Source organism: Pseudochaenichthys georgianus, chromosome 20 (genome assembly GCF_902827115.2).
Source record: "Pseudochaenichthys georgianus chromosome 20, fPseGeo1.2, whole genome shotgun sequence".
Classification (NCBI taxonomy): domain Eukaryota; kingdom Metazoa; phylum Chordata; class Actinopteri; order Perciformes; family Channichthyidae; genus Pseudochaenichthys; species Pseudochaenichthys georgianus.
Genome location: NC_047522.1, coordinates 5,036,048 through 5,108,136, shown reverse-complemented (window position 1 = coordinate 5,108,136; position 72,089 = coordinate 5,036,048). Strand labels below are relative to the sequence as shown.

At 41.7% G+C, this 72,089-nt stretch overlaps 1 protein-coding gene across 1 annotated transcript in view; it reads right to left on the bottom strand.

Annotated features, from left to right (window-relative positions):
- Positions 1-819, bottom strand: part of LOC117466119 (cyclic nucleotide-gated channel beta-3-like) — a 10,851-nt gene extending 10,032 nt beyond the window's left edge. Inside the window, exons 1-2 of the mRNA XM_071206979.1 lie at positions 631-819; positions 52-88 (exon numbers count right to left, since the gene is read on the bottom strand). Coding sequence (XP_071063080.1) covers positions 52-88; positions 631-819 — 226 coding nt within the window. The remainder of the gene's footprint in view (positions 1-51; positions 89-630) is intronic.
- Positions 820-72,089: the final 71,270 nt, after the last annotated feature.

Here is a 72,089-nt window from a genome sequence, read left to right as displayed (position 1 = left end):
ATTTGGTTTCTAAATGTGTGGTTTCAGCCTCTCACATAAATGATCACTTACCCTGCGGGTTGTCCTCTTTCTTGGCCTCATTCTCCTCCTAAGACAAATCAACATTTCCCACAAAGTTGCTCATTAGTCAAAACATGATCATTAGAGAGACACTTTCATTTAGAGAGCCTTTTAAAGAAAAGGGAATTTATCATGTGACAAATTACTCCCTTGCCTGATACACTTTTTTTTCTAAAACAAGCTGGGTCTGAGATTAAATGAATTTAAAAGTGCCCGTTGGGTAATGACCAATTTCAATGAGGTCCGTGTCGAGAATCAATTTGATTTGATTCTTTGTTGGCAAGGGTACGGCACTATTGAGTGTATGGGGGAGCAGATAAGATGCCACTGATGTGAGGAACACATGTAAACCAAACTTGCTGTGTTACAGGCTGGATGCAACACTGCACATTATGTTATCATGCTTGATATCAGTCTTGGCTGTTACAGGGCTATTGAACGCTTGTTAAAGCATTGTAGAATAATTGAATGCCTTAGAAATCACTGTAAACATTACACAGTTTACAATTAACAGTTGTATTTACTTAATGAATATATAGCACACTTTTTTCTTTTTAAAACAAGTCTTACCTTGGCTGGAGCTGGATCAGGAGCTGGATCAGGAGCTGGATCAGGAGCTGGATCAGGAGCTGGATCAGGAGCTGGATCAGGAGCTGGATCAGGAGCTGGATCAGGAGCTGGAGCAGGAGCTGGAGCAGGAGCTGGAGCAGGCCAGCGGGCCTGCGGGCCAGCAAAGACTTTCTTCCACCTGCTAAACATGTCCAGAAAACGAAGGTAGCACCTGCTGTTATGTCTGCATGAGAGCTGAAATACTCCCTTCTAGATTAACCCTCTCTTTTATCTTTGTCAACCTCTTCTTCTTGCATTCTTTTAAAGCAACAAGTCCACACAAACAAGCTGTCTCCAATGGTGTTACTGCTTTTAGCACCACTAATACTCCTGCACAGAGAATAGCCCACACCATTAGTGTCATGTAAGCCCATCACCATAAGATTGAAATAGGCTTACAGATGTAAGCTTACTGCCTGTAAGGCAAGGCAAGGCAAGTTTATGTATATAGCACCTTTCAACACAAGGCAATTCAAAGTGCTTTATAAAAAATGAAAGACATTAAGAAAATGGCATTTAAAATCAGTCATTAAAAAGAAAAGCTAATAAAATAAACATTAAAAGAAAAAATACATGGATAAAAGTTACAGTGCAGTCTAAGATATGAATAGTTCAATTAAAAGCAGTGACAAAAAGACAAGTCTTCAGCCTGGATTTAAAAGTAGTCAGAGTTGTAGCGGAGTACATGCGTGTGTGAATACTTTCACCATTGCACATAATGTATGTTATCTAACTACAAGCTTTAACTGGCTCTTCCAATATGTCTGAGTGTAATAAGACACTTCCATAAAGTAAAGGTGCTCAAAAAGTAAGCCTTTAAACGTTATTTTACTAGAAAAACAAAAGTAGGATTAATTTTTTTACTTGATTCAGTACAGTTTTGATGCCAGAATGTAGAATGTAGAGGAACTACCATATTTAAATTGGATCTTACGATTCTTTCCTCATAAATAAGGACTTTCATGGGTTTAGAGAAGTTGCGACATTTCACCTTAGAATGATACAGTAGGCCTAAAGTTAGCTGTGACATAAATATCTGTACATGGGTTGAATATGTGTAGTTGGTACATTCTGTAGTTAAAGTTAAAGTTAAGTTAAAGCCTGTAGGTCAAACATAAAGACATTTGAAATAATAAAACAAAGTTATGTTGCTAGAAAACGACATTTCTGGCCTATTCAATGAGGGATGCATTAACACGCGATTCAAAATGGTGGCGGCCGGCAGTTAACAGGTGAGTACATTGCAAACAACGACATTAGCGTTAACCTGAGGGATGGACGGTCGTGTGGTGGGGGTTACATTTCCGCGAAGAGGGCGAGGGTCGGGTGGCAGTATTGTACTTTAAATTCAGGAGACTTGATGCAGAGGTTAGGGGCACACCAACCATGACCGCAACCACACTGTACAAACAAATAAATACAACAATGGCAGTTTTCACATAACGTGGGCAACAATCGAGCAACAGGTCATCTTTACAGATGTGCGTTCATGGATGTATAATAAGAACTGGATACAGCGTCGGAGGCGGGGTCTCGTTCTTTCCTATGAGAGCTGCTCATTGGCGCATGAGGACAAAATGGCCCAACTTTTGAGAGAACGAAATGTCAGATTACCCGTCATGCCTAGCTGTCAGAGCAGAAGAACCCGTATTTGCGCTCACAGAGCATGCGCCCCTTAAGCTCCGCCCCCGGAGCTCCCACTCTCGGCTCAGCAGATTGAATGGAGTCAGAAAATAAATCTAGATTCGGCTTTTAGTGCATTTTACAACTTTAAGGACCTAATCATTCTAATAAGGGCTATAAAATAGTTCATACTGGGTAGTTTATTTAGTTTAAAAAAAAGTATCCGCTGATTTACAGACGTCTCTTTCCCTATTACCGCTTTCACACCAAGTACTAAGTTCCCTGAGGGAAGATGACGCAAATGACGTCACTTCTTCTTCTGCTTTTGGGTTTACTGGCTGACCGCGGAGTCTACACATGTGCAGGCCTGCAAACCACTTCACGGCATATACTGCCACCCGAAGTCCCCGGCCGGAAGTCCCTAGAGTTGGGGACTGGCTTCACCGCTCCCATGTTTCTTTTGTGTTGCCATATGTTATTCTCTCTCCGTTGGTGCGCCGGGCTAATGCTAATGGTAATAATGCTAATGCCAGCAAATACAATGGTGGCTTCAAAAAACTTTTCAGAGTTTTATGGGACGTTGTTGGCAATTCGCCCAGCCAATAGAAATTGGTACTTTTTTCTCCCCAGGATAGTACCACCTCTCTAGCAGGCACTAAAAATGGGGGTAAAAGTTCCCGGCACTAAGTACTCTTTTTGGTGTGAACACAAAATAAGGGATACTAAACGGGAAAAGTGCGGGGAAAAGTACTCCGGTGTGAACGCGCCTAATGTCAATGGGGAAAAGTCTTTCTGGGCCCAGTGACGTCACGGACTGATACCACAGTATAGGGAAATCGCATCTTACATCAAAAAACTCAAATACAACAAAGACGTTCAAATACATTTTTAACAACATTTAACGCGACATGACAATACACCAGTGTTTCTCAAACTTTTTCATACCAAGGACCACTTAATCAATAAAAAAACACTCGTGGACCACCTAACTCCACAGATATCCAAAAACACATCGTTTTTTACAAATCGCCTGAAAATGGTACAAGCAAGTGGCAACATGTGTGATGAAGGTGTTTATCTGGGCTATATCATGCAATCGAAAGTGAAACTTAAGCTCGCTCCATTGCGGAGATATTCCCGCGAGAGTGCGTAAAACTTAAATAAATAAATGTATCTCAAATGTGAAATGTTACCAATATACTCACGGACCACTCGGGGGCGCTCACGGACCACCAGTGGTCCGCGGACCACACTTTGAGAAGCACTGCAAAATACACTGACTAGAGGATCTTAATTAATTTGACACATCACAAGATAATCATAAAAGAAACCTGAACAGCTAATTAAAGGATACTTACCCCTCTTCAGTTGATTTCACATAGTATCTCCCAAAAGGTTTAATTGATGCTCAGACACCACCTGCTGATCAAAGCGTGATAACAGGCAGGACTATTACAGGTGTCTTTAATAAACTCTGATACAGGCTTTTTCTACGATTTTCTCTTAAGTATATTATTATTGCTTAACATAACGGCTATACTTTATGTGATTAAACGTGTGTAAATTAATACTTTTCCAAATGTTTTATCATAAGAATATTATTGCTCTTAAACTGGCAGTGGTTTAAATAGTGACTTTGTGTAAAGATTATTTTATTTTATTTTTCAGAGCAGGAAGCATAATATCATTATTTCTCTTCCTTAAAGGTTCCCTGTTATACTGTTTTAGGGTTAGGGTTAGTGGAACTGATGTAGAGGAAAGACTTTAGTCAAGCACAATTATTTCTGAACTGTGTTTTGGCTTTGGATATCATAAAGCTATCAAAATGGGTCTAACATCTGTTTTTGTTTTGGTACATTAGTTTCCCCAACTGTCAATAGGTGGATTTACCAGGTGAATGAATACTCAGTGGATGCACAGTTAAAACCCAAACACAGGAAGAGTTTAATGATGTATTCATGGAATAAACTTACAAAGTCCCAAGGCAAAAAAGAGTATCGGCAGGAAAGACTGATTAGGTGAAATGGTGACTTCACGATTAATAAAGGGACAGTTAATTAATCAGGCGGGGCAGACAATCAAACCTGGCAGGAAGTGAACGGATCTGACACAAGAGGAGAGGTGAGTTACAGAATAAAACAGAAAACATGAATGAACAAGTTCAATGTAACAACATTTAGAAGCAGGGAAGGTTCTGACACCTGTGTGTTTGGGCTCATATACATTTCTCCTGTCCACATGCAGTGTAGAGACTTCACATCATGAATACATTCAATGGTTTCATAAACACCAAGATACACACAGGAAGAAATTACAAGTGTGGTTATTTCACCCCATAAATCTCTCCATTTCACTTTCATTATCTCACATACTTTCCTGTTCCCATAGCCCATATCTCAGTAAGACACTCATTTGCTTGCCTGTCATTAAGAATAAAATGACACCCACCCATGGCCCATATTCTGCTGTTCCATCTCTCTTGTCACAGGGAGAGCAGACCAATGAAATGCCACGGTGATGCAGACGGGGCTTGACTCAGCCAGGGGGCTTCGTGTAATGTATCTTGGAGCGTTCTCAAGGACCATTGACTTGTCTGGGGTGCGGAGATGAGTAGAGGAGGAAGCAGGCGAGTCACTTTTTCATGCCTCTACATACTTCCGCTACGCAGTGATGCGAGGGGATAGGGTCATTAGATCCTCTCTATCGCTACCATTACTCTAATTATGCCTTGGGGGGAGGGCCTAGTCACTGACACTGCTGTGAAAGAGCTTGGTTGGTAATAAAAAGAGCAAATAATTGTGTTAAGTACCTTTTTGATGACTCTAAAATGGTACATGGAATTGGGGAAAAGTGATTATAGGAGATGAATTACTGTAATTGTGTCTTAATTCAGATAAACCCTGACTTTTTCGCCTCCTCACACACACTCTACCGCATCACCTTGAAACCAGCACATAGGTTACAGCTGTCAGTCAGCAGCAGAATGACAACAGGGTACATTGACAGGGTAGCAGCAAGAGCTACATTTACTGCACAAATTGGAGGAGGCTGAATTGCGGTGGCCAGTGACATATGACTCACCGCTCTAATTGGTGTAATACAGAGCTGCTCTCTACCAGGGGTCTGGACATTATAACAAGGCCTAACCAAGGAGGCCAATTCAAAGTGTGGGCTTAATCATTGTGACAAAGGCCACAAAGATTACTCTTATTATAACGCTATACAATTCAAGCACTTTACAGTCACTATTTCAGGGGTCTCCAATCAGTGACGGGAGGACGGAAAAGGTAAGAGTGATTACTTCAGTTGACTTAAAGAGAACACTGTTTGAAGTATTTGAGATGTATTTGAATGGACATGGAGCTTTGACTTGTAAGCTTGAATGTAGATCTTAACTTTGTCTTTAGGTGCCTTAATTATTCAACTTTAAAGATGGCCAGGACTGTTCTGACCCAGAGATGACCCAGAACATGCTCCCTGACTATATAGGGTCCAAATCCAGTGTGAGTTATGAAGTTTCGTGTCTATTCATTTGGATTTTGTTGGTGCTGGATTACATTAAGAATCAGAATGCTGCAGATATTTTGAAAATTGAACACCATTTTTTCACCCGTGCTAGAACCTATTAAGTCCTCCACACCAAATCAGGTCCACAAGGATTAAAGTAATAATCCTTTCAATCCTCCAGGGTTTTTTGGCAATGTTGTTGCTAAGCATTCTGGTTATTGTGTGGTATTTTTGCTTTCCTGTTGAGAAAGTTTGACTTTCAGGTGTAACTGTTAATCTTATCAGCCACGGTGGCCCACACTGCTCTCACTAAATATCTAGTTTTCTATGCTTATTGCTTTTTTCCTGTGCTCCATTAGTTTTGTATATAATGTGTTCGTTTAGGCCCTTGTATTCGTTAAGGAAGCGCATACATTAATGCCTAATATGGCAAGTTATACATTTATGTAAGTTACAATTCTCAGAGTAATAATGTACCTACAGTAAGAGACAGAATCCTTAAAATGGTATAAATCTGATGTAATTACGTGCTGCCTTCGATATCTACTCTACACATAAATGATATCACTGATGATCATGATCATCAATGATCAAACACTTTGCACATGAGCAGTATTGAGTGTAGCTTGGGAATGGTGGTTCAAAGGGAATGTATGACAAGTTTAAAAGGGCTGAGTGTTGACACAACAACGTGTTATGTTTTTAATGTTAAGGGCTGCATTTCCGTGTGCTTCCAAAAGGGGGCAGAGTATCCTTTCATATGTCTCCTCTCCTTCAGATGATTGAGCTATTTTCATTAGAATTAGCCAGATGTTGTTGAGAATTACCCTGAGATCTGAGAACGCCAACAAGAGCAGACACCCGTGTGACTTATGAGCACTTTAAAGTCAGCCACATCTGGTGCCACTACAGAACTTGTCCCAGGGAAATAAAAAGGAGCCACTAATTCAACGTCAAACCCCAGAATTAATGCTTAACATCTGAGTCTTTGTGATGAGGCATTTGTTTGGACACTGGCTGTGACTATTTGGGTGTCAAAAGCTTAGTTTAAAAACATTTATTTTCAAGGGAATGATGATGTATTGAAGTGCTACACAGGAGGAACATTTTACAGGAAAATGCCAACTTCAATGCTTACTTAACATTAAAAAATCTTTGCTTTCAATGTCCCATCATTATTTGTGTCTCATTTTAAAGATTACCTTCAAATTTCCTGGATAACGACCAAATATATCAATCACGAATAATTGATTTTCCATCTTGAATTGTGTTTTAGCAGCTAACAAAAGTCTGACAGGGTGAGATGAGGTAAGCGAGACAATACAAGGCTGTGTTTTTATTGGAGAACTCCACAGTTGAGAAACATCTGATTCCAAGCCATTCCCATTGTTTCACTCTTTCCATTGATCTCTTCCCAAGGTTGCAGAGTGCTGGTCTACTGGACTTTCCTGGTGAAGATGTTTGTGTTTTCAAAGCTTCTTAGCCAGAGCATGAGAAGCCTCGGTGGGGTCAACACACTCTCACTCCCTAAGCGTCCAATAACGACGTTTGGTCAGTGTCCGTGGCGTCCAATTGTGACGCTCCTAGGCTCCTTCAGCGTCATAAAGGGACGCAAATAGCTTTCAACTGATTGCAATGTATTCCCATCTGCGTCGGGATTTGACGCTCATGGAAGCACTGCATTCGTTTATGTCGGCTGCCCTTAAGGTAATGTGAGCGTCCTTTCCCAGGAGGTAAAGGATGGCAGGAAGACACTACACTACCCAGAATCCCCAGCTATCGTTTGGACTACACCATGTGCTCTGTTTGACAAACCCAGTGATAGTCCTCAAGCTCTGTGATTGGAGAGTGTGCTCCGAGGGTTACGCCCGATTCTCAAACAGCACTTGAAATGGGATGGAACCACGGCAGACTGTCCAAAACTGGATTTGAACGGGTCCACCGCCCCCCCCCCCCCCACCCCGTCCTCAGAACTACACATGCTGGCTATTCTGTTTCGCAACATGTTCTCTATGGCACGTCTCTACTGGGAGTTGTAGTTTTAAAAGACGTTTTCGTATTTCCCATAATAAGAAGTTGCCAGTATTAAACTGTGTACATCCCTGGAGGTTTAGGGTGAAACCTAAAATAAATGGGTGAAAATTGCTTGTGCCCATTCTGGGCAGTATTAATATATATACCCACATGCCAGCTAAGGTCAGAAGAGCTTTATTTAACAGCTGGTCTTATGTGTGTGACCCCTGTGATAACATTACATTACATTACATTAATTGATAAGCCTGAAACATGCACTTGTCAAGGTTCAGAGGCACATTTTGCAAATATGGCAGTAGCCATCGATCAGCTTAAGATAAGATATACTTTATTGATCCCAAGTTGGAACATTTGCGTTACATCAGCATGTGTAACAGTTAAATATGCAGTTGTGTTTATTTGAAATCATTTAGTATAATCACACAAATTCTGTGTTTTATATTCAACAATTCTGTGTTCTTTATTTATTGATTGTTCAATACCTGACAAGGCCGGAGATGAAATATCTACATACATCTTATAAGAGTCTAATACATTATGTATAATATCAGTTAAAATAAGTGCTTCAACATAGTTAACATTGCTGGAGGTATGCACACATATTGATAGATGTCTTGTAATGCACTATTGAGGAACCTGCAACCCAAGTTTTTCATTCAGTGCAGAACTACACCACAGTTGTGTAGGCCTATATGATATGTCAATAAACCTTAGAAAATCATGAAATCTTGAAAGGGATGTGCAAAATAGTCATTACATACAGTCTTTACTGAACTATTAGTAGAGAATAACGAGTAATGAATATACTTTATAGGGATCGTATTAATATCTAATAATAAAAATAATTAAATTCAATAACATGCTTTAACCACCAGGTGTCCCTTTATATCAGCTGTGCACCTTTATGGTGTAAATACAGCCTATCTACCAATTGGATCAAATATAAAAGTGAGCCGAATTAGTGTTGATACTGCAAGGAGACGTATTGTGTGAAAAGAAATGTAAGATGTTGTTTAATGGCTGATATATTTATGATCCACGTCACGTTTCCAGTTCCTCATGTTTGTCTTCTCATCAGGGCTCTATAAATACAGAACTACGGCAGATATGTAATATGTAATGCAGCCGAACCGTGTATTACAATGCCGTTATGTGATGACTTTCAAAGAGAAAAGCAAGCACACTCGGAATAAAGTATTATTATTATTTTGTTTAAATGTTTTCGGTCTGTTAATGACGATGTGGTGTGAGATGTGAGACTGGAATTGCACAGGGGGGAAATAACGTAGGCTATCTTTAGATGCGGATTTTGTTAAACTAATATGTTTAGGCTGTGGACCAACACTATACATTGACGGGAAAGGGGGTAGCAATAAAGATAACACCATTAAACAGTTACACAACATAACACAAATAATATCGATAGCAGCGTCCCTAGCAACCACCTTGGTAACAATGAAAACGTCGCGATTTCCTGAAGTAATCTTCGTAATAACTAGCAAACTAAAGATCATGTACATCCACTGCACACATAATCTGAAATAACAACTCATATTTCTCGCATCAAATGACATCAAAACGCATTTTAATGGCCAAAACTAACTTTAAAATAGGCATTTTCTACCAAGAATAAAACGAATTTCGGCCATGTTTTCTTTTTCTGCAGAAAGAAATTTGAAGATCATGTGACATAGACGCTGGGGATTCTGGGTAGTGTAGTGTCTTCTGCCATCCTTTACTCAGAAAAAATATTTGTTTCTCCGAATCAAAGGGGAAAATACAAAAGCATTGCACACAATTTAAACCAATCAATGTTGTGTAATTAACAAGGATAATCTGGTGTTTTTTTAGTCGATGAGTAGTGCAGATATCACTGTAAATCAATCGACAGTAAGAGGAATACTTACTTCCGGGTGTACAATTCGCCGTTATCCAATGGGAATGGACGCTCACATTGCCTTTAAGGGCAGCCGGCATAAACGAATGCCGTGCTTCCATGAGCGTCAAATCCCGATGCAGATGGGAATACATTGCAATCAGTTGAAAGCTATTTGCGTCCCTTTATGACGCTGAAGGAGCCTAGGAGCGTCACAATTGGACGCCACGGACACTGACCAAACGTCGCTATTGGACGCTTAGGGAGTGAGAGTGTGTTGGTGGGGTCTATCAGTGTGTGAGGCCCTGAGCGCTGAGGTGTGTCATTGAGAGGACCTTTGGGGGTTAATGCCTGGCCGGTTGATGTGCACATTAATCGGAATGGAGGTATAAAGTCACAGGTCTGTGATTTAGACTGCCTATTAAAGCTTACATATCGTTATGAATCCAGATCAGAAGCTCAGGTGCTCTGAGCCGCCTGCATGAACAGGTGGATGATAAGCAGGGATATGCTAACACTTACGCATCAACATCAGGCCTTGGGATCTGCGTTGTGATGCTAGTTATTCATATCTACAGGATGTCTGCACGATTCTTCCCCCGTTGGCTATTTATACTGCTCATATGTGCGTTGTGGCCTCATTCACATTGCTGACAAGGCAGAGGTGGATGGCGGTGCTCAGAATGATTTGAGATTTTGAAAGTTTTTAAAAGTACAAAAGTGCGAGACGTAACATTGGGAACAGTCCATAAAAGGAATAGAGGAAGAAAGGAATGAAAAGAAAACGTAAAGAGAAAGGAGAACGTGAGAGGGAGGAAAGGAAAGGATGAAAAGGACAAAAGCGGGGGAGAAACAAGGAAGGAAAGGAAAGATGGATGAAAGGGATGGAAACAGAAGGAAGGAAAAGGTAGAAGGCAAGTTCTCTCCCCTCTCTCTCCCCCTGCCCCGACTGGACTATAACTCCCCACACACTCAGACACTCAAATCCAGCAACAAGACACTTTTAAGCTGCTATGGGACAATCTGCAATAAATGCACATGTTATGGAAAATCTTGCACCAAAGATATTGATATTGAAGTGACTGTTATTATTGATTGTTGTGTTTTTTTTTTTTTATCTTAATGTGTGCACATATGTAAATGTGTCTGTTGATTGTGTATATAGGGTATACATATTTGTATACATATCTGTATTACTGTTTAATTTTACATTCGGGATTGTTGGAGACGTCATTTCGATCTCTGTCTGTAAACACAAACTAAGTAAGATTGACATTAAAGTTGACTTTGAAATAAGAAAGGAAGCAAGGGTGTTAGAAGGACGTAAAAGGTATAAGAGATCGAAGGAAGGAAAAAGGGAAAGAGGGGAGAAGGAAGTGAGAGGAGGGAGGAAGGAAGGTATAGGAATTGACAAAGGAAGGAAGGAAGTGAAAAAATAAAGGAAGAAAGATTTTTAGAAGGTCATGAAAGAAGGGAGTTAGCAAAGATAGAAGTAAGGGGTAATAAGGAAGGAGGGAAGGTGGGGGGTGAGGGATGACAAAAGGAAAAGTACCAAACAAGGAAATAAGGAAGGGCAGGAAGGAGGGTTAAAGGAAGGAAAGGATGGAGGGTTGTGAAAAAGAAGGAGAGGGAGCAGATAAGATGGATCCATACATCACAGGGCTGAATGGAAGAGAGACAGCCAATCACGTAGATCAGTGCCGTCTGCAGAATGACACGTTGAAGCTCTCCCTTTGACATTGTGATCATTTCTCATGAATGTTAACAAGCCAATTTTCTTTTTTTCTCTTTTTCATGTCAGGGTCTGACACACCCCCAGGGACCAATCACGTCTTACATGACAAGGCTGTCATCCAGTGTTAAGCTACAGGTCTCCTCAACACAACACTTCCAGCCGGACAAAGGTCAACTGCGGCTGAAAAATATGAGCTACTTCCTGTCAACACTTCTTGAATTAGCTACATTGACTGAGGCTAATATGAAGCGATGAAACTTTAATGATTAGTGTGTGAGGGAGTGGAAATAAGCAGCCATTTATGGCATACATATTCGCTTCTTGTGTTTACTGGGTCTTTTCCATGTAACATTGTAAAGGAACATGCTGAATGCACGACTGCACTGACGAAAGTCTGAATCAGCAGAATTAGGTATATCATAGCAGAAAAAGAACATTAACAATGAGTTAAAAATTATTTGGCACATAACCAATCACTTTAAAATAATTGGGCGATACATACTATAAAGGTTGAAGAAAGAAATAACACATTTCAAGCTAGGGGCGGAGCCTTGTTATGCTCACCCACCTGTCACTCAAAGCAACCATGTCCTTAAACATGTTTATGTTTATATTTTATTTATAAAGGAGTGTAATATAAATGTACCCTCCTGTTAAGTTGTCAAAATGTGAAAGTTTGCTTTCATTGATCAAAACAATCAATATATCAAATTTGCTATGCGGTAACCTTGTTTATTTGTACTTTAAAGTTAGGAATGTTAACATGGGGTTCTATGGGGCGGAGCTTGTTGCTTGATATTACAGGTAATAACATTTATTTGATGACATCTTTTGATGATTTGTTTTTGAATGGCCTTAAAGTCCAATACATCAACTAATAGTTCAAGTGATTCATCACCAACAATGGTACCTATTGACATTGATTGACATAGATAAGGATTAATCTTAAATGTACCAATACTACTGTAGGATGGACTTTCCATGCATTGTTCTGACAGCGCATTATCTGCATCTAACCACAGACCACACGTTGGAGAACAGAGGAGGAAGGTGTAGGTTAGTGAAAGGTGTGTCTCTCATCTTGTCTTGTGCCACCCTCCACAGATGGAGACACTGATAACATCCTCCCTCTTCCTGTCCTCTCAGAGCTACTTTCTGCCCCCCCCCCCCGCACTGAGCTCCACTTCCTCTGGATAAGAGCTGCAGCTCCGACTATCTTCATATCTATGCTACGGGTGCCAACTGTAATCCGTCAGGTCTGTGTGTGGATGTGTGTTTTATATATAGAGGAGCCGTGCGTTGCTGAGACTGTGTGCATGAAATACAGTAGCGCGGCTTTTTATGTAAAAATGATCACCTCCAGATAAATCCACCGTGTAATAATAACAAAGGGAAGTTGACCTCAGCTTAAGGATACATCATGCTTCCCATTGGTGTTTTTGAAGTGATACAAAGCTGTTTTGCTAAGGATAGCGTTATCAGAGGCCTGTGCACAGCAGGTGGGCCGTATAGGAGCAAAAACACTCCACTGGCACTTTTATGTCCTCTGACTTTAAATTGTAATTATTTGACTGTACTACCAGTCCGTTCCATGAAAGAGTTGAATTCCTGCTATCAGTCTACTATACAAAATGTGCTTCTCCTGCTTCCTATTACAGACACTAGCAGAGACAGAGATTAAACATTACTCTGACCACAAAAAGTGGTCATCTGCGAGTTCCCTCTCTCATTATATTGTCCTCATTTCTGTGATTTAAATGCACTTCCACTTCTCGGCAGACCAATGTAATCAGTGTGATTATGGAAATGACATAAGATGTCTTAGCGACTGTAACGGAGCGTCCCACACTACAGCTTCAAAAAAAGCTTGGAGCTGGGCGTGTCTGGAGCTTGGGGATTTATTCAAGCAACGCGACCAACAACCAATCACATGAATCTCCCGCCCCCAGACATACAAAGCACAAACCCCCGGGGATTTATATGGGAGCAAATATATATATAAACTCCCCAAACAGGCGAAAACCTACCAGTTTCACCCACTGTCTCTGCCACCTCCCTCCATGCCTGGTTCCTCCGGTTTGTATCCCGGTAGGTGAAGAGGGTCTGGTCAAACAAAACCGGGTGATTTGCTACGGCGATAGTTAGTTTCTCCTCCGACTTTTTTTGAAATATAGAAATGAACGGCGGGATATCTCTCCCAGCTTAGACGCGGTTTGATTGGCTACGGCTTCAGCTGTCAGATTTTGGGAAACGGGATTTGATTGGCTGGCGCTGGCTACGTCAGAAGTTGAACAATGTTCAACTTGAACAATGTTCAACTTGAACAATGTTCAACTTCTGACGCCGGAGACGCCGGAGACGGACCGCTCTGCTACCCACAATTCAGTTCGGCGAAAAAGCGAGGCTACGTGACGTCACCCCATTGAAAGTGAATGGGCAGATTGGAGCTTTCGACGCTGTCGACGCTGTAGTGTAGACGGGCCGTGACTCCACAGTTGCCTACACTCTTTTCGGGTTTGCTAACGGTAGCTACTTTAGCTTGATAGCTAGCCATGGCTCTTTCCCACCCTCGGGTGTTATTTCCTGCTCTTCCTGTCTCATGTTTGGTTACTTCCCCGCCTCCTTTACTGGTAAGGATACATGTGTTAAATGTAGTATAGTTGGAGGCGGGAATCATAGCCATATAAGCCCGGCTCCGCATTTTAGAAAGTAACTCAGCTACAGTAAAGCCCATGTTAGCCAGTGCGGACCGGCCAACGGTAGCTCCTCTTACGGAGCGTCCACACTACAGCTTCAAAAATAGCTTGGAGCTGGGCGTGTCTGGAGCTTGGGGATTTTATTCAAGCAACACGGCCAACAACCAATCACATGAATCTCCCGCCCCCGACATACAAAGCAAAAAACCCCGGGGATTGTATGGGAGCAATATATATATATAAACTCCCCAAACAGGCGAAAACCTACCAGTTTAACCCACTGTCTCTGCCACCTCCCTCCATGCCTGGTTCCTCCGGTTTGTATCCCGGTAGGTGAAGAGGGTCTGGTCATACAAAACCGGGTGATTTGCTACGGCGATAGTTAGTTTCTCCTCCGACTTTTTTTGAAATATAGAAATGAACGGCGGGATATCTCTCCCAGCTTAGACGCGGTTTGATTGGCTACGGCTTCAGCTGTCAGATTTTGGGAAACGGGATTTGATTGGCTGGCGCTGGCTACTCCGGCGTCTCCGGCGTCAGAAGTTGAACATTGTTCAACTTCTGTCGCCGGAGACGCCTGAGACGGACCGCTCTGCTACCCACAATTCAGTTCGGCGAAAAAGCGCGGCTACGTGACGTCACCCCATTGAAAGTGAATGGGCAGATTGGAGCTTTCGATGCTGTCGACGCTGTAGTGTAGACAGGCCGTTAGCCGTCCCCCGGCAACTCCCGAGCAGCAGGGAGACTGGGTGACTGTTCAGAAGAGGCATAACACGAAACCCGCAGGTCCCCACCAACCCGTTCACGTATCTAACAGATATTCCCCACTCAGCGAGACACCCGCTGAGAAGCCAACTCTGGTTATTGGTAGCTCTATTATGAGACACGTGAATTTAGAGACCGAAGCCTCCACAGTCACATGCATTCCGGGGGCCAGAGCGGGCGACGTTGAGGCGCATCTTAAACTGCTGGCTAAAATAAACGTAAATACACTAGGATTGTTATTCACGTCGGTGGTAATGATGTTCGTTTACGCCAATCAGAATGCACCAAACTTAATGTGGAGTCGGTGTGTAGTTTATGCTAAAACAATGTCGACACCGTAATCTTCTCTGGTCCCCTCCCCAATCTGATCAATGATGACATGTATAGCCGCATGTCATCATTTCAGCGCTGGTTGTCTTAGTGGTGCCCAGCAAACAATGTGGGCTTTGTAAATAATTGGACAGCCTTCTGGGGAAAACCTGGTCTGATTAAGAGAGACGGCATTCATCCTACTTTGGAAGGTGCAGATCTCATTTCGGCAAACATTTCAGGGCTTTGTGGACTTAATCCATGACAAACTGGAGTTGAGACCAGGAGGCGGAGTCGCAGTCTTACACGCTTCTCTGGGCAGTCACCCATAGGAATCCCGAACCCAATAAAATACCCAATATTAGCGGTGTGTGTGTCTGCCCAAGGACAATTTAATGTAAACCTAATAGAGGTGTCATACATAATAACCTAATAAAAGTAAATGTAACAACTACTACAGTGCAACAAAACAGGAAGATTAAATGTGGTCTCTTAAAACATAAGATCTCTAGCATCTAAAGCAATATTGGGTAAATGATTTAATATTGATTATAATATTGATATATGCTGTCTCACTGAAATTTGGTTGAGACATGAAGAATATGTCAGCATAAATGAGGCCACTTCACCCAGCCATATCAACACTCATATTGCTCGAGGCACGGGCCGAGGAGGTGGAGTTGCAGCAATCTTTGACTCAAGTTTACTTATCAATACTAAACCAAAATTAAATTATACCTCCTTTGAAAGCCTCGTTTTTAGTCTTACGCATCCGACCTGGAAAACTTTGCAGCCAATCTTATTTGTTACAGTGTATCGTGCACCAGGTCCTTATTCAGAATTCTTATCAGAATTCTCTGAGTTTTTATCAACTTTGGTTCTTAAAACAGACAAAGTAATTATCGTAGGTGACTTTAATATTCATGTTGACGATTATAAAAATAGCCTTACTGTTGCATTTAACTCTATATTAGATTCTGTTGGTTTCTGTCAGAGTGTAAATAAACCAACCCACTGCTATAATCACACTCTCGACCTTGTTCTGACTTATGGTATTGAAATTTAGCAACTATTAGTCGAACCGCATAATCCTGCTTTATCCGACCATTTTTTAGTAACTTTTGAAGTAATATACGAGACTACAAAGCATTAGTCAAAAGCTCTTGCAGCAGAAACCTATCTGTTAGTGCTATAGCCACATTTAAGGAAGAGATTCCACCAATACTTAACTCGATAGCATGTCTGCATGTACAGTAGGGAGGACACTTATACAAAATGTACACCACCCCAAATTGATCATGTTGTTGATAGTGCTATAGATGCGCTGCGAATAAAATTAGACTCTGTTGCTCCTTTGAAAAAGAAGAAAATAAAACAACATAGATTAGCTCCATGGCATAATGCCGAAACCCGCAAAATAAAGCAAAAGTCTAGACAACTGAAAGGATATGGCGTTCCACTAAACTTGAAGAATCTCGTTTAATTTGGCATATTACTCTCAATGAATATAAGAAAGCACTGCGTAAAGCGAGAGCAGCCTACTACTCTTCATTAATAGATGAGAATAAGAATAATGCAAGATTTCTTTTCAGCACTGTAGCCAGGCTGACAGAGAGCCACAGCTCGATTGAGCCTTCTATTCCCATAGCACTCAGTACTAATGATTTGATGTGCTTTTTTAACGATAAAATTGTTACTCTTAGAAACAAAATTAATGACCTCTTGCCTTTGACCAGTATAGTGTTATCAACAGCTCCCGGAAACGTAAGTTCTAATATTACACTAGATCGTAAACTAGAATGCTTTTCAGCCATAAACCTTGAACAATTAAATTCAATGATTCTCTCTTCTAAACCATCAACGTGCATGTTAGACCCAATTCCAACTAAGCTGTTGAAGGAAGTTTTTCCATTAATTAGCACTTCTTTATTAAATATTATGAATATGTCTTTATTATCAGGCTATGTTCCACAATCATTCAAAGTAGCAGTGATAAAACCGCTTCTTAAAAAGCACAACCTCGATCCAGAGGTTTTAGCCAACTATAGACCTATTTCTAATCTTCTGTTCCTCTCAAAAATTCTTGAGAAAGCGGTCGCAAAACAGTTGTGTGATTACTTAAAAAACAATGATTTATTTGAAGATTTTCAGTCTGGCTTTAGAACACATCATAGCACAGAGACAGCTCTGGTTAAAGTCACAAATGACATTCTAATAGCCTCAGACAAGGGACTTGTCTCTATTCTTGTTTTGCTCGATCTCAGTGCTGCATTTGATACTATCGACCATGATATCCTATTGCAAAGACTAGAGCACTTAGTTGGCATACAGGGAACTGATTTAGGCTGGTTTAGGTCCTATCTATCTGAATGCTCTCAGTTTGTACGTGTTAACGATGAATCTTCCACGCAAACCAAAGTTAGCCATGGAGTGCCACAGGGCTCAGTGCTCGGACCTATTTTGTTCACATTATATATGCTTCCGTTAGGCAATATTATAAGGAATCATTCTGTAAACTTTCATTGTTATGCGGATGATACTCAACTATATTTATCAATCAAGCCTGATGAAATTAATCATCTAAATAAAATTCCAAGACTGCCAAAACTGAAGTTATTGTACTTGGCCCGAAGAATCTACGAAACAAATTATCTAAAGATATACTAACTATGGATGGCATTAATTTGGCCTCCAGTGAGACTGTAAGGAATCTTGGTGTTATATTTGATCAGGATTTATCCTTTAACGCCCACATAAAATCAATTTCAAGGACCGCCTACTTCCATCTACGTAACATTGCAAAAATCAGGCATATCTTGCCTCAAAACGATGCAGAGAAACTAGTCCATGCATTTGTTACTTCTAGGCTGGATTATTGTAACTCTTTATTATCAGGGAGTACCAAGAAGTCAGTCAAGTCGCTTCAGCTGATTCAAAATGGCTGCAGCTCGTGTACTAACCAGAGTTAGGAAAAGGGACCACATTACTCCTGTTCTGGCTGCCTTACACTGGCTCCCTATAGAACACAGGATAGAATTTAAAATTATTCTTCTCGCCTACAAAGCCCTTAATGGGCAGGCGCCATCTTACCTTAAAGAACTCATTATACCCTACTGTCCTACTAGGGCATTGCGTTCCAAGAATGCAGGGTTGTGGTTGTTCCTAGAATCTCTAAAGTACAATGGGAGCCAGAGCCTTTTCTTATCAAGCTCCACATTTGTGGAATCAGCTTCCAGTTGTGTTCGGGGCGGCAGACACCCTATCCGTTTTAGAGTGAGATGCGCTTAAGACCTTCCTTTTTGATAAAGCTTATAGTTAGGGGCTGATGAGATTCAGCCCCTAGTTTTGCTGATAGTGGCTTAGTTTGTCGTGGGACATCTTACTTCTTCCTTCTCTCTGTCTATACCCTGTGTACTCTCATGGTCCGATTAACCCAGCTTCCAAATTCTTTCTTTTGGTGTCTATATACGCCGGGGATCCGGAGTCATGGATGATCCTGCGGTCCTGTGTCATGGATCGCCGAGTCCGTGGCTGTGTCTTGGATCATACGGTCCCTGGATGGATATCCTCGTGGATTCATCGTCCTATTATACACACAATGCATTTCCAAACATTTGGACTACCTATGTTGCAAATGTATTATCTTTTCAATTACACACGGCATCTATTGCACGTCTGTCCGTCCTGGGAGAGGGCTCCCTCCTCTGTTGCTCTCCCCTGAGGTTTCTCCCATTTTTCCCTTTAAACTGGGGTTTTTCTCGGAAGTTTTTCCTTGTACGATGTGAGGGTCTAAGGACAGAGGGTGTCGTATTGTTTTGCCTACTGATATTCTTGTACACACTGTGAAGACCACTGAGACAAATGTAACATTTGTGATATTGGGCTATATAAATAAACATTGATTGATTGATTGATTGAGATGTAGTACCTTCAGGTGGCGGATTATGTGACTTTTATATCAAGGTTAACACCAACTGTAGTTCTTGTTTAACGCGTATTCCAAAACAAACAACAGACAAACCCACCCTGTGATTTAAAGGCCTTTTGCCACGCATGCTTAGACTGGCAAATGCAGATGTTTTCATGAAATTAATTACTCTACATTTTAGAGTGTGAGAACCAGAGACATAAACATCATGAACGTAAAATGAAAATGCATTCTCATGTAAAATGTAAGTTAAAGTGACAAATTGCAGATTTAATGCAATGGATTTATAATTGAGTTCAACTTATGCTACTCAGAGAGTTAAACATGTTAGCTGGGAGTTGTAATACAGAGCACAACATACATTTTTATGAATGTTATGATATAATTTCCATATGATGAAATACTTCCGACTGTAAATTGGATTCATTCTTGTCAAAAAACTGTTTAATTTGGAGAAGTCTGCTTAAATTCTGTAGCTGGTGGCAAAGGTGCAATTTAGCGCAACGTGGATGAGTTTAGTGGGATTTTATCGACTCAGGACAACAACATGTCCCGCCACTCAGTTTACACAGGCAATGCAGACACTGTGATGTAATAGAAAGTTGATCTGTGCACCTGCAGGACTGCGAAGAGCAAGGTACTATTTCCAGATAATATAGAGTCAGCATTTAAACACACATAAACAGACAATCACATTCTCAAAACACACCTAAGACGCAATTTAGAGTCTCCAATTCACCTGAGCTGCTGTCTTTGGACTATGGGAGGAGATCCAAAGGAAACCCACAGAAAATATGCTAACTCACACAGAAAACTCCGCAGCCAGCTGCTGGATTTAACCCCCACATACTGACATTCTGAGAGAAACACACAGGTCTCATCACCTATCTCCACTTGACAGGAAGAAGAAACTTTTACTCACAGCCTCTCATAAATCTGTGATGGTGAAGTTCAAACACTTCAGGATCTCACACTACATGAAGGTGTGGATCTACCTTTTACAACTTCAATATGCGAAATCACACATAAAGCAGTGGAGATATGTGAATTTTGAGACTATTTTTGGTATATTCAGTAATTTGATGTTTTGATTCCAAATAAATACTCTGTGGTTGATGTGTACTATCAGGTAGGCAGAGATGTTGCTTGGGTCTAATGTACCTTGAGCGGATCATTTGACTTTAACAGACCTGCTGAAAGGCATTTAAGGTGTGTGTGTGTGTGTGTGTGTGTCTGTTCATATATACTGCTGACTTTATATCACGTCCAAGTGCATTGCCGTTTTTTCCACCGATTCCTGCTGCCTCGCCAGATTTTCACTTTCATATTCCCAATAGTAACATGTGGACACACACACACACACACACACACACACACACACACACACACACCACACACACACACACACACACACACACACACACACACACACACACCACACACACACCACACACACACACACACCCACACACACACACACACACACACACACACACACACACACACACACACACACACACACACACACACACACACCTTTCCTGTGCCTTGTTCTAGTGAGAGCCTGACTGCATGCCATGACAGGAAGGGCATACATTGTCCTCCTGCTGGGACGCAGCACCTGCCCCCTCCACTCGAGCATGTCAGATGATGTGTCTCTCTGGGACAGGATGGGATGGGGGTCCAGCCCCGGGGCTTGTGGGCAACGGCCACAGGGACAGGAGCACTTGATGCGTGAGCTCAGGGGAGCCTGTTTTCCAAAGGCTTCAATAAAGAACTTGCTTCGTCTTCACTCTCACGTTTTTTCTTTCTGATTTCATCCATGTTCCTTTCTCTTTGTTTCCATTTCCTCTTGCCATATGTAGCATTGTTCCAGCACGTCGATACATTAGAAAAAAACTTGTTTCCCTTCCATTCTTTTCTATTCTAGCCACTGCCTTGTCTACTGTCTACAAACAATTCAAGGAGTTAAATTGTATGTCATAAAAGAATGTCCCTCTGATTAAAAGTCCCAATGCACCCTGATCTACAGGATGTCTGCACGATTCTTCCCCCGTTGGCTATTTATACTGCTCATATGTGCGTTGTGGCCTCATTCACATTGCTGACAAGGCAGAGGTGGATGGCGGTGCTCAGAATGATTTGAGATTTTGAAAGTTTTTAAAAGTACAAAAGTGCGAGACGTAACATTGGGAACAGTCCATAAAAGGAATAGAGGAAGAAAGGAATGAAAAGAAAACGTAAAGAGAAAGGAGAACGTGAGAGGGAGGAAAGGAAAGGATGAAAAGGACAAAAGCGGGGGAGAAACAAGGAAGGAAAGGAAAGATGGATGAAAGGGATGGAAACAGAAGGAAGGAAAAGGTAGAAGGCAAGTTCTCTCCCCTCTCTCTCCCCTGCCCCGACTGGACTATAACTCCCCACACACTCAGACACTCAAATCCAGCACAAGACACTTTTAAGCTGCTATGGACAATCTGCAATAAATGCACATGTTATGGAAAATCTTGCACCAAAGATATTGATATTGAAGTGACTGTTATTATTGATTGTTGTGTTTTTTTTTTTTATCTTAATGTGTGCACATATGTAAATGTGTCTGTTGATTGTGTATATAGGGTATACATATTTGTATACATATCTGTATTACTGTTTAATTTTACATTCGGGATTGTTGGAGACGTCATTTCGATCTCTGTCTGTAAACACAAACTAAGTAAGATTGACATTAAAGTTGACTTTGAAATAAGAAAGGAAGCAAGGGTGTTAGAAGGACGTAAAAGGTATAAGATCGAAGGAAGGGAAAAAGGGAAAGAGGGGAGAAGGAATGAGAGGAGGAGGAAGGAAGGTATAGGAATTGACAAAGGAAGGAAGGAAGTGAAAAAATAAAGGAAGAAAGATTTTTAGAAGGTCATGAAAGAAGGGAGTTAGCCAAAGATAGAAGTAAGGGGTAATAAGGAAGGAGGGAAGGTGGGGGTGAGGGATGACAAAAGGAAAAGTACCAAACAAAGGAAATAAGGAAGGGCAGGAAGGAGGGTTTAAAGGAAGGAAAGGATGGAGGGTGTGAAAAAAGAAAGGAGAGGGAGCAGATAAGATGGATCCATACATCACAGGGCTGAATGGAAGAGAGACAGCCAATCACGTAGATCAGTGCCGTCTGCAGAATGACACGTTGAAGCTCTCCCTTTGACATTGTGATCATTCTCATGAATGTTAACAAGCCAATTTTCTTTTTTCTCTTTTTCATGTCAGGGTCTGACACACCCCCAGGGACCAATCACGTCTTACATGACAAGGCTGTCATCCAGTGTTAAGCTACAGGTCTCCTCAACACAACACTTCCAGCCGGACAAAGGTCAACTGCGGCTGAAAAATATGAGCTACTTCCTGTCAACACTTCTTGAATTAGCTACATTGACTGAGGCTAATATGAAGCGATGAAACTTTAATGATTAGTGTGTGAGGGAGTGGAAATAAGCAGCCATTTATGGCATACATATTCGCTTCTTGTGTTTACTGGGTCTTTTCCATGTAACATTGTAAAGGAACATGCTGAATGCACGACTGCACTGACGAAAGTCTGAATCAGCAGAATTAGGTATATCATAGCAGAAAAAGAACATTAACAATGAGTTAAAAATTATTTGGCACATAACCAATCACTTTAAAATAATTGGGCGATACATACTATAAAGGTTGAAGAAAGAAATAACACATTTCAAGCTAGGGGCGGAGCCTTGTTATGTCACCCACCTGTCACTCAAAGCAACCATGTCCTTAAACATGTTTATGTTTATATTTTATTTATAAAGGAGTGTAATATAAAATGTACCTCCTGTTAAGTTGTCAAAATGTGAAAGTTTGCTTCATTGATCAAAACAATCAATATATCAAATTTGCTATGCGGTAACCTTGTTTATTTGTACTTTAAAGTTAGGAATGTTAACATGGGGTTCTATGGGGCGGAGCTTGTTGCTTGATATTACAGGTAATAACATTTATTTGATGAAATCTTTTTGATGATTTGTTTTTGAATGGCCTTAAAAGTCCAATACATCAACTAATAGTTCAAGTGATTCATCACCAACAATGGTACCTATTGACATTGATTGACATAGATAAGGATTAATCTTAAATGTACCAATACTACTGTAGGATGGACTTTCCATGCATTGTTCTGACAGCGCATTATCTGCATCTAACCACAGACACACGTTGGAGAACAAGAGGAGGAAGGTGTAGGTTAGTGAAAGGTGTGTCTCTCATCTTGTCTTGTGCCACCCTCCACAGATGGAGACACTGATAACATCCTCCCTCTTCCTGTCCTCTCAGAGCTACTTTCTGCCCCCCCCCCCCGCACTGAGCTCCACTTCCTCTGGATAAGAGCTGCAGCTCCGACTATCTTCATATCTATGCTACGGGTGCCAACTGTAATCCGTCAGGTCTGTGTGTGGATGTGTGTTTTATATATAGAGGAGCCGTGCGTTGCTGAGACTGTGTGCATGAAATACAGTAGCGCGGCTTTTTATGTAAAAATGATCACCTCCAGATAAATCCACCGTGTAATAATAACAAAGGGAAGTTGACCTCAGCTTAAGGATACATCATGCTTCCCATTGGTGTTTTTGAAGTGATACAAAGCTGTTTTGCTAAGGATAGCGTTATCAGAGGCCTGTGCACAGCAGGTGGGCCGTATAGGAGCAAAAACACTCCACTGGCACTTTTATGTCCTCTGACTTTAAATTGTAATTATTTGACTGTACTACCAGTCCGTTCCATGAAAGAGTTGAATTCCTGCTATCAGTCTACTATACAAAATGTGCTTCTCCTGCTTCCTATTACAGACACTAGCAGAGACAGAGATTAAACATTACTCTGACCACAAAAAGTGGTCATCTGCGAGTTCCCTCTCTCATTATATTGTCCTCATTTCTGTGATTTAAAATGCACTTCCACTTCTCGGCAGACCAATGTAATCAGTGTGATTATGGGAAATGACATAAGATGTCTTAGCGACTGTAACGGAGCGTCCACACTACAGCTTCAAAAAAAGCTTGGAGCTGGGCGTGTCTGGAGCTTGGGGATTTTATTCAAGCAACGCGACCAACAACCAATCACATGAATCTCCCGCCCCCGACATACAAAGCAAAAACCCCCGGGGATTTTATGGGAGCAATATATATATAAACTCCCCAAACAGGCGAAAACCTACCAGTTTCACCCACTGTCTCTGCCACCTCCCTCCATGCCTGGTTCCTCCGGTTTGTATCCCGGTAGGTGAAGAGGGTCTGGTCAAACAAAACCGGGTGATTTGCTACGGCGATAGTTAGTTTCTCCTCCGACTTTTTTTGAAATATAGAAATGAACGGCGGGATATCTCTCCCAGCTTAGACGCGGTTTGATTGGCTACGGCTTCAGCTGTCAGATTTTGGGAAACGGGATTTGATTGGCTGGCGCTGGCTACGTCAGAAGTTGAACAATGTTCAACTTGAACAATGTTCAACTTGAACAATGTTCAACTTCTGACGCCGGAGACGCCGGAGACGGACCGCTCTGCTACCCACAATTCAGTTCGGCGAAAAAGCGAGGCTACGTGACGTCACCCCATTGAAAGTGAATGGGCAGATTGGAGCTTTCGACGCTGTCGACGCTGTAGTGTAGACGGGCCGTGACTCCACAGTTGCCTACACTCTTTTCGGGTTTGCTAACGGTAGCTACTTTAGCTTGATAGCTAGCCATGGCTCTTTCCCACCCTCGGGTGTTATTTCCTGCTCTTCCTGTCTCATGTTTGGTTACTTCCCCGCCTCCTTTACTGGTAAGGATACATGTGTTAAATGTAGTATAGTTGGAGGCGGGAATCATAGCCATATAAGCCCGGCTCCGCATTTTAGAAAGTAACTCAGCTACAGTAAAGCCCATGTTAGCCAGTGCGGACCGGCCAACGGTAGCTCCTCTTACGGAGCGTCCACACTACAGCTTCAAAAATAGCTTGGAGCTGGGCGTGTCTGGAGCTTGGGGATTTTATTCAAGCAACACGGCCAACAACCAATCACATGAATCTCCCCGCCCCCGACATACAAAGCAAAAAACCCCGGGGATTGTATGGGAGCAATATATATATAAACTCCCCAAACAGGCGAAAACCTACCAGTTTAACCCACTGTCTCTGCCACCTCCCTCCATGCCTGGTTCCTCCGGTTTGTATCCCGGTAGGTGAAGAGGGTCTGGTCATACAAAACCGGGTGATTTGCTACGGCGATAGTTAGTTTCTCCTCCGACTTTTTTTGAAATATAGAAATGAACGGCGGGATATCTCTCCCAGCTTAGACGCGGTTTGATTGGCTACGGCTTCAGCTGTCAGATTTTGGGAAACGGGATTTGATTGGCTGGCGCTGGCTACTCCGGCGTCTCCGGCGTCAGAAGTTGAACATTGTTCAACTTCTGTCGCCGGAGACGCCTGAGACGGACCGCTCTGCTACCCACAATTCAGTTCGGCGAAAAAGCGCGGCTACGTGACGTCACCCCATTGAAAGTGAATGGGCAGATTGGAGCTTTCGATGCTGTCGACGCTGTAGTGTAGACAGGCCGTTAGCCGTCCCCCGGCAACTCCCGAGCAGCAGGGAGACTGGGTGACTGTTCAGAAGAGGCATAACACGAAACCCGCAGGTCCCCACCAACCCGTTCACGTATCTAACAGATATTCCCCACTCAGCGAGACACCCGCTGAGAAGCCAACTCTGGTTATTGGTAGCTCTATTATGAGACACGTGAATTTAGAGACCGAAGCCTCCACAGTCACATGCATTCCGGGGGCCAGAGCGGGCGACGTTGAGGCGCATCTTAAACTGCTGGCTAAAAATAAACGTAAATACACTAGGATTGTTATTCACGTCGGTGGTAATGATGTTCGTTTACGCCAATCAGAATGCACCAAACTTAATGTGGAGTCGGTGTGTAGTTATGCTAAAACAATGTCGACACCGTAATCTTCTCTGGTCCCCTCCCCAATCTGATCAATGATGACATGTATAGCCGCATGTCATCATTTCAGCGCTGGTTGTCTTAGTGGTGCCCAGCAAACAATGTGGGCTTTGTAAATAATTGGACAGCCTTCTGGGGAAAACCTGGTCTGATTAAGAGAGACGGCATTCATCCTACTTTGGAAGGTGCAGATCTCATTTCGGCAAACATTTCAGGGCTTTGTGGACTTAATCCATGACAAACTGGAGTTGAGACCAGGAGGCGGAGTCGCAGTCTTACACGCTTCTCTGGGCAGTCACCCATAGGAATCCCGAACCCAATAAAATACCCAATATTAGCGGTGTGTGTGTCTGCCCAAGGACAATTTAATGTAAAACCTAATAGAGGTGTCATACATAATAACCTAATAAAAGTAAATGTAACAACTACTACAGTGCAACAAAACAGGAAGATTAAATGTGGTCTCTTAAACATAAGATCTCTAGCATCTAAAGCAATATTGGTAAATGATTTAATATTGATTATAATATTGATATATGCTGTCTCACTGAAATTTGGTTGAGACATGAAGAATATGTCAGCATAAATGAGGCCACTTCACCCAGCCATATCAACACTCATATTGCTCGAGGCACGGGCCGAGGAGGTGGAGTTGCAGCAATCTTTGACTCAAGTTTACTTATCAATACTAAACCAAAATTAAATTATACCTCCTTTGAAAGCCTCGTTTTTAGTCTTACGCATCCGACCTGGAAAACTTTGCAGCCAATCTTATTTGTTACAGTGTATCGTGCACCAGGTCCTTATTCAGAATTCTTATCAGAATTCTCTGAGTTTTTATCAACTTTGGTTCTTAAAACAGACAAAGTAATTATCGTAGGTGACTTTAATATTCATGTTGACGATTATAAAAATAGCCTTACTGTTGCATTTAACTCTATATTAGATTCTGTTGGTTTCTGTCAGAGTGTAAATAAACCAACCCACTGCTATAATCACACTCTCGACCTTGTTCTGACTTATGGTATTGAAATTTAGCAACTATTAGTCGAACCGCATAATCCTGCTTTATCCGACCATTTTTTAGTAACTTTTGAAGTAATATTACGAGACTACAAAGCATTAGTCAAAAGCTCTTGCAGCAGAAACCTATCTGTTAGTGCTATAGCCACATTTAAGGAAGAGATTCCACCAATACTTAACTCGATAGCATGTCTGCATGTACAGTAGGGAGGACACTTATACAAAATGTACACCACCCCAAATTGATCATGTTGTTGATAGTGCTATAGATGCGCTGCGAATAAAATTAGACTCTGTTGCTCCTTTGAAAAAGAAGAAAATAAAACAACATAGATTAGCTCCATGGCATAATGCCGAAACCCGCAAAATAAAGCAAAAGTCTAGACAACTTGAAAGGATATGGCGTTCCACTAAACTTGAAGAATCTCGTTTAATTTGGCATATTACTCTCAATGAATATAAGAAAGCACTGCGTAAAGCGAGAGCAGCCTACTACTCTTCATTAATAGATGAGAATAAGAATAATGCAAGATTTCTTTTCAGCACTGTAGCCAGGCTGACAGAGAGCCACAGCTCGATTGAGCCTTCTATTCCCATAGCACTCAGTACTAATGATTTGATGTGCTTTTTTAACGATAAAATTGTTACTCTTAGAAACAAAATTAATGACCTCTTGCCTTTGACCAGTATAGTGTTATCAACAGCTCCCGGAAACGTAAGTTCTAATATTACACTAGATCGTAAACTAGAATGCTTTTCAGCCATAAACCTTGAACAATTAAATTCAATGATTCTCTCTTCTAAACCATCAACGTGCATGTTAGACCCAATTCCAACTAAGCTGTTGAAGGAAGTTTTTCCATTAATTAGCACTTCTTTATTAAATATTATGAATATGTCTTTATTATCAGGCTATGTTCCACAATCATTCAAAGTAGCAGTGATAAAACCGCTTCTTAAAAAGCACAACCTCGATCCAGAGGTTTTAGCCAACTATAGACCTATTTCTAATCTTCTGTTCCTCTCAAAAATTCTTGAGAAAGCGGTCGCAAAACAGTTGTGTGATTACTTAAAAAACAATGATTTATTTGAAGATTTTCAGTCTGGCTTTAGAACACATCATAGCACAGAGACAGCTCTGGTTAAAGTCACAAATGACATTCTAATAGCCTCAGACAAGGGACTTGTCTCTATTCTTGTTTTGCTCGATCTCAGTGCTGCATTTGATACTATCGACCATGATATCCTATTGCAAAGACTAGAGCACTTAGTTGGCATACAGGGAACTGATTTAGGCTGGTTTAGGTCCTATCTATCTGAATGCTCTCAGTTTGTACGTGTTAACGATGAATCTTCCACGCAAACCAAAGTTAGCCATGGAGTGCCACAGGGCTCAGTGCTCGGACCTATTTTGTTCACATTATATATGCTTCCGTTAGGCAATATTATAAGGAATCATTCTGTAAACTTTCATTGTTATGCGGATGATACTCAACTATATTTATCAATCAAGCCTGATGAAATTAATCATCTAAATAAAATTCAAGACTGCCAAAACTGAAGTTATTGTACTTGGCCCGAAGAATCTACGAAACAAATTATCTAAAGATATACTAACTATGGATGGCATTAATTTGGCCTCCAGTGAGACTGTAAGGAATCTTGGTGTTATATTTGATCAGGATTTATCCTTTAACGCCCACATAAAATCAATTTCAAGGACCGCCTACTTCCATCTACGTAACATTGCAAAAATCAGGCATATCTTGCCTCAAAACGATGCAGAGAAACTAGTCCATGCATTTGTTACTTCTAGGCTGGATTATTGTAACTCTTTATTATCAGGGAGTACCAAGAAGTCAGTCAAGTCGCTTCAGCTGATTCAAAATGCTGCAGCTCGTGTACTAACCAGAGTTAGGAAAAGGGACCACATTACTCCTGTTCTGGCTGCCTTACACTGGCTCCCTATAGAACACAGGATAGAATTTAAAATTATTCTTCTCGCCTACAAAGCCCTTAATGGGCAGGCGCCATCTTACCTTAAAGAACTCATTATACCCTACTGTCCTACTAGGGCATTGCGTTCCAAGAATGCAGGGTTGTTGGTTGTTCCTAGAATCTCTAAAAGTACAATGGGAGCCAGAGCCTTTTCTTATCAAGCTCCACATTTGTGGAATCAGCTTCCAGTTTGTGTTCGGGCGGCAGACACCCTATCCGTTTTTAAGAGTGCGCTTAAGACCTTCCTTTTTGATAAAGCTTATAGTTAGGGCTGATTAGATTCAGCCCCTAGTTTTGCTGATATTGGCTTAGTTTGTCGGGGGACATCTTACTTCTTCCTTCTCTCTGTCTATACCTGTGTACTCTCATGGTCCGATTAACCCAGCTTCCCCAAATTTCTTTCTTTTTGGTGTCTATATACGCCGGGATCCGGAGTCATGGATGATCCTGCGGTCCTGTGTCCTGGATCGCGAGTCGTGGCTGTGGTCTTGGATCATCGGTCCTGGATGGATATCCTCGTGGATTCATCTTCCTATTATACACACATGCATTTCCAAACATTTGGACTACCTATGTTGCAAATGTATTATCTTTTCAATTTACACACGGCATCTATTGCACGTCTGTCCGTCCTGGGAGGGGATCCCTCCTCTGTTGCTCTCCCTGAGGTTTCTCCCATTTTTCCCTTTAACTGTGGGTTTTCTTCGGAAGTTTTTCCTTGTACGATGTGAGGGTCTAAGGACAGAGGGTGTCGTATTGTTTTGCCTACTGATATTCTGTACACACTGTGAAGACCACTGAGACAAATGTAACATTTGTGATATTGGGCTATATAAATAAACATTGATTGATTGATTGATTGAGATGTAGTCCCTTCAGGTGGCGGATTATGTGACTTTTATATCAAGGTTAACACCAACTGTAGTTCTTGTTTAACGCGTATTCCAAAACAAACAACAGACAAACCCACCCTGTGATTTAAAGGCCTTTTGCCACGCATGCTTAGACTGGCAAATGCAGATGTTTTCATGAAATTAATTACTCTACATTTTAGAGTGTGAGAACCAGAGACATAAACATCATGAACGTAAAATGAAAATGCATTCTCATGTAAAATGTAAGTTAAAGTGACAAATTGCAGATTTAATGCAATGGATTTATAATTGAGTTCAACTTATGCTACTCAGAGAGTTAAACATGTTAGCTGGGAGTTGTAATACAGAGCACAACATACATTTTTTATGAATGTTATGATATAATTTCCATATGATGAAATACTTCCGACTGTAAATTGGATTCATTCTTGTCAAAAAAAACTGTTTAATTTGGAGAAGTCTGCTTAAATTCTGTAGCTGGTGGCAAAGGTGCAATTTAGCGCAACGTGGATGAGTTTAGTGGGATTTTATCGACTCAGGACAACAACATGTCCCGCCACTCAGTTTACACAGGCAATGCAGACACTGTGATGTAATAGAAAGTTTGATCTGTGCACCTGCAGGACTGCGAAGAGCAAGGTACTATTTCCAGATAATATAGAGTCAGCATTTAAACACACATAAACAGACAATCACATTCTCATAAAACACACCTAAGACGCAATTTAGAGTCTCCAATTCACCTGAGCTGCATGTCTTTGGACTATGGGAGGAGATCCAAAGGAAACCCACAGAAAATATGCTAACTCCACACAGAAACTCCGCAGCCAGCTGCTGGATTTAACCCCCACATACTGACATTCTGAGAGAAACACACAGGTCTCATCACCTATCTCCACTTGACAGGAAGAAGAAACTTTTACTCACAGCCTCTCATAAATCTGTGATGGTGAAGTTCAAACACTTCAGGATCTCACACTACATGAAGGTGTGGATCTACCTTTTACAACTTCAATATGCGAAATCACACATAAAGCAGTGGAGATATTGTGAATTTTGAGACTATTTTTGGTATATTCAGTAATTTGATGTTTTGATTCCAAATAAATAACTCTGTGGTTGATTGTGTACTATCAGGTAGGCAGAGATGTTGCTTGGGTCTAATGTACCTTGAGCGGATCATTTGACTTTAACAGACCTGCTGAAAGGCATTTAAGGTGTGTGTGTTTTTGTGTGTGTGTCTGTTCATATATACTGCTGACTTTATATCACGTCCAAGTGCATTGCCGTTTTTTCCACCGATTCCTGCTGCCTCGCCAGATTTTCACTTTCATATTCCCAATAGTAACATGTGGACACACACACACACACACACACACACACACACACACACACACACACACACACACACACACACACACACACACACACACACACACACACACACACACACACACACACACACACACACACACACACACACACACACACACACACACACACACACACACACACACACACACACACACACACACACACACACACACACACACACACACACACACACACACACACCTTTCCTGTGCCTTGTTCTAGTGAGAGCCTGACTGCATGCCATGACAGGAAGGGCATACATTGTCCTCCTGCTGGGACGCAGCACCTGCCCCCTCCACTCGAGCATGTCAGATGATGTGTCTCTCTGGGACAGGATGGGATGGGGGTCCAGCCCCGGGGCTTGTGGGCAACGGCCACAGGGACAGGAGCACTTGATGCGTGAGCTCAGGGGAGCCTGTTTTCCAAAGGCTTCAATAAAGAACTTGCTTCGTCTTCACTCTCACGTTTTTTCTTTCTGATTTCATCCATGTTCCTTTCTCTTTGTTTCCATTTCCTCTTGCCATATGTAGCATTGTTCCAGCACGTCGATACATTAGAAAAAAACTTGTTTCCCTTCCATTCTTTTCTATTCTAGCCACTGCCTTGTCTACTGTCTACAAACAATTCAAGGAGTTAAATTGTATGTCATAAAAGAATGTCCCTCTGATTAAAAGTCCCAATGCCACCCTGTGTAAGAAAACATCAATCTCTGTACCCTCTGTTACCCTAACCTGCTTTAAGTGAACTCTCAAGCCTTCATCAGTGAATGGGGTCATCATTTGACCAGAGTAATGGGGATAATGAGGATGCTAGACAAAGTCCAGGGATCACCAGTTAATCAAATACAACCAGAGAAGAATATGAATGTCTGAACTGAATTTCATAGCAATCCATCCAGTTCTCAGGACATTTCAACGCAAACCACAAAAGCTAAGCTCATAGTGGCACTACAGAAAAGAGGATCACTAAAAAGTAGGATTCCTCCTCTGGGACGATGCCTGCAATAAATGTCAATCCATTAATCATTGGCTGATATATCAATTTCACTAGCAAAGCTTAAAACAATTATAGTTGTAAAAAGCGATCATTAACGGTGATTGTGTTTAACTGATAAAGCCCATAAATAAAAAGGCCATTGCCGTGATCATTATGGCTGAGGTGACCTACAGTAGCCTTATTGACATCGCTTTATTGTCAGTCACTTTGCTGTCTGCAAGCTGCTGCTGATTCAGAATGTCACAACACTCTGAATGAGTGAGGAGGAATTGTCAGGTGGGTAAAAAAAAGAAGAAGAAAGAATTACACAAATTGAAGCCTGCCAGACAGCCGTTATCTCCGTGTTGTACACTGAAAACACTCTGTAAGGGAAGAAAACCATTCTCCGCACTAACACTCATACACACACAATTACTACAGCTATTCATTTCCTGATTTCCACCCTGGGCAAGATGATGGTCCTGCTCTTCTTAAAGCCATTTTTTACCATCTATCGCCGCAACACCATTATCCAAGATCGTATATTTAATCTTTATTAGAAAGCAATGGCACAAGGTCCTACTTAGAGCAAATGGGGGATTTACGCAGCACAGAGGATCCATATCGGAGAAATGCAAGCTGCGGGTAAAACTGCAGCAGCTGAAGCAACAAGGTATTTATTAGTAGCCGTTGGGATGAGCCCAATCAATAGGCACCATCATGTTGGAGTGGATATTACAACGTGATAGCCTGCTCCAGCCTTGCGTCTGTGTTTGCTCACTGAACTAAAAGCTGTGATCAATATGCGGCAAGTCCTGTGGCATCAGACACAGTGACGGAGTAAAAGCTATAAGGTCATTGATGTGCCCGTGTAACCTGGTTGCTGCTGTGTGTGTAACTATGCTTACTTGGATATGTAATTGATTTAAAGAACAACAATGGTCCAACACAACTTATCTGCTTACTAGCTGAGGCTTGTTCCACCTGCTCTGCTCTGCTGTGCTGCTGTAGCTGAGGCTTGTTCCACCTGCTCTGCTCTGCTGTGCTGCTGTAGCTGAGGCCTGGTTCCACCTGCTCTGCTCTGCTGTGCTGCTGTAGCTGAGGCCTGGTTCCACCTGCTCTGCTCTGCTGTGCTGCTGTAGCTGAGGCCTGGTTCCACCTTCTCTGCTTTGCTGTGCTGCTGTAGCTGAGACCTGGTTCCACCTTCTCTGCTCTGCTGTGCTGCTGTAGCTGAGGCCTGGTTCCACCTGCTCTGCTCTGCTGTGCTGCTGTAGCTGAGGCCTGGTTCCACCTGCTCTGCTCTGCTGTGCTGCTGTAGCTGAGGCCTGGTTCCACCTGCTCTGCTCTGCTGTGCTGCTGTAGCTGAGGCCTGGTTCCACCTGCTCTGCTCTGCTGTGCTGCTGTAGCTGAGGCCTGGTTCCACCTGCTCTGCTCTGCTGTGCTGCTGTAGCTGAGGCCTGGTTCCACCTGCTCTGCTCTGCTGTGCTGCTGTAGCTGAGGCCTGGTTCCACCTGCTCTGCTCTGCTGTGCTGCTGTAGCTGAGGCCTGGTTCCACCTGCTCTGCTCTGCTGTGCTGCTGTAGCTGAGGCCTGGTTCCACCTGCTCTGCTCTGCTGTGCTGCTGTAGCTGAGGCCTGGTTCCACCTGCTCTGCTGTGCTGCTGTAGCTGAGGCCTGGTTCCACCTTCTCTGCTCTGCTGTGCTGCTGTAGCTGATGCCTGGTTCCACCTGCTCTGCTCTGCTGTGCTGCTGTAGCTGAGGCCTGGTTCCACCTGCTCTGCTCTGCTGTGCTGCTGTAGCTGAGGCCTGGTTCCACCTGCTCTGCTGTGCTGCTGTAGCTGAGGCCTGGTTCCACCTTCTCTGCTCTGCTGTGCTGCTGTAGCTGAGGCCTGGTTCCACCTGCTCTGCTCTGCTGTGCTGCTGTAGCTGAGGCCTGGTTCCACCTGCTCTGCTCTGCTGTGCTGCTGTAGCTGAGGCCTGGTTCCACCTTCTCTGCTTTGCTGTGCTGCTGTAGCTGAGACCTGGTTCCACCTTCTCTGCTCTGCTGTGCTGCTGTAGCTGAGGCCTGGTTCCACCTGCTCTGCTCTGCTGTGCTGCTGTAGCTGAGGCCTGGTTCCACCTGCTCTGCTCTGCTGTGCTGCTGTAGCTGAGGCCTGGTTCCACCTGCTCTGCTCTGCTGTGCTGCTGTAGCTGAGGCCTGGTTCCACCTGCTCTGCTCTGCTGTGCTGCTGTAGCTGAGGCCTGGTTCCACCTGCTCTGCTGTGCTGCTGTAGCTGAGGCCTGGTTCCACCTGCTCTGCTCTGCTGTGCTGCTGTAGCTGAGGCCTGGTTCCACCTGCTCTGCTGTGCTGCTGTAGCTGAGGCCTGGTTCCACCTTCTCTGCTCTGCTGTGCTGCTGTAGCTGATGCCTGGTTCCACCTTCTCTGCTCTGCTGCTGTAGCTGAGGCCTGGTTCCACCTGCTCTGCTCTGCTGTGCTGCTGTAGCTGAGGCCTGGTTCCACCTGCTCTGCTCTGCTGTGCTGCTGTAGCTGAGGCCTGGTTCCACCTGCTCTGCTGTGCTGCTGTAGCTGAGGCCTGGTTCCACCTTCTCTGCTCTGCTGTGCTGCTGTAGCTGATGCCTGGTTCCACCTTCTCTGCTCTGCTGTGCTGCTGTAGCTGAGGCCTGGTTCCACCTGCTCTGCTCTGCTGTGCTGCTGTAGCTGAGGCCTGGTTCCACCTTCTCTGCTCTGCTGTGCTGCTGTAGCTGAGGCCTGGTTCCACCTGCTCTGCTCTGCTGTGCTGCTGTAGCTGAGGCCTGGTTCCACCTTGCTCCGGGAACAGTGTGGATACTGTTGTGCTGGACTGGGAGAATGGCGGGTGTCAAGTTTCTGCTGTGCCTTTTCTTGGCTGTGCTGGACAAGGAGAAGATCGCTAGTCGTCCTGAAAAATCTACTGGATTCGGGTATGTTCTGCCGCCCGCAGTGGACATCCCCTGTACAGTTTCGGAGGTGTTGCACAAACAATTGCTGGTTGCACTGTCGCGGACATTCATTTCGGCAAATGTTTGTCTTTCTCACATGCCTGCCACGATGGTCCTTCAGAATTGTTTTTTAAACTCTAATCTCACTTTCGCGAAGTTTGCTGGTGACTCTAGAACAGCTGACAATGTAGGTGTGTTGATTAAGAGGAAAAGGTGCTTGGTATTTGTATTGTTGTTACTATCAGGAAATGTACAGCCAAATCCAGGTCCACCTAGCAGTATTAGTCAAATAGCTACTCCTGCTGATTTTATATCTAGATCTGGGCTAGGTTTAATTCATTTAAATGTGCGTAGTCTGTTACCTAAATTAGATTTTGTCCGTATCCAAATCTGTTAGTAAACAGCTAGAATTTTTAGCCGTGAATATTGAGGTAACAAAGGGTCAACAGGTCATGGTGGTGGGCTGCTACAGGGCCCCCTCGGCTGTCAAGGACTCTTTATCGTCATTGGCAAAACTGTTATCACAACTTTCCTACAAGGAAATAGTGCTGCTTGGTGATTTTAATTGGGACTGGTTAACTTCTGTGTCAGAGGATTTAAAAAACCTGTGTACCTCATTGAATTTTACCCAGATTATAGACAGTCCTACTCACCCAAATATTAAGTCCCCAAATAAATCCTCCTTAATTGATCTAATTTTAACAAATGTTCCACATAAATACTCATCTGTGGGAGTATTTGCTAATGATGTGAGTGACCACTGTGTTGTAGCCACAATTAGGGACACTAAGGTCCAAAAGGTTAAACCACGTATCATCACAAAGAGAGACAAAAAACACTTTGTGGAGCAGGGTTTTTTACATGATCTGTTTGATTTTGATTGGGGTAAAATCAATCTGTGTGCTGATGTAGAAACTGCATGGTCTTATTTTTATCTTGGTTTTATGAAAATTTTAGATAGACATGCACCTCTGCGTACATTTAGAGTGAAGGGACGAAACAATCCCTGGTTTTCTGCTAAGCTGTCCAGTCTACTTCACGAGAGAAATAATGCTTGGGCTAAGGCTAGGAAATCAGGCTCAGAGGTAGAATGGCTACGTTTTAGGCAGCTAAGAAATAGATTCACATCTCAAATAAAAAGTGCTAAATCAAAGTACTATTTGTCAGTTACCACAGAAAACCTGAATAATCCTAGGAAATGTTGGAAAGCCATAAAATCGATTTCCACTGGTGATATCCCAAATGAGCTACCTCCGTGCCTCACCACAGCATCTGGCATTATATCAGACAGGGCTACTATGCTAAATTGCTTTAATAAGCATTTTGTGTCTTGTGGCTCTCTGTTTGTTTCTGTCACTGACTGTACTTCTGCTTCTGTGAACGCTCCAATCCTTGACTCTGAACAATGTGGTCTGAATAACTCTTTCAGTTTTACTCCTTTAACTGTTGGTATTGTTCATGAAGCATTATCCAAGTTAGATCCTAAGAAACCGGCTGGCCTGGACAACTTGGAACCTTTCTTTTTAAAGATAGCTGCAGATTGTATTGCTCCACCTCTTACTTCTCTTTTTAACCTCTCCCTCAGCACAAATACAATTCCAAAAGTATGGAAGTCTGCTTATGTCTTGCCTTTACTGAAAGGAGGGGAGGCAACTATTTTAAATAACTATAGGCCAATCTCTAAATTGTCAGTTCTGGCTAAGGTGCTCGAACGACTTGTGAGTAAACAAGTAAAGGAGTTTTTATGTATAAATGATATCCTGTCTAAACATCAGTCAGGCTTCAGAAAGAAACACAGCACCATCACTGCGACAATGAAAGTGGTAAATGACATTACTAGTATTTTAGATAATAAGCAGAGTTGTGTAGCTCTGTTTATTGACCTTTCCAAAGCGTTTGACACCGTTGATCATCGCATTTTAAAGCAGAGGCTACTCAGTATTGGCATATCCAGCCATGCAGTGGGGTGGTTTGTGAACTACCTCTCTGAAAGGTCCCAATGTGTTCATTTTGATGGACTGTCTTCTGAGTGGTTAAACATTTCTAATGGTGTACCACAAGGTTCTGTTTTAGGACGACTTTTATTCTCCATATATATTAACAGCGTAGGTGATAATGTGGATGAAGCTACTTTACATTTGTATGCGGATGATACTGTGATGTATTGTGCAGGTCCCTCCATTAAAGAGGCTGTTGTTAAATTACAGGCTGTTTTTAACACTATTCAGACTCTGCTCTCTGAATTAAAGCTTCTTTTAAATGTGGATAAAACCAAGGTAATGCTCTTTTCAAAAGCAAAAAAGACACCAGAGCCTGTTTTAGATATTGTAACTACGCAAGGAACAAAACTTGAAGTTGTTGCCTGTTACAAATACCTTGGTATCTGGCTTGATGATTGTCTCTCTTTTAAACTTCATGTCAATAACCTGCTTAAAAAACTGAGGGTTAGGCTAGGGTTCTTTTTCAGAAACAAGTCCTGTTTCTCGCTTGAGGCCAGGAAAAGGCTAGTCACTGTGACCTTTTTACCTGTGCTGGACTATGGGGATCTGGTCTATATGAATGCACCTGCCAATTACCTGAGCAAATTGGATGCTGCGTATCACAGTGCTCTGAGATTTGTCACAAATTGTAAAGCGCTTACACATCACTGTACACTGTATACCAAGGCAGGTTTACCATCACTCTCTGTACGGAGGCTCAGTCACTGGTACACTTTTATTTATAAAGCTATGTTGGGCAAACTCCCGTATTATATCTGTTCTCTGGTAAAGCAGAAAGTTGCGGGCAGCTATTGTCTGAGATCGTAGGATGTGGTCTTGTTAGATGTGCCAAGAGTGAGGACTGTCTTAGGTAAGACGGCTTTTATGTGCGCAGCTCCACTTGCTTGGAACAGCCTACAGTCCAAATTAAAATTGAGCAATTTTATTTCTCTGAATGTTTTTAAGGCACGTCTGCACGAGATGCTTTCTGACACTATGGGTGTTTGTAAGTGTTGGTGAATATGTAAATATTATGCCCTCTATTGTTTGTTTTTATGTTGTTTTTATGTTTCATGTGGAACTAAATTGATGCAGGTCTCCCTTGTAAAAGAGATCCATGATCTCAAGGAACCTATCTGTCTAAATAAAGGTTTGAAATGAAATGAAATGACTAGTGCATTGTAGTAGTAGGAAGAACACAGTTGTGGCAACCGGTTGTCCGGCAGTGGCTCAGTCACTAGGGGCTTGGACTGGGAGCTAGGGTCGCCGGTTCAAGTCCCAAATATGGAGTGTGGACTGCTACTTGGAGAGGTCCCAGTTCACCTCCTGGCCCTGCCGTGGTTCCCTTGAGCAAGGCACCGGACACTTCCCCACTCCCATTGCTCCTCGGGCGCTGTACAGCTGCCCACTGCTCCTAGTACTAGACTCCTGGTACTAGGATGGGTTAAATGCAGAGGCCAAATGTCACTGTGTGTGCTGTGTGCTCTGCATGTGTGACCATTAAAGAGGGGTTTCATCCCTCCCATTCTATTCTATTCTTTACCAACAGAATGTGAAGAAGTAATAGTTTTGACGTAATGTCCAAAAGGTCTATGAAATCCAAAGTGGGAGAAATAAAAACAGTGTGTTTTCGTTACTACCAATTAGTAATAAATAAACGTTAGAAAACAAGCTGTACATACCCTAAAGAAAGCGAGGGTGTGCCTCTGTACACTGATCTTCCCAGGGATTTCCCAGAAACCAGAGATTTACAGGACTAAAGACATGTTGAAGTATTTTATAGCGACTTTAAACATCCCAAGAAGTGTTGCCAGAACTCTGGCTGGGACTGATGTCTCATGTGCAAATGCTTTTACCATCCCTCTCTCTGCTGAACCTCAGCCCCGCTAATGTGAGTTGTGTGCTAGATGAATCAAACCTAGGGGCTGCGGCATGTTTTTATAGCGTGATATACATCTAGTCTGATAAGTAGATTATGCTTTCGCACACTGCACAGCCGTCTTTGCGAGACTTATGTGCAGGGAGGAAAATTGTTTTAATGCAGTAGAGTTTGCTGAAGAGATGCGTGTTGGTGCAATGCCAGCCCAGGAAATGGAACAGATAGCTGTAAAAGTGTCTTCCAGCACACTACCTGCCATAGAAATGATTGACTGCACAACACTGATGGGAAAAGCCTTGCTCTCAAATATGAGACAGGTGCTTGGAATCAGCTTTGTTATAAAACCCTCCTGCAGCCAGACAGTACAGTGCTGGAAACACAATATTCCTTCACGTTATTTCCTCCCTCCATCATTTTCACCCGCTGGCTTTCATCTCATTTTATGCCCATTTCCAGTTTTTTATTTAAATGTGTCGGACACTCTGCCAGGCAGGAACAAAAGAAGCCAGACCTAAATATTACCCGGGTGCTATTCGTGCTGTTGAAACGTCAACGCAGAGAAAAGAGAACAGACAGGAGTCGCTGGAGGAGGAAAGAAGGGAAGTTCCCCTCATCTGGTTCTGGCAGAAGAGGAGTGAGTCATCCTGATGAGCGTCACGATGCTAAATCACTTTTCCCTTCCCAACTCGCTGAGGGTCAGTCGAGGTAGAGCGTCTTTCATGACTAGTCAGGTGAATGGAAATCCTTCACAGCTGACTGTCAGGCCAGAAACAATGCCGTTTCTTTTGGGTTTTCTAGGTTAGGCAGTAATTTCAGGACTGAGTAAAAGGTCAGCAGAGGTAGCAGCGTCATTCATTACGGGTGCATGAACTCCTCACTCTGCAATCGACTATGGATTGCCTCCAGTCTGGTGGTGAAACATAAGAGAGACCGAGAGTTCCCTGGGGCAAAGGAAATGACAGCGTACAGCTCAGCTCAGTCACATAAGAGAGAAATAAAGGAAGAAATAAATCATTTCAGGACAGGAATATATCTGAAGTTGGTGAAATCTTAATCTAAATCCGACAGCGTAATCACCTCAATCTACAGCATGTGATTTCCAGCCTGCATTACATAGACATCACTAAGTGTCAAGCAAATATATAAAGACTGTGGTTTCTGGGAAAGAAAAACAGCTAATCTGTTAAGAGAGGCTTCTCGGGCCAATAACAAACATCATCTGTGAAAGCCAAGTTCATCATCCGCAGAATTGCTCAGTTATATCAATATAAAGACATTTTACTTGGTACAGGACAATGGGAGTTTATATTTTAATGAGAAATGAATGTTTAACTCAAAGACAGAAACACAAGCCAGTAATGGAAATGAAGTCTGTGTTTAATAGTCACAGAGAGCTGTTGATGGTGGAGGTGGTCCCAGAGAAAAACACATTAGGTCATGGGGGTTGACTGCAGGAACATCGCTTTAGCGAAAGGAACGAAGGGAAAACGAATTGTTAAAATATATACAATTTCTCTCATCACCGTTACGGAAATATAGCAGTAGCAGCCATGGCCAAAATAAATGTACGGTGGGCAACCAGAAGTGTACCAACCCAGTCTCACGGCATTTCGTGTTCACCAACACGATTTTTAATCTATTGATTCGTGTTCACCAACACGATTTGCCCCTTTTTTTTTTCGTGTTGCACAGCACGATTTTAAAAGCAATGTATTTCTACTGGTAATGTGTTTCGTGCCTGCAGGCTGCAGCACGTATTTTTCTCCGGTCGGGTCGTGGAAGACCGGAAGCTGTGTGGTTCATAAAAACATGTTCTTACTCAATATCAAGCCACAATAATTGCTTTTATTTTAAATCGTATAATTTCGGACTTTTGTTGCCGTCTGTGAGGAAAATAAATGGGGCTCAGAGCCTCAGGATACTGAAATCTGTATTTTAAATATTTTATTTGTTATTCTTTTCAAAATAACACACTGTTATTTACTCACCAATAACACACAATTATCCTTGCTTTTATTTATTGGTTTAATTCCATAATCTCGGGCTTTTTTGGTGTCCGTCAGGAACTGAAATGGAACGAAACCACGCCAGACTATCCAAAACTGGAATCGAACACCCCCCCAGAACTACACATGCTGGCTATTGTGTTTCGCAAAATGTTCTATGGGACGTCTCTACTGAACGTTTTCGTTTTTCCCACAATTAGAAGTTGCCAGTATAAACACATTGGTGTTATCAAATGTAAAACATATAATTAATAAATGGGTGAAAATCGCTTGTGTCCATAATGCGCAGCATTAATATATACCCACATGACAGCTCATTGTTACTTTGTAATTCTACTCCACTACAATTCAGAGGTTAACCTGGTATTTTTACTCCACTACACTTATTTGAGTTACTTTGCAGATTCTGATTAATTATATGAAATATAAACAACCCTTAAATCAGACTTTAGTTACACCTGAGTAAAATTCAGGTAAGGTGATTGTCAAGTGCCAACAATCAGGAGAGATAGTTGATAGTTGGTGCTTGAGAAGACTAAACATGTATCTGCAATTGACATTAATGGAAACGAGTAATAAAGTATATTCATTACTCGTTATTCTCTACTAATAGTTAATTAAAGACTATATATTATGGCTATTTTGCACATCCCTTTCAAGATTTCAAAGGTTTATTGACATATCATATACACAACTACGGTGTAGTTATGCAATGAACGAAACACTTGGGTCACAGGTTCCTCAACAGTGCATTACAAGACATCTATCAATATGTGTGTACCTCCACCATTAAACTGTCATATTCTGCACATTTCTTATTCTATCTACATACATAAGAGTATAATCCATATGTATAATATCAGTTAAAATAAGTGCTTCAACATAGTTAACATTGCAGGAAAGCAATATATTAGACGTTAAGTACTTTGTCAGGCTTAATATTTATCTGTAGATAGATACCCCCAAAGGTTTTTTCTTATTTAAAAGAAGACCTTAATCTGTTATTTAATGTTTAAATAAAGGTTAATTCGTTTTTCTGTTTTGCACCTCCTCTTATTAATATCTTTGTACATCCTGCACTAAACTGTTTTATTGTAGAGATCACTTATAGTATCTTCTTGATTTTTTATATTCTATATTTCTACTTTCCCCCTATGAAATTATGTACTCCTAATATTTTTTATCAAATATAAGACATAAAAACAATAATTCAATAACGTGCTTTAACCACTAGGAGGTACACACAAGGTACACACAGCCATAATTACTTTGTATTATTAGTGTAGGACACATATGTATGTACAACATCTGAAGATGTATAGTTTTATGCATGCTTTCATATAATTTTACAACATATTGCTATACTATTTCAGACTCAGTATTTACATTCTTACATTCAAAGAAAATCAGTAATATCTTTAAAAACTACAGTCCTTTTATATCAGCTGTGCACCGTTATGGTGTAAATATAACCTATCTATGAATTAGATCAAATGTAAAAGTCAGCCGAATTAGTGTTGATACTGCAAGGAGACGTATTGTGTGAAGAGAAATTGAAGATGTTGTTTAATTGTTGATATATTTATGATCCACGTCAAGTATTCAGTTTCGGCGGCATTTCTTCAGTTTTTCCAAAGGTCTTCTCATCAGGGCTCTATAAATAAAGAACTACGGCAGATCTGTAATATTTAATGCAGCCGAACCGTGTATTACAATGCCGTTATGTGATGACTTTCAAAGAGAAAAGCAAGAGCACTCGGAATTAAGTATTATTTTATTCTTTTAAAATGTTTTCCGGATTTCATATCATATAAACACCAAATCCCAGCATGCATTGCGGCTAAAACATCCAATCAGGTCTGTTTCCGGTTACATTTATTTTGAAATTCAGTTCCTGACAGATGCCAAAAAAGCCCGAGATTATGGAATTAAACCAATAAATAAAAGCAAGGATAATTGTGTGTTATTGGTGAGTAAATTTAAAAAAAGTAGATTTAAAAAAGTAGATTTAAAAAATACAGATTTCAGTATTCTGAGGCTCTGAGCCCCATTTATTTCCCTCACAGACGGCAACAAAAGTCCGAAATTATACGATTTAAAATAAAAGCAATAACTGTGGCTTGATATTGAGTAATAACATGTTTTTATGAACAACACAGCTTCCGGTCTTCCACAACCCGACCGGAGAAAAAGACGTGCTGCAGCCTGCAGGCACGAAACACATTACCAGTAGAAATACATTGCTTTTAAAATCGTGCTGTGCAACAGGAAAAAAAGGGGCAAATCGTGTTGGTGAACACGAATCAATAGATTAAAAATCGTGTTGGTGAACACGAAATGCCGTGAGACTGGGTTGAGTGTACAGTGGTCTCCAATATTTTTTTCTTGACCAATTCAACAACCCCAATCTTTTCGTCCTGCCGACTTTGTGCCTTTGTTCTCCTAAAAAGTAGGGGTCATAATTCCTAGAGTTAAACAATGGTTTTGTCACTTAAACATACAATATGTCTTCACTGGCCTTTTGTGGAAACAACTGATTATGTGGTTTTCCTTAAAAGGTAGGGTATGTGATTCACTCCAGAAACACTTTTTGTTATATTCCATGGAATGCTCTTAACATCCCGATAGCAATGAATACATTAAATGCTTTGACAATAAATATATACAAATATTTCATCTGTGGAAGCAGTGGCGCTGTAAAAAGCACGACCAATTATCTGCCTCGGCCCACGGCAGATAATTGGATGGCCTACCTGCCTGTCAGCCTTCCATCTCGTCCACAAACTTATCTTGTGCCCTCATTGGTCATGTGTAGTGCTGCGTACCGGTACGCCGAACCGGTACTGGACTTGTAAAAAGTTTCGGTTCAAGTCCGGTTAAAACCGGAACGTCGGGAACCGGTACTTGGACTCGCAAAAAAACTAGCACTTACGTCTATTCTGGTTTCTGTGGTCATTTAAACATTCCCTGATAAACATTATTCAGCGTCAATAAATGAGTGCTAATCCCAGTGTGCTCAGTGTACAACATCACATGTCATTTCACCTTTGATTCACGGTTTGAAAACGTAGCATTTCGCCACATGCTAATGCTAACCGGAAGTGAATAATTTTCAGAATAAAAGTTAATAGTGTGAACTTCCGGTTTTTTCAGAATAAAACTGATTTAAATTAAATAGTGTATTTAATTCAAAATTACACCATATCAACATTGATTTTAATTTCTAACAGTATGTTTGTACATCACTATGTATGTAGTATGTACTGTATAATGTACACATGTAGAGTTGTAGAAAATACATGGTGTACAGACAGTACAGTACACTCTGACTGTACAGCCACTACAGTGTAGCCTATACTGTATAGTAGGTGTGTAACAGTGTAATGCGTATAGTCTACTCTACACTCTACCTTTCAGCAACGTTTTAGGGATTTAGGCTCAGTCAGCTCAGGGACTGTTTGGTTACTTTAGTTTGGTAAATGAAATAAACGTTTGAACTTTGTAGTAGTTCACTGTAGTTGCTGTCATAAGTCATTTGTAGACTAAGTGGCAAAAAGTGTTTTTTTTTACATTTGTACTTTGTAGAGAAATGTAGACACAAGTTGGAAGGGAGCACAATAAACCTGACGAGTTTGAATTTGAGTTTATTATGAGTTAATTTTCAATTGATAATTAGCTCACAATAAGTTCACTTTAGTTACTCATACAACTTGACACAAGCCATGGACCTGAACCTCTGGACTTGAGTCCGGACCTGAACCTGAATGTGAGTCCAGGTACTCAGCACTAGTCATGTGCGCGTTTGTGTGTGTTGGAGGAGGGGCTCTGTAAGGAAGTCTGAAGGAAGGGGCAGATTTGTTTCGGTTGTGTACGTTCAAATTCTAGCGCACTCAAGCTGGTTTCTCCATTCTTACCTACCCCACCTTGAAGTCTCACTCTTTCTTCTATTAACAGTCAAGAAGGGTCGTCACTTCATCACTCAACTAAAAAAAACATTATTGGTCACATGTCAGCCTACTATCACCTAAAGAATATATCTAGGATTAAAAGACTAATGTCACAGCAGGATTTGGAAAAACTTGTCCATGCTTGTATCTTCAGTAGACTGGACTACTGCAATGGTGTCTTCACAGGTCTCACTAAAAAATCTATTAGGAAGCTGCAGCTGATTCAGAACGCCGCTGCTCGAGTCCTCACTAACACTAAGAAAGTGGATCACATCACTCCTGTTCTGAAGTCTTTACACTGGCTTCCTGTGTGTCAAAGAATAGATTTCTAAATACTGCTGCTGGTTTATAAAGAACTGAATGGTTTAGGCCCCAAATACATTTCTGACCTCCTGCTAAATTATGAACCATCCAGATCTCTCAGGTCTTCAGGGACTGGTCAGCTTTCTGTCCCCAGAGTCAGAACTAAACATGGTAAAGCAGCATTCAGTTATTATGCTCCAAATATCTGGAACAAACTCCCAGAAACCTGCAGGTCCGCTGCAACTCTTACTACTTTTAAATCCAGATTGAAGACTTTTCTTTTTGTCGCTGCTTTTAATTGAACTATTCATATCTTAGACTGCACTGTAACTTTTATCCATGTATTTTTTCTTTTAATGTTTATTTTATTATCTTTTCTTTTTAATGACTGATTTTAAATGCCATTTTCTTAATGTCTTTCATTTTTTGTAAAGCACTTTGAATTGCCTTGTGTTGAAAGGTGCTATATAAATAAACTTGCCTTGCCTTGCCTTAAATGACAATTCTGGACCCATAACAGAGCCACCACAACACAACCTGCACCTCTATGAGCAGAAAACACCATATTACTTATTCCTCAAGATAACCCGCCAGAAATAAATCTATTGTTTTCATCATAGAAAGAGAGCTATCAAGATACTAATGTTTCTGCCAACAAACGCCTATACAACTCAATTCTTCCTCAATTTCCATTCTTTGATCCAACCACAGAAACAGTCACAACACAATATCATTTTGAGCTTGATAAATTACTTTGTGAAAATCTAACTTGCAAAGTTGGACACAGGGGCTTCCAGCAGGCCAACACACAGCTGTCCCAACATGAGTCATCAGTGACAAAGGCTAATAAAACCAGGTTTCACATTCATAGATAACAACATTTTATATTCATACAAATGTGTAGCGTGGATGTGGTTTAGCTATGCATCTTCTGCCACTTTAATTTCATGCTCGGTTTAAAAGATTGAATACTAATGTTTGTTCTATATTATTCACATTAGTGAAGGTTATCTCCCATTTTCTGCTGTCAGAGGACCTGGGGCGTAAGATTAAACTGTTTTGCTTTTTTGCAAACACAAAAGAGAAAACAGCTATCTGATGGACACTTTTATTAAAGAGGGAATTTTCTTTTTCTATCTTTCATTGTACAGTACGGGGAGGATATTATTTCCAATAACAGCAAAGAATATACTCTGACTGTAATATAATAGACCTCATCTATCTCATATTGGATTAATACAAAATATATTTTCCCTCTCTTTCTCTCCGATCTCTCACTGGCATTGCTGAGAATACTTTCAGGGACTGTTATCCCTTTAATCTCTGTGGTGGATTTCTTTTTGTTGAGACTCAATTATTTCTGGCAGAGGTGGGACATAACACCCCTCTGCCAGGTCTCTCTTCCAGTTTAAAGACAGCTGCTGCTGCTGCTGTTGCCGGGGTAAAACCTCATGAGAAACCCAGTTCTGCTAAACACCCGTTCGCTGCTTATTTATTCCTCTTGTGTTCGGGGTTGTTCTCATCCTCAGGCTCTCTATTTCTCTCACTAGTTAACAGTTGGAGGAGTCGGGGCATTAATCAAGCCCATTGTTCCAGTGGCTGAGTGTTGGGCTGGCTCCAGACTTGGTGATGAGGATGGGCATTGAGCCCTCTGGTGCTTGTTGGTGCAGCTGGTGTTTTGTTGGGGTTTCTAGAAATATGTGGTTGTCAGAGCGCGGGAAGAGCTTCTGGGTAATTTGTTTGTAAGTTGTTGTTTATTTACTTCGTCTTTGCTGCTCCGCACACGCCTACAGTCAAAGACTATCATCAGAATTAAATGACTTCCTTTAAGGACAGTGGAGGACATTCACTCTCCACTTGAGACGTTTTCCCCCTTCTCTCCTCACAATGCATTATCTATTGACAAAGGCCTGGCTCTCTTTGCCATGATGGATGGTCCTCGGTGCTCCACAGTGGCCACAGTAATTGGCTAGTGCTGATAAAGCTCTAAATGACTTTAGCGGGAATCTCATTGCCCCACAATCCCCCAAAGACTTGACCGGGCTTCAGCTTCCTTTGCAATCCCCCACAGCTGCTACAACTGAAACTAAACCAGCTAGCCTTTTTCCTCAGTACTGACCTTTAACCCTTTCAATTTCTCTTTGAAGAAAAGTACAGCACAGGCAGGAAAAGGGACAGTTCTTTACTTCTGAATCTTCAGATCACACTGATCAAAATGGCAGATGCCTTCCTCTACTGGTATCGCAAATTGAAATTCACACTTTGATTTAGAATTACATTTATCACCTTTCTCTTTCCAATCTTAATCCCATTTCACCCAGTGTCTGGTCATTGGGACTTTAAACTCCCTAACTCAGCGTTTCTCAAAGTGTGGGGCGCAGAGATGTGATAGGTGGGTCGCGAATGGACGCGATGAATGGGAGATTATTATTTATTTTTTAAATAAACTTTTTGGAGCTCAGGCCGGAATGGAACCTGGGTCCTCGCGGGCGGTAGTGGACTGTTGGACTACAGCCGGACACTCGCAACGGCGGTGGACTTTCACAGTGCCGGAGCCTTGCAACGGCGGGTGTTTGCGGCGGCTGATGCGGTACCGGCGCAGCGGCGCTGTGAAAGTCCACGGCCCACCTATGCCAGAGCCAGCGGCCCACCGAAGGCAGCAGCCCACCAACGGCAGCGGCACACCGGGAAAAGTCCCGAATCTCCCGATGGCCAATCCGAGCCTGCTCACATACACAACTGAAACCATTGGGCAGAGAGCTGTGTCCCTTCGCCACATCTTATCTCTGTGAAATGGGCTTTTGAGCTGTTGCAACACTGAAAAGAAAATACAGATCTAGGCTCAACATTGAGCACAACTTGAGAGTGGCATTATCAAGCCTGCAACCGCTGTTACGACCCTGGGTCATTATGTCATGTGTGTGCGGATATTTCCCCCTCCTTCTGTGCGAGTCTGTGTGTGTGTGTGTGTGTGTGTGTGTGTGTGTGTGTGTGTGTGTGTGTGTGTGTGAGCAGGTGTTGCCCGTTTGCTGATTGGCTGCCTTCGACAGGCTGATTGGTCCACCTGAGGAAACAGGAGCATTTAAACTGCAGCCATGCAGTTCCCCTGCCTCTCTCCCATCGACCTCTCCTACTCCCAACTCCGCGATTGTTGTTGAAAATCTGAACTGTTGAGCTGTGTGTTTAAATCTACCGATCACCGGTCCTTTTGTACATTTGTGTATCTTGGAAAGCTAAACTAATTGAACCTGTCTTGAAAGACACGCTTTAATTTGCCCAGGAGTGCGAAACCCTTTTCTTTTGTTTAAATCCCGTTTTTTCGTCAGAGTAGGTAAGAAGCCTGTATTTTATTTTACTTATTGGTTAGGCAAGGTTTATGTATGCCAAGGTTTATTTGCTCATTGTCCATTTATTGGGAGTGGGGAGAGTGCAATTTTGTGCTGCGCCTAGGTTCCCGACCTGGGCGTAACACCGCGTTTTGAAAAGATGTGTAGTGCAAAACAGGCTCATTGCAGTCACTAATAATCCAGTGATGAGACTCATGTCATTTGCGTTGCTGAATGTATTTCATGAATGTATGAATGTATTGATTTGTTATTGATTTGTTATTGATTTTCTCTATTTTTAACTGATGTTATTTGTTAGATGTTATTGACTGATGTTATTTGGTATTGATTGTATTTGTTATTATTGACTGATGTTATTTGTTATAAGATGTAGAACTTGACGTTATTTAAATAAATTTGACAATTTTAAGCTTGGCCTACCATTGATAACACAAAAAGTAGGCCCTTTTTATATATTTTTGGAACTCAGCCCATTTGAGGCAAGGATTGACACTATTCTTTCACACAGTGACGTCACGAGCTACCCACAATGCAACGTGCGCCATAGATATATATATAAATACGCCATTTTCCTGGAGGTGCTAATATCCTGGAGATGCTAATATAAACAGCTAGCTAAAGTAGCCAGGCAGAGCGAACTAGGTTTTTTTTCTGAATTAACGACCGAAGAAATCGCTGCATGTCTTCGGATTACATCTCTGGACTTGAGGGGTGTGCTTTAGGTCGTTACCAGCGTAAACTAGAGCTGTGTGGGTTGTCCGATTGCCCTTACAGACTGCCTGCAGATGTATGGAAAAACGACTCTCGAAAGTGGCCTTCGGTCGATTTTGGCTGCATCTACGTCTAATTTCTGGAAACACCAGGTGAATACCCCACTTGTCAAAATAATATTATCATGCCATTGCATATATGTGGTATTTTAGAGTTGACTATATTGATTAAGGCAATAGACTATGATATTCTGCTTGCACCTCGCGTGAAATGGCGCATACCGGAAGTACGGTGTCGCCCTCGGCCCAAAACCCGTATGTGTGTGTGAAAGAATTGCACTTTTCTCTATTTCGGAACTGTTATTTGTTTTTGATTTTCTCTGTTTTTGAACTGATGTTATTTGTTATAGATATATAAATATTGTTATAGAACGAAACACTTGACAATTTTAAGCTTGGCCTACCATTTTATTGGAGCGATGAGGGACATTCAAAGTGGGGAATGACAGACAAAGTTTGAGAACCACTGCCCTAACTAGAGCTCTGTCTGTTGTCGGGTCATTAACAGCTGGCCTCTTTCCTGGTACTGATACCCAGGAAGTTGCACAGGGAGGTTTAGGCGAAGTTGGACCTGAAACAAATCTTATCCAACACCTCGTCTATGGGCTCAGAACAGTCTCATAATACACCCATGCGCACAGAAGGATTCAGACTTGTATTTCATGATCCGCAAAAGGATTCACACTTGTATTTCCGGATCTATACTTGTGTTTTTCAATGCACACACAAATGTGTTCCGTTTCATATACATGTAAATAAAATCCAAATACAGAAAAAAGTTTTACATATGTATTTTTGATCCTCACATATTTGTTTTCCGTTTAAATCCCCTGAACCTGCAAACACAAACCGCTTCCTGTGCACGGATCGCTGTGCATTCGTGTGTGGGTTTTTTGAGACTCCCCTGACGGTCAGCCGATTCGTACTTGTAATTATTTCTATCTATAGCCAATCAGATGTCTCCTCAATTCTAAGCCAATCACATGAGCGCGCCCCCACGAGGGTATATTTCTTGCGTTCATGACGTAGTGCTTCATGTACGCATTTTGCGCAGTCCGGAGCTGACAGCTTCATGGAGCCTGCCTGCAGGCGCTAATGTCAGGACACCTCCACTCTCAGTACAGCGCCACTTTCCGAACAGGAAATGCACGCAAATACAAGCCTTTATATTATTAAGGTACAGCGTCACTTTCCAAACCATTGATGAATGCTTGTGTACACAAAAACGGCAGGCAAAACCGTTTTAAATGTGTGTTTCCTGTATGGCGAATACAGCTGCTTTATTTATGTCTGTATGAAGTTGTTGTGAGTGTGGAGGGAGCAGCTACAGGTTAGCTTAGCCTAATCGATCAGTGCACTACGAAGCCAGTGCTAGACAGTGACCTGTTAACGGGGGGAGCTCCGTCGGTCATTATCGGCCGATATTCACTCTTAATAGTTTGATCGGTGCTCTCTATAAAGGCCGATCAGGAGAGCTGGATCTGATCTATATGGACATAAACGCGAGTGAAGTATAACCGGACGCAAGAGAGAGATCAGATCAGCTGATGAGTCTGATGGAGACACGCTGCTCTGCATGATCACCTGAAGCTCCGCCCTCTGTTTAGCGAGCTGACCGGACTGCGCAAAATGGTATATGAAGTAATCTTACCCTCGTGGGGGCGCGCTCATGTGATTGGCTTAGAATGAAGGAGACATCTGATTGGCTATAGATAGAAAAAATTACAAGTACGAATCGGCTGACCGTCAGGGGAGTCTCAAAAAACCCACACACGAATGCAAAGTGATCCGTGCACAGAAAGCGGTGTGTTTGCAGGTTCAGGGGATTTAAACGGGAAACTAATAAGTGAGGATCAAAAATACATATGTAAAACTTTTTTCTGTATTTGGATTTTATTTACATGTATATGAAACGGAATACATTTGTGTGTGCATTGAAAAACACAAGTATGGATCCGGAAATAAAAGTTTGCATCCTTCTGTGTGCATGTGTGTATTATGAGACTGTTCTGAGCCCATACTCGTCGCTCAGAGTGTTTTGGCCGTGACTGCCTTTGATATAATGACTCCAGAGAAGCAGGATGTGTGGAGGTGGAATCAGCGTCAGTGCTATTACTAATGATGACAGATTGATGACGGAGGACTGTAATCTGTTCCAACAGTAAAAGGCCACCACACGCAGCTACATGTATAACTCCAGAGAGCCATTCACTTTTTGTAATAAGGGAGTCTATTGAGACGCATTCCGCAAGTTCCAATCATTGGTATTTCTTTTGATCTGCCAAAGCTTTCCTTGTCATTGCTTTCATCTTTTTCTATAAGATGTTTGTGTTATAGTCTTGGGTTTTTCACAGAGCTTCTGACAGTTTACAGGACGGTTGCAACTCGACACGGATAATGTAGTCACCTTTTCATGTAGATTAAGACATCTGAAGCACCCACAAATAATTACAAAAGGAATCTCTTCTGACAAGGTTTGCATATCCTATGAATCATTCATTCAGGAATCATCATTGGTGTTATATACTGCTGCTGCTGAAGATCTTTGATCAAATCCTATTTTTCAAATCAAAAAGAAAACTAGAAAATGCATTTCCTGCAGAAAATGCGTGCGAATGCTGTAAACTGTGAACATTTATGGCTGAATTTAGCTGAAAATGCAGAAAAATCTGAATATGTTATTAGCTGAATGGTAGCTGCTTTTAGCAAAAAAATGCAGAAAAAGCTTAATATTTAAAGGAAAAGGTTTAAAAAAGGTATAAACAACAACATGTATAGCCTTGATGTCCTCAAATAGCTGAATAATGTAATAGTTGAATGGTTTCTGCAGCTGAAAATAGGCTGAAGGAGTTAAATATCAGATGTAAGTAGTAGTGAATGAATTTGTATTAAGATGTGAAAAGAAAGTAAAAAGGCTTAGGAAAGCAGCAGAATATTTTGACTGTAAACTTTTGAACTAACTTGATGGTGAATTATCTGTCGCCATGGCAATGGCATTTGATGACACCCCATAATACGCTTAGATGTGTTGATGGCTGCATCGTTACCAAACCTGTGAAGTTTTGGGCCATTTCGAGTATTTTCACTGAAGCTATGAGAGAACCGTGTTTCATGGTGAGCATTGTGTTGCCATGGCAACAGCATTTGAAGAAATCTCAAAACTGTCCTGTAGATGTCTTCATGGCTGGACTGTTAGCACACATGTGAAGTTTGAGCACTTTTTCAACATTTTCATAGGAGTTATACATTACATTAGGAGGTTACATTACTCTCTCTCTTCTCTTGATCATTCATCATCGGTGTGTGTCTGAGAGAGAGAGTGTGTGTGTGTGTGTGGGTGTGTGTGTGTGTGTGTGTGTGTTGTGTGTGTGTGTGTGGTGTGTGTGTGGTGTGTGGTGTGTGTGTGTGTGTGTGTGTTTGTGTGTGTGTGTGTGTGTGTGTGTGGTGTGTGTGGTAGTCGGTAGGTGTGGTGTAGGGGAGAGAGAGAGAGTGCGTGCGCGATGGTGCGCGGGTGTGTGTGTGTGTGTGTGCGCTCGCGCCGCGCGCGCGCGCGTGTGTGGTGTGTGTGTGTGTGTGTGGTGTGTGTGTGTGTGTGCGTGTGTGCGTGTGTGTGTGGGTGTGTGCGTGCGTGCGTGCGTGCGTGCTGTGTGTGAGAGAGAGTGTGTGGCTGTGTATGTGTCAGAGAGAGAGAATGTGTGTGTGTGTGTGTGTGTGTGTGTGTGTGTGTGTGTGTGTGTGTGTGTGTGTGTGTGTGTGTGTGTGTGTGTGTGTGTGTGTGTGTGTGTGTGTGTGAGAGAGTGAGAGAGAGAGAGTGTGTGTCTATGTGAGAGAGAGAGAGAGTGTGTGTGTCTGTGTCTATGTGAGAGAGAGAGAGAGAGAGAGTGTGTGTGTGTGTGTGTGTGTGTGTGTGTGTGTGTGTGTGTGTGTGTGTGTGTGTGTGTGTGTGTGTGTGTGTGTGTGTGTGTGTGTGAGTGTGTGAGTGTGCGAGTGAGTGAGTGAGTGAGTGAGTGAGTGAGTGAGTGAGTGCTCAGCAACACCATGACAACCAACTGCAGCACTGAGTCCCATAAGAATGCAGTGAGGATTATATCTGACAATTTTGCCACCTGTTAAAAAACTATGGCTCTTATAAAAAAAATGAGCAGACCGTGAGCATCAGGGAACCCCAATGAACTGATATATGTATTTTTGGGGGTTTTGTGTGTACAATGTGGAGATGGGAGCAGTTTGTCTAAAGTGTACTTCTCCCTGCTGGGAAGAAAGATCCAGAACAATTTAACAAGGGAATCAATTGGGAGCTAGCTGGACTTTTGTCACTTCATACCCTGAAGAGGCATTTTGTCTAATATTTTTTCTTAATTTTTTTTAATGTTCCAACCTAGGAGAGGTTTTCCTACGTTTTTCATGAAAAAATATGTCTGAGGAGTGTAGGGTTTGGGAAGTATGGCAAGTTTAAAACATTTTTGGGGGAGAATTTTGAGCTGTCCTGCACTCTGTTTTGAGATCAAAGCACTCTAGAGTTAACGAGAAAACTGAAAAATGCCTCTCTACCAAGCTCCAAACTAAATTCAATATCTCAGAATGTTTAAAAGATATCAAAAGTAAAAGTCAAGTTTGAATAGCTGAAGGTCTTGTGGTCATTTGAAAGTTGGAATGAAGGGTCTGGCTGAAATTATGTGGAAGGAGATGCATTTGGCGCAAAGTGTAGGAAAACAGGATTTGAAGGCATCTCCCATTGACTTCAATGTTAAAAAAATAGTTTAAAAAGCTGAATATTTCAAAAAGTATGAAATATTTTTGAAAAAGTTGAAGGTTTCTTATCAATTGCTGAACAGGCTGAATAGTTTAATATTTGAATGGTTTCTGTAGCTGAAAGTAAGCTGAAGTTATGGAGAGCTAAAGTATTGGCTGATTTGAAGGCTCTTCCCATTAACTTCAATGTTAAAAAAAGAGTTTAAAAAGCTGAATATTTCAAAAAGTATGAACTATTTTGAAAAAGTTGAAGGTTTCCCATCGATTCCTGAACAGGCTGAATAGTTTAATATTTGAATGGTTTCTGTAGCTGAAAATAAGCTGAAGTTATGGAGAGCCAAAGTATTGGCTGAAATAATAAGGGGAAGAATAAAGTTTTGAAGTACTATAGTGGAATGCTGTAAACAGCATTCGCACTAACTATAATTTGGTTAGAAATATGGATGCTACCGAGTAAAGGAGAAAGAGAAATGCAGCATCTGGAGGAGCAGGAGTTCAGATCATTCTCTCTTTACAGTATGTGTCTCTGCCTCTGTACTACCAAGTGACACACTCTCTATGGAGTACAGCATCAACAGAAGTGTTATAGCACTCAACTCAGCAGCACATGGCTCCTGCACCGTCAATCTCTCTCTCTGTCCTTCTCTTTCTCACCCATACTGCCATACACGCACGCACACACACACAACAAATTAATCTGCCATTCTGCCTACACAATTGTCCCTTTTCTGACTGCTCAGCTCCTTGCTATGTGCATCACGGAGCTACTAATCCTTGACACTGCAGAAAATGTTTTTTTCCCCCCAAGAATAATTCTGAGTCCTTCCTGTACTCACGATGATAAACTCTTCCACCAGTTAATTACAAATGTATGGGAGGATTAGAAGGGGCAATTATTATTATCACTGGAAAATGTATGATTGGTGTCACCAAGTGTTGTATAAAAATAGCAGTTGAAGCCTGAATTAATTAACAATGTTTGTTTACTGTGAAAGCAGGATGAAGCGAGAGCACTCCTCATGGCCTAACCTTGAGGTTTTTAAGAAATGCATAGCGTTGCTATTTTACAGTTGTATTTACCCTCTGAGCTCTGGAGCACACTCACAGAGAAATATTTTCGGAAAGTAATACAGTGCCAGAGAAGGTCACTTGCTTTACTTTGCCTCGAAAATCCAAATATCAAAAGGAATCACTAATATTGAAAATCCAGCATTGCTTTTGAAGTTGCGAATAAGAAAAAAAAGAGGCCAATATATCAAATGGTGTTGCTACAATCGTGAGGTAAACAGTATAAATCCAGCGTTCCCGTTACAAATTGCCATCAGCTTTATTGAAATGCTTTGCTGTGACTAATTTGCCATTATTGCATTTCCACTGCGTCAATCGTCTGTTGCCATAAAAGTTTGGCTTGCGTACTAAGAGTGAAACATCAGCCACATAAAGTCATCAAATGACTGTAGGAGGTCTCGCTTTGCTTATTATCCACAGCTTGCTTTGTTTGTATTTACAGCCAGTGCATTACCAACCCAAACGCTAACCTTTGGAGGCAACACATGTACGGTGTCATTTTGCTAGCAATGCTGTAACTCTCAGAGAGGAAGCACATTTAATTACCAGCAGGTCAGGGGTCAAGACTAAAGATAGCGGCAGCGAAAGGTCTGGAAGAAAACAAGGTCCTTAAATCAAGGTAGGTGGTCGCAGAGATCTAATTAGTGAAGATTCTCCATGCAGTGGAAAGAGCATGAAGGGAAATTGTTTGTTTGTAAACCCCCCCCCCATCCCAAACTTTTAGGATGGAGATGGCGAGGTGATACAAAAGAACTTAGTGAAATATATAAAACACACATGGAAATAAATAAATAAAACAAAATAAAAATGGGAAGGGATGAAAACACATGTGGCCCCTGAGACTTCAGAAAAAAGGGAAACCCCTCCTCAGTGCCATGGATATCAAAACAGACTCAAACAGCACAGCTCAGCCTAACGCTGCTGACTTTGGCTCCACTATAACTGACACTGAGCTCATCCAGTCTCTTACAGTATGATGTGCAATAACCATAAACTAATTATTACGTTATGCTTACAACGGCAAAATACGGAAATGAAATGCAGATACCAGAGGCTGCTTATTCCCCTTTGGCCTCAGTGTGACTATATGGATAAGCATTGATTTAGCATGCAAGCTCTTTGAACTTGTGCAGCACTGAACCTTTGAAATAAGCTGGAAGCTACAGTATGAGGCAGCGCTCAGCAAAAGTCATGCATGACTCGTCTGGGAGGACAGAGGTCCTCGGTGTTGGAAGATTCATCATCGACAGGCTTTGCTCGGCTTGGCAGATGGGGAAGCTGCAGGGCCGACGGAGAGCTCACATCTGACTTTAAAAATGTTGATCTGAAACTGCAGTGCTCAAGTCTCGTATTGGATTCTCTCTGTGCAGACTTGTTCATATACTACTTTCATGTTTTTAATGTTCAGACAAAACTCACACAGTCATGTGAGACAAGTTTGAAATGTGAAAAGTTTGTTTCTGTACAGCCTATCAATTCAAATAGTGTATCAAATGTTTGCTTGAATGCCAAGGATTAAAAAAAGAATAACCTACATCGGTTTCAAGAGTCTTGCTTTCTGTGCTGCTTACAGCTTTTCTGTGTTTGTCTTTTCTTCGGAGTGATACATGTTCTAGATTGTCCTTCTTCAGTGCTGACAGCATTGTGACTCTTCATCAGTCACTTGCACAACAACATGAGTCATACCAATGGCTGACTACAGAATGTCACCACATAGCATCAACTTGCATACAAACCTGCATGTAACAGTTGTCATGGTGACTGATTGGAAACAAGTGCATTTATTTGTTGGTTTGCTAAATATGGAAAACAGTGAGCATCTGGCAACTAAAAGGAAATGAAAAAAGGAATACTGTCTGTTTCAACAGACAGTATTATTGTGCAACAGCTGTCTATAGTAATTTAAAAAGATTTGTTCCGTCTGAAAGATGTCCTGCTTTGGTTTCCTACATTGGAATTTACAATGAGATGAAATGAGGACAGGGTAAAGAAAGAAGAAAAGGACTGTGATGTGGCTTCTTTGTTACACTGCGAATAGATCCTGATGGTGGACAAACACAAGTTGAAATAATCATACATTGAGCCCACACCCGTACGAGTAATGAAAAATCGTAAACAATAACATCTCCCTCCGCCTCTCTCAGACTCAAACACAAAGCGTTTACAGTCTCTCATCAGGACTGCATTGTAGAGGTTTCTGTGATTGATGTGTCTGACCTATTCTGCGAGCAGGCAGCCACATCGGCAACCTAATTACCCCATCATCATCACCACGCTGTGGTGGAGCCAAACACCCAAGATGCACACATACACATGTTCCCAAGGAAAATCTAGGTAGCAGCAAGTTCCTGAGGTCTTTTCCAGAAAACGTTGAAAAGTGCAAGTTTCAGGTTGCAAAACAATGAAATGTCATTCAGACATCTGACCTCAGAAAGCCTCCTTCCAAGCAGAACGTGATGTTTTCCCCGCCATCCCTGAGAGCATATGAGTGTACTGAGAAAGGGCTGTTTTCTGGCAGAGTATTAGATGTCCCATCTATTTACTGTTTGGATCACTGACCAAACCTTTATTGTTTTACAGAAACTGTGAACACAACTTTTCCTCTTAGAGTCTTTGTCTTGAGTTCTTCACAGTTGGCTTGTCTAGTGGTTAGGTGTGCTCTGTAATTGCTTTACTTCAGAGGCTGAAATAGAGGTCATGTCGCAAAGATGAATATTACCTCACGTAATATAATTGTATTATTTTCTACACCAACTGCAGTTGTTGCATTTTAATTGTGGTTACATTTGTGTATGCTCCCAAGATATTGCTTCTTTCTGAAAGAACAGGTCTAGGGCCCAAGTTTTATAGCCTTTTCGTGTCATGCCAGAGTCAAGTCCAGACAGTGGCTTTTTCTCGAGTCCAACCAGAAATAAAAACAACATTTAACTGGGGCAAAATCTATCAAACCCAAAAGAAACACAAACATTAACCACTGCAGGGAATGTCATCCTTCTTGCCAATGGGAGTCATCAAAGGTCATTATCAGCGGATACAGATGTTGATGGTTGAAACACGCGGTGCATGCTGGGGGATGCAAAGCCTTCAGCCATACTGAAATCTACATCCTCCTCAAGAAGTAGAATTCGTATTAGCTTCTAAAAACGTCCCATTTGTAGTTAGTTATGCGTCAGATGTCACCTCAAAGCCCACTATAGACACTATACAAACTTCTACATTCCTATAGAGACACAAGACATGGGCAAACAGACAGTTAGGCTTAAAGATAAAGTAAAATTAAACACTGTAAATTATTCAGACGGACAGGCATTCAGTTTGACAGCCGGTTACATCCCTCTGCTGTATGTTTTCACAACTACTGTCCTGTCAAAGAGAGCTTTGATGTTATTGCTTTAGACAGCCCAGTTCCCCGCCACCACTCTCAATCACACCGGAGACACAAAAAACACATACAATCACATCTATTATTCATTCTGTTCAGCAAAGCCATTTGAATACATCAAGCGAGCAGACGGTGCTGTCTGTGTGTCTATTAGATGTAGCTGTAGGGAGATAGCTCATGACTGGACAATCATTAGACACACACATGATGCATATGTATGTAAGTAAACACACACACACACACACACACACACACACACACACACACACACACACACACACACACACACACACACACACACACACACACACACACACACACACACACACACACACACACACACACACACACACACACACACACACACACACACACACACACACACACACACACACACACCCTGAATTGCAGTTTGTATAAGATAATTGAATATGAATATCAGGAGAGCTGTCTGACTGCCCCAAAGCAGTCCCATCTGCCTCTGATTCTTTTAATTATTCAGTCTCTATCCATCCATCTTTAATTCACTCTCTGCTCCTCAGCTCAAGGGCTCCTTCTCCACGTAGAGTCGGACAAATTAAGCATATTTGGAAACCCCCTTCCATGTGGTAAAGATCAGAAAGAGGAGGACGTGGACAGAAAACAGGACAACACTACAGCAGGAGAGAAAGGGAAGGGAGAAGGAAAGGAGGAAAGGATGGATGGGAGTTAGGAGAGGAAAGGCAAGAGAAGAGAGCCACCGAGGGGATTTCCAGCATTGCAGAAAGCTGTCCGCCATTAGCCTCTGAAGCAACTTGTCTACTGAAGCAGCAAACCAATGAAAGTATGAAGAGCAATTGTTCTTCTTTCTAGATATCCTTACTCTTTTTTCCCCATCGTAATTTAAATAATCCGTATGTTGATAAGTTTTTGCTTAATCAATTAGTAGAATATTACATTACGTGTCATATAGCTGACGCACTTATATACAATTTTATATTCTCAAAACACTTGCCAGCGAGCAATATTTGATGTTAAACCTGGAAGTAACAGGACTACAGATACCAGGGTCCTGACTGCAGTCACTAAAAAGGGTTGTGACTATATCTATGGCCCCAAAAAGCCATATTCGTCGATAGAAGGGTAAAAGCGTTCAATATCATAAACCAGGGGCATGAGAGGGAGGCAGGGTTGTGATTTTATAAGACAATAATGGGCACTAGGGTCTAGCTTTTCTTATGGCGCTTTTCCACTGCAGCACGGTTCCACTAGGGGTAGTTCCGGCTCAGGGCTACTTTTTCACCTTTTTCTGGCCCTCCAAAATCGAGGTTCTGAATGGCCAGAGAGAATCGCTGGCAAGGGGGCTACAACTACAACAAAATGAACATATTTTACCGTGATTTAATTGTAATACACGTTTCAAAATGATGCCGAAGTAACAACATACTGATACCGGTTAGTAAAAACCATGAATGAATGCTTTGACAACTCTGCAGACAAGACGGCAGGCGAAAAACCTTTTAAAATGCGTGTTTTCTGAATGGAGATCAGATCGATCAGGCTAAGCTAACGCAGTATATGCTCCGACCGTCCACACTCACAACAACGGCCTACAGACATCAATAAAGCAGCGACTGTATTCGCCATGACACAGACAGTCTGTGGTTTGTACTGGTTTAACTTTTGACTAGTTTCTGAACAGATATGAGGAGCTGTGAGCTCTGAGTGCTAACAGCTAACGGCTGATGTTTTGGTTTTGTGGTTGGCTTTGAAGATGACGTCACGGCAGTTTTATGCAGTGTCGCTCCGCCCGCCGAACAGCCGATCGCTCCGCCTACACTGCGTTACTATAGTTACTACCCCAGTTGGTAAACTGTAATGGAAACGCAGCATAAAGTGAGCCTGGCCTATCAAGGCCTAACCATACCGTACTAAGCCGTGCGAGGCCCTGCAGTGGAAAAGCGCCATTAGAGATGTGTTTTCAGTGCCTGTGTAGCATAGAGGTCATTTCTCCAATAGGGAGTCATTGTTTTAAGCTATGATTACATTGGCTGATAGACTTATGGGCTATGGGTCTTTGTGAAGTACTGAACTAAATCTGCAACACATTTAGCCACATTTAGTAAGAATGATCCATTGTTCAGATTAAACTGCTCAAATAGCCATATACTGTAGTCAAGTAAAAAGAGAAAAGGTGGTCTTTGCTTCCTCCTCGCCCCCAACACCTACGTTATGCTTCTTATTGTAATACGCTGGTGCCAAATAGCCCTCTGAAGGTTTTTATTGACTTGTTATGCTGTTATCCTCTGCCATATGACATAAGTGTGCCACATTGAATTTAGATCAAGCGATTAAGAAGCTTTGAATAAAACACTGTGTAGCGTACAAGAGGTCAAGCTCTGGTTCCATCAAGTGCTAACTGCAATTATAATGCTAAATCAAAGTTCATTTTATTGCTTTTAAACTGGTTTACAATTTGCTTGAATACTAAAACAAGCAAGAGGTTCGTTTTTTTTTAATGTATTGGTTGTATTCTAAAATAGTGGGTTTTCACAGATAGCAATATAGAAAAGGCTTTTAGAATGACGACTAACCCTCACTGGCTAAATGTATCCAAGCAGTCACTGAAGTGTAAACATTCTGGAAAAACTCTGATAGCATCAAGGTCTTGCTTCTACAATTAAGGAAAACAGTCTTGCTAAACAACCACCCCTTCAACATGTGGGGGAATATACAGCTTGACAGGCCTACTGCGCCCATTAGTTTGTCTAGGATATGTTTCTAGGACATGTGTTATGGAAGGGTTTACCAAATTGTGACTTAGGCACTTCATTTTAAGTTAAAGCCTTGAACTGTGATGTTTGTGCAGTGCTTGAGAAACTTCCTCAATCCCTATCTTCACATCCTTAAGTTTTTATCACCAGCACAACAAATCCTTCCCCTTCTTCCCCTCTAATGAAAAGTATCCACCTGTGGTGAAAATAACATGACTCGCTGAGACGTGCTGGAGCTCTGCTGCAAATTAATTAAATACTTGTATTAACATCTTCTACATGCTACCACTGGCTCAGATAATGAAAAACAACAAAATAAGTTATCATAGCTATGCGGATGACACACAAATGTACGTAACAATTTCACCAGGAGACTATGCTCCAATTCAAACACTGAGTAAGTGCATTGAACAAATCAATGACTGGATGTGTCAGAACGTTCTCCAATTAAACAAAGATAAAACTGAGGTAATGGTTTTTGGAGCCAAGGCAGAACGTATAAAAGTTAGCGCTGAGCTTCTGTCTGCAATGTTCAAAACAACAGATAAAGCCAGAAATCTAGGTGTAGTCATGGACTCTGACCTGAGTTTCAACAGTCACATTAAAACAATTACTAAATCAGCCTACTATCACCTAAAGAATATATCTAGGATTAAAAGACTAATGTCACAGCAGGATTTGGAAAAACTTGTCCATGCTTTTATCTTCAGTAGACTCGACTACTGCAATGGTGTCTTCACAGGTCTCACTAAAACATCTATTAGGAAGCTGCAGCTGATTCAGAACGCCGCTGCTCGAGTCCTCACTAACACTAAGAAAGTGGATCACATCACTCCTGTTCTGAAGTCTTTACACTGGCTTCCTGTGTGTCAAAGAATAGATTTAAAAATACTGCTGCTGGTTTATAAAGCTTTGAATGGTTTAGGCCCAAAATACATTTCTGACCTCCTGCTAAATGATGAACCATCTAGATCTCTCAGGTCTTCGGTGACTGGTCAGCTTTCTGTCCCCAGAGTCAGAACTAAACATGGTAAAGCAGCGTTCAGTTATTATGCTCCAAATATCTGGAACAATCTCCCAGAAACCTGCAGGTCCGCTGCAACTCTTACTACTTTTAAATCCAGACTAAAGACTTTTCTTTTTGCCGATGCTTTTAATTGAACTATTCATATCTTAAACTGCACTGTAACTTTTATCCATGTATTTTTTCTTTTAATGTTTATTTTATTATCTTTTCTTTTTAATGACTGATTTTAAATGCCATTTTCTTAATGTCTTTCGTTTTTTGTAAAGCACTTTGAATTGCCTTGTGTTGAAAGGTGCCATATGAATAAACTTGCCTTGCCTTGTATTAGATTGACCGTTGAAGACATTGTTGAAAACCAGCTTCGATTTATGAAACAATTTGTCATGATCAAAGACTGTCATAGCAGAGCCGACAACGCTCAGTGGATTTTCATTTATCATGTCAGGATTGTCTCGGCCTTGATGCAAGCCAGTCTCTCTTGCTCACATTCACAAAATTGCCTTGCCTTTGTCAGACCTGATAATCACTTTACATTGTCGTCGATTAATGATTGGGAAACAAGCCTGAGGCATGAAGCATTCTGGGGGAAGGAAATCTCCCAGCCAACTGTACAAAGACAGATAACAAGGATTGAAGTAGCCATAAGCAAATGTCAATACCGGATGCACTAGAAGGTTTGTAAATCAACTGTTTAATGAAATTCACAGGAACTAGCGGGTAAAACTAAATAATAAATGTGTCTTTTTCCCATGTAAAGTTGTCCTCTGGGACCCCTAATTGTTTTTCCCCGAGAGATAAGCCTCTGCCCTGATTCGATGTCTGGCTTTCATCTGGGTGAAGGCTGGTTTATTATTCGCCCGGAGAATAATAACAAAAGCTGAATGAGAATGCGCTGAAATCTCATTTGAAATGATTGTTTGAGTCCATGATGGTCATGCCATACAATCTCTAAAAGTAGCTGAATTAAATACATATTTTTTCAGTTGTTGTGTTCTCTCTGTAGTCTATCAAAGAATGTAAGGGGATATGATTTAAGTTGTTGTCATTCCTGAACTCTTCATTATGTGTTTTTGTTAGACTTGTTTTCATATTGAGCATCACTGGCAAATGAAATGTGTCCTGCCCTCTGGTTAGGGCTAGAGCATGACTACAACTATCTGAAAGTATTTTAATACCTTACTTAAACCATGCCTTGGAATTTCAATTTGGTGAGTTAAAGCTAAGGGAGCTAACAGCTGCAGCCACACTAAGTCATTCTCGGTTAAAACAGCTAACAATGCTCGGTAACACCTTTCTTTTTTTCAAGAAAACTTGAAATACCCCCTCTCATTCAGGGAAGTGTCAGTATTATCAGTTTTCATCTTTCCTTCATCATAGATATTCACACCTGACAGCACTCTTGATTGAACTTCACTGCTTATGTTTAGTCAAGAAGAGTTAAGAGATGAAAGAATACTAACGGTGAAAGAGACAGTGTGTAAAGAAACAACAGGGTTAACTGAGAGAAAGTCAAAAAGAAAGACACATACAGAGAGATATATGGATAGAGTGGAGAGTGAGATAACAGCTAACCAGGCCGACCGAGGGGGGGTGGATTGATTGTGTCTCATCAGCCCCCCCACCCGACAGGTGTCTGACAGCCACTAGCACACGGCTTCAGCCCAGACACACACGCACTGACAGTCACGAACACAGCGAATGAAACCGTCTCTGTCTTAATCATTTTACCTCATTTGTATGCAACGATCCAGGCTCTGTGTGTGTGTGTGTGTCTGTTGCCATGTCTAACCTCTTCCTGCAGACACAAAATAAACCCAGTCGTGTGTTTGTGATTGCGCATGCAAAGCTTCTCCTGCTCTGGATGTCTTGTCTTGTCTTGTCTTGTCTTGTCTTGTCTTGTCTTGTCTTGTCTTGTCTTGTCTTGTCTTGTCTTGTCTTGTCTGTCTTGTCTTGTCTTGTCTTGTCTTGTCTTGTCTTGTCTTGTCTTGTCTTGTCTTGTCTTGTCTTGTCTTGTCTTGTCTTGTCTTGTCTTGTCTTGTCTTGTCCTGTCCTGTCCTGTCCTGTCCTGTCCTGTCCTGTCCTGTCCTGTCCTGTCCTGTCCTGTCCTGTCCTGTCCTGTGTGTGTGTGTGTGTGTGTGTGTGTGTGTGTGTGTGTGTGTGTGTGTGTGTGTGAGATGGCGAGAGATTAGAACCAGTGCAACAATTACACATTTTACACAAATGACTTGTTTCAGGTGAGGGTTGGGGTCTGTCTTAAAGAGGCCATATTGTAAGCTTTTTTAGTTGCAGCCATTCTCAAAGCATATCAAGACAAATAAGCAAATATGTTGGTGTGACAGTGATAATATTGGACATATATTGGATTGTATATTGGATCCCTGTCAACAAACAGCAGAGATGAAATGACACTGTTCATTTCCTTATCAAAAAACCCTAGGTGGAGCCAATATGGCTGACAGGGGCCTCATTTCCTTTATTTCCTCAAATCCAATTACATACCGTGTCCCTTGAACGTGTTTGTGCACAACCTAAACCAGCTTTTAGAAATCAATCAGGTGTCATGTTTGTAGTTCTCCCACAACAGAGTATTGAATAGCATTCAATAAATAGTTGGAGTTTTATGAGAGCTTGTAGAAAGGAATCGGCTTCAGACCTTAAAATCAGTGCAATAAAGTCAGTCCTCTCATGAACACAGTAGCCAGATACACATAGCTCTTGTGTTTATGACTTCGGATGAGTTCACAGGATATGCTTGGACTGACTGATTGTGCTGCAGCTGCAACACACACACACACACACACACACACACACACACACACACACACACACACACACACACACACACACACACACACACACACACACACACACACACACACACACACACACACACACACACACACACACACACACACACACACACACACACACACACACACACACACACACACACACACACACACACACACACACACACACACACACACACACACAGGCAAACAAACCTCACAGGCCTTTGGCTGGCCTGGCCTCATTCAGACAGCAACTTTGCTTTCCCACGCTTACAAACTGGAGCAGACCATCCTGGAATAAGACACCGTGGAATATTCACTGGACAAACTATCGGAATATTGTGTCTCATTTCCGAACGATCACATAAGTCAGCTGGGACCTTTTGATTCATTGTTATCTACCACACACACATACAGTATATAAACGCACCTACATGTACATGGAGGCCTGTTTGTTGGCTCTCTATACAACTGAGGATAGAATTGACTGTAAATGCAGGCGTTTTAATCCACCCAGCCTGATGGATTACATGTCAAACGTGCCGATCCATTCATAGTGCCATGTAGTGAAAGACCTGATCGATTTGCCATGCCTCCTAGCTTTAATCCTCTAAAGACTTAGTCCCAACTCAAGCTGTCCTGTCGCAATGTCTTTAATTGAGTGGGACGGCTCAGCGCTATGGCATCACTCTGACGCCTTCAGGGACTGCAGGTGGTACAGCTTACAATCCGCTGCGTATTGTGTAGCTGCCGCAGCGTTGGGTAGCGTTCCCACTGAGCTATCAGCGGTTGAGCAGCAGTGTGTGTACGCCGATGTTACTCGATACATCCTTTGGGAATTAACTAATTTATAGCATTGTTGGCATCTGGCCTCGTCTGAGATTTCTCAGCTGTCTTTTTCCTCTCTTCTCGCTCCATCCCTCCATCTTTTCCCACTGTTGCTTTATGTGCCAGGCTTGCACACTATTATGGACTGATTATAGCTCCACAGCTCTCATTACTGTCAATGAAGGGTAATAGCTGGCTATTATTGGGCTATTAGAGAAGAAGATGATTTGCACATTATTAGCCCTTTCTGCTTAGTAACTCGACAATCAACCACAGTGGCTTTGTTTTTGGGAAGTGAGCTACAGTATGAGATATACTGAAATGCACTATGCCAACAGAGAGCAACAGGCACACGGTTAAATGTGTAGACATCACTTTAGCCTCATTGGTGTCAATCACAGATGGCAGTTAGTGGATCCCAAAGCACACATCCTGCGTAAGCCTTACATTTTCAGCTGATTAATAAACATCCAGGCTGCTAACCCACCATGCTGTGTGCACTGCTGTCAAGTTGAAGCTGTTTGGAAAACGTAATCCAAATAGAAGAAGAAAGTGAGTTTGAGCGTATTCACTGAAAGCAGCATGTTTGGTGATGATCAACCACACAGAAACTTAAAGGTGGGGTAGGTAATTTGGAGAAACCAGCTCGAGTGCGCTAGAATTTGAAAATACACAGCCGGAACAAATCTGCCACTTCCTTACAGAGCCCCTCCTCCAACACACACGAACGCGCACATGACCAATGAGGGCACGAGATAAGTTTGTGCACAGATGGAAGGCTGACAGGCAGGTAGGCCATCCAGTTATTTTAGCCGGGCCGGCTAAAATGATTGGTCGTGCTTTTTACAGTACTACAGCTTCCACAGATGACATTTTTGCATGGATTTTTTGTCACAGCACTTCAGATATTCATTGCTCTCGGGATGTTAAGAGCACTCCATGGAGTATAACAAAAAGTGGATCTCGAGCCGGTTTCTCAAACTTACCTACCCCACCTTTAACATTTGCGACAATTTGAGTTTTCTAAAGAAGCTGTGAAGGAGTCTAGAATGTTTTTATGAATCCACAATATTGTATATATTCACAAACAATTATTTTTTGGAGAATATTGCAGCAAAAAGTAATTCAATTCAATTCAAAACCTTTATTTATCCAGGTGAATCCCATTGAGATCAATGATCTCTTTTTCAAGGGAGACCTGCAGCAGTAGGTTCCACATGAAGACATAAAACATAAACAACAGAACAACAAAAGGACATCATACAGCAACATGTACAGGGATTACAATTTACATATTTAACCACATGTACAGGAACCAACAGCATCTGATTGTGTAGCATCCAACCGAGCTTTAAAAACATGTAGTGGTACTAGCTTGGTAATTTTCCATTCTTTTTGCAGACTATTCCATTTTAGTGGAGCTGCACATCTAAAAGCTTTCTTCCCCAAGACAGTCCTAGCACTTGGCACATTTAATAAAACCACAGCATGCGATCTCAGGCAATAAGTACTTGCAATTCGCCGAGAGATCAGGGAGCAGATATAAGATGGTAGTTTATCCAACATGGCTTTGTAAATGAAAAAGTACCAGTGACTGAGCCTCCGTACAGTAAGTGATGGCAAAACCGCCTTGGTATACAGTGTACAGTGATGCGTAAGTGCTTTACAATTTGTCACACATCTCAGTGCACTGTGATACGCAGCTTCTAACTTGCTCAGGTAATTGGCAGGTGCATTCATATAGACCAGATCCCCATAGTCCAGCACAGGTCAAAAGGTCACAGTGACTAGCCTTTTCCTGGCCTCAAGTGAGAAACAGGACTATTTCTGTAAAAGAAACCTAGCCTAACCCTCAGCTTTTTAAAGCAGGTTATTTACATGAAATTTAAAAGTGAGACAGTCATCAAGCCAGTTACCCAGGTATTTGTAACAGGCAACCACTTCTAGTTATATTCCTTGCGTTGTTACAATATCCAAAGCAGTCTCTGGTGTATTTTTAGCTTTTGAAAAGAGCATTACCTTGGTTTTATCCACATTTAAAAGAAGCTTAAGCTCAGAGAGCTGAGCCTGAATAATGTTAAAAACAGCCTGTAATTTAACAACAGCCTCGTTAATGGAGGGACCTGCACAGTACATAACGGTATCGTCCGCATAAAAATGTAAAGTTGCTCCTTCGACATTTTCACCTAAACTATTAATATAGATAGAGATTAATAGCGGACCTAATTCACAAACCACCCCACTGCATGGCTGGATATGCCAATACTGACTAGCCTCTGCTTTAAAATGCGATGATCGACGGTATCAAAAGCTTTGGATAGGTCAACAAATAGAGCTGCACAACTCTGCTTATTATCTAAAGTACTCGTAATATAATTCACCACTTTCATTGAGGCAGTGATGGTGCTGTGTTGCTTTCTGAAGCCTGACTGATGTTTAGACAGGATGTCATTGTTACATAAAACATCTTTACCTGCTCACTCACTAGGCGTTCAAGAACCTTGGCCAGAACTGACAATTTGGAAATGGGTCTATAATTGTTTAATAAGGTGGCCTCCCCTCCTTTTAGTAGTGGCAGGACATAAGCTGACTTCCATACTTTTGGGATTTTGTTCGTGCTGAGAGGTTAAAAAGAGTAGTAAGAGGTGGAGCAATAAAATATGCAGCTATCTTTAAAAAGAAAGGTTCTACGTTGTCCGGGCCAGCCGGCTTCTTAGGATCTAGCTTGGTTAAGACTTCACGAACAACATCAACAGTAAAAGGAATACAACTGAAGGGGTTTTCCAGACCACATTGTTCAGAGTCACCGACTGTGGGGGTTCACAGAAGCAGAGTTAGAAACAGAATCAAACAGAGTAGTGCATTTATTACAAAAAGTAATAAATGCACTACTCTGTTCGATTGGTCACGTTTAAGTCAATGTTACCTTACATAAACATGTCTCAATGAGTCACACAGGGTGACGTGTAGGCTTTTATATTAAGTGAGTTATCACTGAAAGAACAGAACAGACATAAGGGAACAGCTATAAATGCTCACACATTAAAGCCTGAAGCTTGCAGATGTGTTTGCCATTGAGAGTGTAATTTAAAGACCGGATTTAGCAGCTATTTTCTCCTTTATAATGGTACACAACGGGGTAGTTCACTTCCTGGGTAATGATTTTCCGTGAGTCTTTTTTTTTTTTTTTAGCCCTAGCAGCTTGTTGAAATATAAATGGAGAGAACCAGAAACCTGTCGACCGTGACAATCTTACCACAGAGTTCTGAATGGCATCGCTGAATGTCAGTGTTTGGGAAGGCTAAATAAAAATGTTTACCTGACGCTGCCTGCCTCCGGCGTCTATAGAAAAGAGATCAACTCAGTGAAAGCACCGCCTGCTGACCAATCAGAGCTCAGTGTGCGGGGTCTAAATCTATCAAGTCATATTACAGGATAAAGGAAACACAGTTTAAACTGCCGTATGCAGAGAAGACGCCGACGTGTCGCACACCAGGCACTTATCATTCATATCACATCATCAATCAGATCATCGATCATATAATATCATATATTTCCTTATCTGAGTCAGCTGAGCCATATCTGGCTGTGCAACACTCACAGTGTCACATACTGTATGCATGAGTATTATTTTAAGCAACACATTAGGTTGACTAAACACTCAACTCAAATGTAATTAAAGTCAGATCCACTCGTGTCTAGATGGGGCAGTGATATCATAAAACTGTTGTACGCTTTCAAACACTCAGTTTATTTATTTTTTAACCAGTTGTTCTGTATTCTCCTTGCAGGTGCAACTCTGTGGCTTGTATCCTGGATTATATGTTTAAGTCATGGATGTTTAAAGTTCATATTTTTCTAATATTAGTTTACTTTTCATTAATGAATTATGACGCTGCGCTGTCAGTACACTTGTCCCAGATACGACTCTGACTTGTCCCTGTTTGTGATTGGTCAAATGTTTCTAACCCCGCCCTTTCACGTGAACGCTCTCAGCTGGAGAGAGAAACCCTGGCTTGATTTACCGAGTTGATAACCAGCGTCGTAGGACCGCTTAGCGAGATCTCGTTTGTTAGCGTTAGTTAAGATAACTCAAACATATCCAGGGTCTGTTGAACTGGCTTCGTAGTACAGGGCACAGGTGGCTGCATAGCAGCGCTAATGTCAAAGACACAAACATTATACATTATATTTGTATTTTACCAGGATGCAGTGACACAAATATTTGGGAAGGCTTAGCCTTCCCTAGCCTACAGTACCCGCCGCTCCTGGTTAAGTTGTTATTTCAAATTTCCATTCACAATAAATGGCAACCCTGTTGTGTCTACAGCGCTCCAAGTCCTTGTCTATGACTAGCCATAATGCACTTTTTGTTTTTGTTTCATGGCATCCTGGCCCACCCATGGCTACAGCGCTGAAGGAGAGACTAGTTCTATACTAAAAATGTTGCCTAACTTGCCTACCAAAGACACCTGCCACTGCTCACATGTCCTGCCTCAGGAGCATCCATTAGCTATTAGTCCTGTACGAACACACACACACACAAACCCAGGTGTAAGGTCGGCCAAGGTCTCATCTCACTCTGCTGGGTCTCACTCACATTTGCTGCCTATCGAGAGGCGAAGTCCCTCCCTTTCCGGTGGAACACATGGGACCTTATTTCGGAAAGATTATGTATTGAAGTCAATGGCGAGAGAAAACGTATCTTTCGATCCCGGTTTAATTGTGCCATGAATTACACATATGATCTTTGTCAATCTTAAACAATTATTTCCGTGTAAAAAAAGTCACAGTTTGTCGTAAAACTGTTGAAATATGAGACTATGAAAAATACACAACGAGAAAGACTACAAATTCCAGAGTCGCGTAAGTGATGTCACAATTGTTTTCCTCCACTAAATATGAGAGATAGCTAAGATAAGCTAACTTTAACAAGATGCCTGTGTGCTTAGTACCAGGTTGTTATCATATCAGCAATGGGTCTTGCTCGTTCTTTCGCTTCCCGTCTGATGAAAGGACCAGGACAAGTGGCTGGATCAAGATAGCTAACTAGCTAGTAGCAAGCACGTTAGTTAGCATTACAGCCTTAGCCTTGTCATTTTTATTAGCCTTAACATGAAGTACCATTAAGTAACCCAAAATGTTAAACAGTAAGAGTAGTAGTCATATTTCGTGACATTTTTGAAGAGTACTGTGATCATTCTATAATACACCGTTTAACAGGGTTGCCAACTTTGGGTACCTGGCTGGAGTGAGATTTTGATATCATGGGTTTAATTACACATTTGCGCACTAAATGACTGCAATCGTGTCAGTAGCGGGACCTTAGCATATATATAAAATATATACAAATACACAATAATGGACAGACTATAAAGGGCACAAAGTTTCATTCACTAATGAAAGTCAAACACGTGTTTGTTTCCACTGTTTTATTGTGTGCATAGGCCTGTCACGATAAGCAATGAATTGACTTATCGTATGATAAATAAAAATGAACTGGATAACTTTTCTGACCTCGATACATTTCCATTTGCATGAAGATGTGACTAGCAGTTTGAAAGGATGTACTTGAATTATTATTATGTATTATCATTATGTCAGTGGTCTAAAATGGTCATACAACTATATATATATATATATATATATACGTTTTTTTTATTTTTAATAAATAATAATAAGTGCCGACCCTTTTTGCTTTATGATTGTTTGTTATGTGGATTTGTAGTATTTGTGTTATTGTATGTTCAATAAGGTGTATTTTGCTAAATCTTGAGACATTGCCACTGTATGTAGGCAGGCCATCGGGAAGACCGGGAGGTTTCCTGATGGCCTGGCCTGTTAAGTGGCCTGCTGGTCTGGCGATTTTTTAAAAATTATGTATTGTGAATGCAACGCTGCACAAATGTGGGTTTGCCTCACACAGGGTGACTGT